General features: G+C 37.8%; 1 protein-coding gene across 1 annotated transcript; it reads right to left on the bottom strand.

The window, feature by feature from the left end:
- Positions 1-7,619: 7,619 nt before the first annotated feature.
- Positions 7,620-45,082, bottom strand: gfpt1 (glutamine--fructose-6-phosphate transaminase 1). The gene is made up of 19 exons (XM_079897074.1): positions 45,003-45,082; positions 39,687-39,794; positions 39,440-39,547; positions 37,041-37,166; positions 36,880-36,938; positions 36,650-36,781; positions 36,498-36,559; positions 34,559-34,638; positions 33,988-34,096; positions 32,835-32,998; positions 30,014-30,109; positions 28,590-28,687; positions 20,864-20,984; positions 20,621-20,778; positions 12,975-13,089; positions 11,599-11,726; positions 10,577-10,744; positions 10,170-10,331; positions 7,620-9,165 (listed from the first exon to the last, which is right to left on the bottom strand). Exons 1-19 carry the CDS (start codon positions 45,007-45,009, stop codon positions 9,121-9,123), a joined length of 2,046 nt encoding a protein of 681 aa, XP_079753200.1. The 5' UTR covers positions 45,010-45,082; the 3' UTR covers positions 7,620-9,120.
- Positions 45,083-67,486: the final 22,404 nt, after the last annotated feature.

Raw genomic sequence — 67,486 nt, 5'->3', positions numbered from 1 at the left:
CTGGCGTCTCATGAGACAGAGACTATAAACCACTCTCGCCATCATGGATGTGTCCAATTTCAAAAGCCAGTTTTATTCAGTGAAATAAGCACAAGCCCAGCAAGGTTTGGCATGACATGTTTCAAGAGCAGCCAAAGATAAGCAAATGAAATTATTCTGGAAAAATAAATTGGGATTAGTATGCATTTTCTCCAGCAGTGCAGTGGGACCTGTGTAACCTGTTTTGTTCAGATCTATTACAAAAATATAATGTGATGTTCTGTATAGATGGTGTAAATTCACTCTTTGACCCTGATATCTGTTTAACTTTTTTTCTTTTTTCCCACCATTTTCCCATCGGTCCCCCTCTCCCTGGAATTTAAGTATGAGTCATGGATATAATTGTCATATTTTATTGCATTCATTTTTATCCCATAATTTATTGAACAAAATTAACATGTCAAAATGACACACCTAGTTTATTGTAGGCCTGATTGTGATAGTTGCAATAGTCTTTTCGAGTGAAACGGCTTCTTGAACAAATGTACAGTAGGGTGGGACTTGATTTTAAAATGATGTGCACAGATAAATCGTTTAAATAAACATTCCATAAATATAAACTGTTATATTTTGATCATTATGAACAGGTAGGCCACATCCGAATGGTTGCTTCTTAATGCCATAGTAGGCAGAAAACAGTAGGCTTATGTGAAAATAGTAACTGAATGCTTAATATTTTTGTAACAGTAAATGAAAAGTGTCTGGATCACCTACTATTTCTGACGAGATTCTGAAGTGTGCATTCAATAGACACTTAACTATCCCATGAGGCCACGGAAGTGGATTTGTGAATGGCAGTGAAGTGATAATTCAAGTCACATGACAATGACAACATGGTGAATGTAGTATGCCCAGATTACATTCATACTACACACATTCATACTATTGAGAACATCTCTTTTTAATGGTCGCGAAGTAAGTATTAAATTAAAAGAGAATCCAACTCAGGAAGTATATGACTTTGGACACAGCCCTGTAAAACAGCTGGTATTAAGATGTGTTTTGGTCGATCAGATCACTAGTAGACGAGGGAGACACATTCCTGTTCACACCTGGTGTTTTAATCCGTCTCGTTTCTCCACTTTCAACCGCTTCTGTTCTATGGGCAGGTAAATCTATGGGGTTTTATTTTCAGATCTTTCGAACTAATGGACAAAACAAGCTCACGCAATTTACATATGAGCACACCCAGAGACGACAGAAAAACGGAAAGCAGCTTTTGTTTCTGCTCTGGAATAATTCATTTCTGCATCTTTTGCAGCTGTTCGAACACATTTGATCACATGAGCGTTTACACTCAGAAAGCAATGTGTTTTCGACAACCTCTGGAAGTGGCCAAAAGTGGCATTTTAGACCCATTTACACCTGTATTTAATGTCATCCACTTGTGATCCAATCGACTAAAATAAATCTTAATTCCAGGTGTAAAACAGGGCCATACACATATAGAGCCCTATTTTAACGATCTAAGCACATGGTCTAAAGCGCACGGCACAAGTTCACTCAGGGCGTGTCTGAATCCACTTTTGCTAGTTTAATGACGGTAAAAATGATCGGCACGCGGCACATGGTCTAAAAGGGTTGTCTCTATTTTCTTAATGAGTAATGGGTGTGTTTTGGGCGTAACGTGCAAAAATCCAATCAGTCTCTCATCTCCCATTCCCTTTAAAACATTAACAATAATCCAGACCGGCTTTCAGTCAGTAGTCTGCTTAATCACACACAAAGATTGATGATTTGGCTTGTTTTGGAACTATTGGCAAACTGGCCAATTATGGTCTGAATCTCAAGTCATTAACCTCCTGTTTGCAGAACTGGTGTACAAAAACATTACCACAGTCGATCACACTATGAATCTGAATATCAGCACAAGAGCAGTCTTGCTTAATGTTGGTGTTACTGTATAGAAAGATGGTTGAACATAATTTCAGAAATGTTTTGATAGGCCAAATTTTGTATTCTCACAGGAAAACTTTTCAATTATCTTTTTTTTCTATTATCTATTATTATTATTATTATTATTATTATTATTATTATAACTTAAAAGGTAACAGGGCCACTATAATGTTTACATTTATGTTCCTGGCAGACGCTGCACCCAAAAGAAAAATAGTTGTGGCTGGATAAACAGTGAATTTAAACACACAATGGAGTTAAAGTGAGCTCAGACTAGGCAGTAAACTGACATTTTACCCAAACTGACAAAGTGAACATATACAAAGTGGGTGGCATGCCAGTGATGTGTTACTGTGAGTGACAGGCCATTGTTGGTTGGCTTTCTTTCTTTACTCATTTGGTGAAGTTTGGGTTTAGCATCACAGTCCCTGACCCACTTTCTGCTCTAGCCAATAAAGCAATCCAGTCATCAACAACAACGACGACAACACACGGTTTCAATCTATCCACACCGCCAAGATCCTTTGAGTCAGAGCTTAAACGTTTCTCTGCTCTTAAAGAACTATATTTTAAAAGGACAAACAGGTCATATCATCAGAATGTCTTGGTTACGTATGTAACCCTCATTCCCTGAGTAGGGAGCGGAGACGTTACGTTGTGACGACGAATGGGGTTTCGTTAGAAAGCCTCTCACCTTCGAGTATTACAAAACGAGCCAATGGCAAGGAAATGTCATGGGTCTGCCAGAATACACATATGACCTGAGAGGGGGCTGCATATTGAGAATCACTGGGGTGTCCAGCCCGCAGGGTGGAATGTTTCAACCCCAGGGGTGGCAAGGTGGCTTGCCAAGGGAAAGAGATGCTCAGAGAGGCTTACAGTGGAAATACACATGTGGGGGTCGCCCAAGGGGGGAACCATGCACATAGAGGCACCTAGCCAACGCGAAAGCTGCCGGTGGCATAACTCTGGCGTTGACGTCAACAGCGCTGGAGGAACTCAGGGCCTGCGGGGAGGCTCACCTGAGGAGAATATCGCACGTATTCAGTCCGAGGAGTGGAATGGCGAGCAAGCGAAGACACCTGAGCTGAATCTAGTACCGGCTGGTTGAAGCGAGTACACAAGAGGACACTGGCTCCACTCGGAGATTGTAGAATCTCGCAAATGTGTTGGGTGTCGCCCAGCCTGCAGCTCTGCAGATGTCTGTTAGAGAGGCGCCATGCGCTAGAGCCCAAGAGGAGGCCACACTCCGGGTGGAGTGTGCCTTCACACCAAGGGGGCATGGTCGACCTTGCTGCTGGTATGCCAAAGCAATGGCATCCACCATCCAGTGAGACAACCTTTGCTTGGAGAGAGCCTTTCCCTTCAGCTTTCCACCATAACAGACAAAGAGCTGGTCTGAGGTCCTGAAACCCTGGTTCTGTCTACGTAAGCACGGAGGGCGCGTACTGGACAGAGCAGTGCCAAGGCTGGGTCTGCCTCCTCCAAGGGCAGCGCTTGCAGGTTCACCACCTGGTCTCGAAAAGGAGTGGTGGGAACCTTGGGCACGCATCCAGGCCGGGGTCTCAGGATCACGTGAGAATAGGCCGGCCCGAACTCCAGGCACGCTTCGTCAACCGAAAATGCCTGCAGGTCCCCTACCCTCTTGATGGAGGCCAATAAAACAAGGAGAGCTGTCTTCATTGACAGGAACTTAAGCTCCACTGATTGCAGAGGCTCAAAGAGAGCACTCTGCAGGGCGTTTAGAATCACTGAGATGTCCCAAGAGGGTACGTCGGGGCAGAATGTGCTTTATAGCCTCAGTCTGCTTCTGGGCGGTCGAGAACTGTTGGGCGAAGTCCTCGGCCACGCAGCCAAAGAGGCCAGCCTGGGATATGGGAGTGTCGAGGAAACGGGTTCGCTTGGCATCTCTCATATTGGCCGGGTTGAGCCAGAGGTGTCTCTCCTGGACCACGTTCGTGGACATCACCCGGCCCAGGGAGCGTGCAGTCACCTTCGTCGCTCGGAGAGCGAGGTCGGTGGCGCCACGCAGCTCATCAAAGAGCCCTGGGTCAGTCCTACCCTCGTGCATGTCCCTGAGCATCCGTGCCTGATAGACCTGCAGGATGGCCATGGCATGCAAAGAGTTCCTGTTTCGAAGTTTGCAGTTCCTGCGGCTTTCTCAATAAAACAACTCTTGGCTTCAGTTTGTATATTTTATCAGTGTAACTTATCTGCTAGTTGCAAAGCTTAGTCATAAAATAAAATAAATCCCTGCTGAATTTATGAATTCTTGAATTTTTTGGTCTATTCTGCAGTGTGATTATTTTAAGTTCTTTGATGATGTTTGTGTAAAATTCTCAGCAAAGTCACTAAGGACACGAATATATATATATATATATATATATATATATATATATATATATATATATATATATATATATATATATATATATATATATATATATACACTGCTCAAAAAAATTAAAGGAACACTTTGAAAACACATCAGATCTCAATGGGGAAAAATATCATGCTGGATATCTATACTAATATGGACTGGGTAATGTGTTATGAACGAAAGGATGCCACATCGTTTGACGGAAATGAAAATGATCAACCTACAGAGGATTGAATTCAAAGACACCCCGGAAATCTAAGTGAAAAAATGATGCAGCAGGCTTGTCAATTTTGCTGAAATTTCATTGCAGCAACTCAGAATGGTACTCAGTAGTTTGTATGGCCCCCACGTGCTTGTATGCATGCCTGACAACGTCGGGGCATGCTCCTAATGAGACGATGGATGGTGTCCTGGGGTATTTCCTCCCAGATCTGGACCAGCGCATCACTGAGCTCCAGGACAGTCTAAGGTGCAACCAGGTGATGTCAGATGGACCGAAACACAATGTCCCAGAGGTGTTCTATTGGACGTAGGTCAGGTGAGCGTGGTGGCCCTTCAATGGTATCATTCCTTCATCCTCCAGGAACTGCCTGCATGCTCTCGCCACATGAGGCCGGGCATTGTTGTGCACCAGGAGGAACCCAGAACCCACTGCACCAGCATAGGGTCTGACACTGGATCCAAGGATTTCATCCCGATACCTAATGGCAGTCAGGGTGCCATTGTCTAGCCTGCAGAGGTCTGTGTGTCCCTCCATGGATATGCCTCCCAGACCATCACTGACCCACCACCAAACCGGTCATGCTGAACGATGTTACAGGCAGCATAACATTCTCCACGGCTTCTCCAGAGCCTTTCCTGTCTGTCACGTGCTCAGGGTGAACCTGCTCTCATTTGTGAAAACCACAGGGCACCAGTGGCGGACCTGCCAATTCTGGTGTTCAATGGGAAATGCCAATCGAGCTCCCTGGTGCTGGGCAGTGAGCACAGGGCCCACTCGGGGACGTCGGGCCCTCAGGCCACCCTCATGAAGTCTGTTTCTGATTGTTTGGTCAGAGACATTCACACCAGTGGCCTGCTGGAGGTCATTTTGTAGGGCTCTGGCAGTGCTCATCATGTTCCTCCTCGCACGAAGGAGCAGATACTGGTCCTGCTGATGGGTTAAGGACCTTCTACGGCCCTGTCCAGCTCTCCTAGAGTAGCTGTCTGTCTTCCTGGAATCTCCTCCATGCTCTTGAGACTGTGCTGGGAGACACCGCAAACCTTCTGGCAATGGCACGTATTGATGAGCCATCCTGAAGGAGCTGGACTGCCTGCGCAACCTCTGTAGTGTCCAGGTATCGCCTCATGTTACCAGTAGTGACACTGACCCTAGCCAAATACAAAACTGGTGAAAAACAGTCCGAAAAGATGAGTAGGGAAAAAATGTCAGTGGCCTCCACCTGTAAAACCATTCCTGTTTTGGGGGTTGTCTCACTGTTGCCCATCTAGTGCACCTGCTGTTAATGTCATTAACACTAAAGCAGCTGAAACTGATTACCAACCCCCTCTGTTACTTAACTGACCAGATCAATATCCCAGGAGTTTAACTGACTTGATGCTATTCTCTGATTAAAAAGTGTTCCCTTTATTTTTTTGAGCAGTGTGTATATATATATATATATTATATATATATATATATATATTTTTTTTTTATCATAAATCTACTTTAAAGATAATTTTGATAGTTGATAGTTTTAAGAATATTGCAAAACCATAACAATGTACTACTACCCAACATACTGTAGTTGACAGGTAATTATTACACTCCTTGACAATAGGTCATTGGAGATAAACTATAGAAAATTAAGAGGATATTTTCTACGTGTTCAAAAAAATCCGCCACAGAAAATGACATCACATGATGCTGGTCATTTGTTTTTGGGATAAACACTTTTTTGTCTTTTTTTTTCAGGGGGATGTTTGGTTAGTAACATAATTTGACAGAATATTTGCAGAAATGGATAAAATGAAACATTTTATTATTTATAATTTGGAAAAATGTAATAGTCTTGAAATGTACCCTAAATTATAGAATGGCCCATCTAAAAAAAAAAAAAAAAAAAAAAATCATTAAATACATTTAATGTGTATTGCCTGTTTGGTAACATGACTGCAAAAATACAAACCTTATATCATGTGAAAAATTAAAACAGCTCACCTCCCTGAAAAAGAGTTGCATGCCCTGTTTTTTTTTTTTACCCTATTCCTGGAAAGTGTTTTTTTCCACTGTACGACTCTGTACAAGCCAAAGTTGAATGAATGCAGCCAGAGAGTTAGAAAGACTGAACGTTTTATTAACTATTTTGATCATAATTTTAAATCTTGTACACACTGCCCAAACACATCATTTATGACATGCTTTAACCAAAAATAAAAAAGGCTGGACAACTTCTTGTACTACACAAAAATGTGTGTGGATGGCAGAACTGATCTGGAACAAATAATCTACCGCACAATCCTTTCAGGTGAAGAGATAAAGATACACATATTTAAGATGCTCTTGTAAAATCTAAAAGCAATGTAAAGAGCAATGATAGTATTTTAGCCTGTGAAATACTTAAAACCCTTTCCATGAGCTGGCATAACTTATATGTTTAGTTTTAGAATGTAATAAAAATATAAGCACAGAACTGTAATTGTACCTTCATAGTTATTGCCCCATATGACCCTTCTTCATCCTTTGGTTACATGACATTAATAGAAGATATTGGTTGCACTTTATTTTACAGTGCGTGCACTTACTTAATAAAGTACAGGTAAGGTAACTACATGGGTTAAGGTTTGGTTTAGGGGTAGGTTCAGGGTTAATACCTAGTTATTGTAATTAATAAGTACATAGTATGTATATGGGGAACAGGACTGTAAAATAAAGTGCTCCCAAGAAATTTTTGGTTAATGCTTTGAACGGAAGTTTCAGATGATATAATCTTTATTCATGTTTATGCACAACATAATAATGTAATCATGAAATTTAAAAATCACAATATTTGAATCAAAGGAAGTACATAAGCATTTTAATCCCAAATAAAGTAGTATATAAAATATAACCCTTTTATACCCAATAAAAACAAAAACAGAAGTGAAAGACAGAAGACAACAAAATGGTCCCATGGAAACGATCAAAACTGACGGTGGCGTTGTATGGGGCAGGCGCTATGAAACGCATCATACTTCATGTTCTCGCTTTCTCCTCTGCATCCTTTGGCAATACTACTGTAAACCGGAGACACACTCACAGTCTCCTCTGTAACAAGACCTCTGAATCTCCCAAAATAAAGGAAGCCATGCATATATTTCAAGCACACGACTAAAGTGTTGATCTCAGTAACTGATTATAAATATTACACTCATACAGTAACTACAGATACAGTGTTGAGTCACCAAATGCAGTGATTCACTATCAATATCTGGGTTTAAAACATCCTTACGAACAGACTTTTTTGAGAACCAATAGGTCTATTAGTATTTGGTATACTTCAAATACTACAATATTCAAACAATTCATTCTCTTCATCAATCAGTAGATTCCCTTGTGCGAAATCAAACCTAACAAACCTAACCTAAACTTCATTAAAATGTCACCATATACTGTAAATCAGATCATACATTCACGTCATATTTGACCCTTTGTGTTGTAGTCATTTTACCTTCCTTTCCAGCAGGGATTTCATTCATTTCATTGCAACAAGAATGAAGAAACCACTAAAGATAATAAACATATGTATTTTAGGGTAACAGTAAGTCTCCATTTGCTATCATTAGATCATTCCGTAAGCATCATGAACATTTTTTACAGCATTTATTAATCTAGGTTCATTTTAAGATATAAATATATTATTCATTGTATTCATATTTGTTCATAATACATTAATGTTAATTTATACATCTTTAAATTGTAAAAAATTGTATTAGAATACATAGAAATAAACATGAACCAAGATTAATGAATGCTAATAAAAGTACTGAACCTTATTGTAAAGTATTAACCTACTATTTTACAAACCATGAAAGTTATGTTTTAAATCATTGGATTGAGAAGACGTGATCTCTAGACCGAACTCTAGTGGACATCAGCATTGGTTTAATATCAAATTCAGATAAAAGCACAAATGTGTCAAAGCTCCTAAATGCCGCTTTATGCTCAGAGCAAAGGAGGTTATCTATGGAAATCCCTGTGGATATGAAATCAGTAACAAGTGCATCCCCTTAAATAGCAGCAAACCGGATAAACTTAATAGTGTGCAAACTACCAATAAGCACTGATTCACAGTTGTTGTTTTCAGTGCCACATATCACTAGAAACATGGGTTTTTTCTTAGAGAAAAGCCTCTCGTGTAACTAAACGCAAACTGGAACGCCATCTTTGCTACACAAATGCATGTGTATTTGATGAGAAGCATCTAGATGTTTTTCTGGGACAAACAAAAATTATGAATAGAGCAATAAACAGCCGTAAGAGAAACGTGTTATTAGCCACACAGTGTGTGACATCAAGTGTCGTCACCCCATACCACGCCACCACTAAAAGACAAAAATAAAAAAATAAATCACATTCCAGTCAACAGCAATGACATGAAGCCAGAATCATGCTCTGAGACGAGATACAGGTATAGGAGGTACACTTCAGGTTCTTTACGATCGTTCAATGAAAGCTGGCATGTATAAAACTCATTGTCTTCATGTTTTGATGTTCTGTACTTGCGCATATATGCATGTGTGTGTGTGTGTGTGTGTGTGTGTTTGGGGCATTGATCAGGAAGTGTTTACTCAACAGTCACAGACTTGGCCAGGTTTCTTGGGCAATCAACCTGTGTGGGACAAAAAGAAAGAAAAAAAGAAAGAAAAGAAGAAATATTATTACATTTAAAAACATTTTTAAGATGTAATTTATTCATGTGATGCAAAGCTGAATTTTCAGCAGCATTACTCCAGTCTTCAGTGTCACATGATCCTTCAGAAATCATTCTAATATGATGATTTGATGCTCAAGAAACATTTCTTCTAATTATCAATGTTGAAACAGTTGTGCTGCTTAATATTTTTGTGGAAATCATGAATGTTTTTTTCAGGATTCTTTGATAAAACATTCAAAATAACAGCATTTATTTGAAATAGATTTTTTGGTCACACTTTAGTTTAGGTCCAATTCTCATTATTAACTATGACTTTTGCCTCAATAAACTCCTAATTACTCCTTCTTAATAGTGAAGGTAGTTGTTAAGTTTAGGTATTGTGTAGGATTAAGGGATGTAGAATATGGTAATGGTGAATAAGACATTAATATGTGCTTAAGTAAGTACTAATAAACAGCCAATATCCTTGTACGGTAATATGCATGCTAATAAGCAACTAGTTAATAGTGAGAATTGGACCCTAAACTAAAGTGTTACCGTTTAAAAAATAAATAAATTTAAAAGCCTTTACGGTCACTATTAAAAATGGCCTCCACAATCACCAGATCTCAATCCAATAGAGCACCTTTGGGATGTGGTGGAACGGGAAATGCGCATTATGGATGTGCAGCCGACAAATCTGCAGCAACTGTGTGATGCTGTCTTGTCAATATGGATCAAAAAAGGAATGTTTCCAGCCCATTGTTGAATCTAGGCCACCAGGAATTAAGGCAGTTCTGAAGGCAAAGGGGGTCCGACCCGGTATTAGCAAGGTGTACGGTGGATTCAGGGTGATTAGGACACTTTTTGTATTTGAGATGACTTGGAAAAAATGTCCTAATCAGCCTGACTTCACCCTACATAATAAAGTGGCTGGTGAGTGTATATCAGTGAGAGGAAAACGAGCGCTTGAGACTCACGTCGAATCCGCGCAGCACAGCGAGGTGGAAGGAGAGCAGCTGTAGAGGAATGACACAGAGGATTCCCTGCAGGCAGTCCAAACAGTGAGGCACTTTAATGGTGCGACTGGAGTTGTTGATGGTCTCATAGTCCTCCTTATCGCAGATTACGATTGGACGGCCCTACAACAGCAACAACCATTTCATATTAAACAGCAAAAACTGCAGAGATAACTAGGGCTGTACAAAAATAGCAAGCTTTTTAATGATATTCAATCTATTCCTTCTTAAGCCACGGGCATAGTAGACACCTTATGTGCTTTTGTGCGCTGAAACTTGGTTTACAACGTATTTAATCATTATTTTATATCTTGCAAGCAGTTGCAGAACATGCAAATCTAGTAATGATAAATCTGAATGGCTCTTACCTGTCTCGCCACCACCTGCTGCAGTGCGTTTTGGCATTTGTTGTACGTATGGTCTCTCATGATGATCATTATGACAGGCATGAGTTTGTCCACTAGAGCCAGCGGCCCATGCTTCAGCTCTCCAGCTAAAATCCCCTCTGAATGCATGTACGTGATCTCCTTGATTTTCTAAATGACACACAAACAAGAGCAATATCATGCTACCTGAGAAGACTGACTAGACAGGAACAATTAAAGCAAACTAAAACAAAGACAAAACCCAAAACACAACTGTTACATAATCATAATTAGGGAAAAAATAGCTGCATCACATCTTAGGTTCAAATGCACATTTTTGTGGTCAGAGCTGACTAATGCCTCAATGACAGTCTCCCCATCCTCACTTCCAGAGTAAGTGGGGGTTTTTCTTAACCAACAGAGTCAAATTGCTTCCTGTGTTTATCTGCGGTTAAAATAAATGAGGCCAAACCTCTGGTAAAGTCCATCAGTTAGGACTCTTATTTTCTTCCTTGTTCTTCCTTTCCTGATAAGACTTAAATATACAGGTCTAATTATTCTTGAATGCGTAAATTACTCTCCAAACAGAACTAAAGCTAATCACCTTCATGTCTTTCCAAACCTGTACTTTTACTTTATTCTGCAGAACATAGAAGATATTTTGAAGAATGTTGGTAACCAATTTTGGTGAACATGTATGGATGAGACATTTCTCATAATATTTTCAGCAGAAGAAAGAAAATGACGACAACATTTTCATTTTTGGCTGAACTATTGCTTTTGTCCCCTTTTCCCACTTGCACACTGACACACACACACACACAGCTGATTGCATGTGAACTGAACAAGCACAAATGAAATGTGAGAGCTATGGAGGAGGACAATTAAAAGCTTTGTGAGAAGAACAGACCCAAATTAAAAGTCATTATTCACTATCATATGGCTTCAGGAGACAAGAGGGGTAAGAGGGGAGTGAGTGACAGATGGGTGAAGGAGGAGGTGAAGAAGAGGGATTGTGGTCTAACCAAAGCTCCCTCCAGGCAGGTGGCGTAGTGGTAGCCTCGACCCATGATGAGAACACTCTTCTGTTGATACAGCTCAGTTGCCAACTTCTGAATCTCATCGTCCAGACTCAACACCTCCTTGATCAGATCTAGAAAAGAGACACAGTGTAGCTTGTAAATTGTGCAAGAATTTGTGCTTTTGCACATTCACACATTAAATATTTAGTAAAGGTGGGAATCACAGGGTACCTCACAATACCGATAATATCACGATACAGCAATTCTGTGATAATCAATATATTGCTAGACAATAATGATACATCACTATAGCTGTCTATGAAAGCAACATGCCTGTGAAAAGGTTAAGTGCAGGTTTTCTCGCTTTATTCAAGTCCAAACTGTTAGAAAACAGCACAAAAAGTTTTTCAGTCTGTAAATTAGATTGAAAATTTCAGTGAAATCAGAGTGATGCCGTTGCAAGTGGCTTTGCGTGTTCATGGTATTACCTGTGCACTTTACTTTTACCAGGCAGTTCTTGTATGCCGTGTACTCTGTCAATTTTGTTTGTCCCATCAGTGGTAAAAAAGCCTTTAAGTATAAAAGTGGGTCCAGACTTTGGACTTAAAAGTGGCTGGTGCATCTATTTTAATTAATCATTAATGTAATTTTATGTTTTATTTTTTCCCTTTAACTGTTTGTGGCTTAAAACTGGATGCTAGCTATAAACATGTGCACAGTTTAACTAACTTGCAAGAATCTTTCCAAACTGATGCTCTACCACGACAATAGTTGAACTTAAAAGGAAACAACAGATATAATACCTGCTGCAGCACCCCTTGTGGCAAGACTGAGAATACAATACATACATGTGTACACATTTCAGAATATAACTGTCATGTACTTGCATACAAATGTTTTGGGCTGTAAATACAGTGACCAAAACATGCAAGCGTTAATGACAGAATCAGCAGTTTTTAGCATGAATAGTAAGCTGGAGTGCAGGGGGATCTGCCAACACATTCCCGACCTCATTGGCTTGGAAGCAGAACGAAAAATCCACAGAGGGAGAACGAAAGAACTGGAGAAAGGAGAGGGAGGGGCGCCCCAGCAGACACTTGTGGTCCAATAAAGACTTCCAACAATGACTGAGAGAGCTGGCCGAGGCCATCTGCTCCTCCCTGCACACCAATCCGTGAACACACACACTTAAACACACAGCTCTATGACATCAGCAACTCGCCAACATAAATGTACACAAAGAGCACATGTGTACAAAAAAAGAGGTTTAGAATTCATATATTGTGAATTATGACTGGGACCACATTAGAAGCCATTCTTGCAGAATTCCAGACAATACTAAAACATTCACACACACACACAGCTGTATTTGAGTTTACCTGGCAGCACTTTGAGGCCTTGTATGATTTCTCGTCTGCGCGGCTGCACTGAGATTCTGTCATCACACATCAACAGGGCGAACATGATGAGAGCCACAAACTGACTTGTGTACGCCTGCAATAGACAAAACAAACAGAACAAAACAGACTTCATATGAGCTCAACATGCAATTGGTTTGTATTGTCACATATGGTTGTCGTTGTGTATTGACCCACAGTACCGGAGACAGATCAGACATGAAATTATTTGTTATATTTATTGAATAATTCACAATACTGCGCACCAAACAAGCAAACTATGAATTAGAGTTTCTGTGTAACTCTCAAAACGCAACTAACAACCATATGCAGCAGCAGTCAAAAGACACATCAGCAACATGAGACTTCCACTCTCACTTCATTCTCTTTGAAACAGAAAAAACAACAACCTTTTAATCTCATAGATTCTATATATAACCATTTGAGAAATGTATACACGTTTATACATTTCCCAGCTCATGATTTTTGCCTATATATTGATTCGAACACTTTTGAATGAATTTTTTAGTATTGCATAATGTAGTTAAAATAATACACAGTTTTTTGTCATTTTTTGCAGATCTGTGTGAAAGGGGACCGTTGTCGTCTGTAGGTGAAACTTTTCAAAAACGTACTGTACATCGTTGTCATGTAAATGTTATTTAATAGATTAGATGATGGCTTTAATCTCCGTTTCAATCTTTGGGTGGTGGGGTCTTGCCGACGGCTCACTTAGCCAGTTAGCCTGCGTCCAAACTATGAATCTTTTGCCTTTTCTTTTTTACACACTCGACTTTATAAAATCTGGGTGCTCTCGATAAGCGTTTAAATCTATAATCTGTCGTTGTCATGTAAATGTTCCCTCACACATTTTGAATAGTGGCTTGAGTGTCCCAAGATGCATATTTAATATATAGGGCCTCTATCATTTAGAACGTTATGATCCACATTCTAGACCTGGTCAAATGATAAAGTGAGAGAAATTGGGTTGCCAAAGACACTAAGAGGTGTTATAAAAAATTATTATTATTTTTTTTGGTTGAATGATTTGCCAAATAAGACCAGGAAAAAGAGAAAGGACCGATGAATAACATTCTATTAGCTTCTTGTTTGTCTCCTTGTCCCCATCTCTTACACGCGCCTGTGATCCCAAAGCCTCTGTGGTTATAAATCACTTTAACGGCATTCCTCAATGCATACGTTGTCACATTACATGTCTAACTGTAATCCAGCGCAATGCCATCATCATTCAGAGCATATTAAAGCTACTCTCAGTCAAATATGAAGCACATTTATAAAGCATTCAGGACGTCTGACAACATGCTCTGGCTCACTTAAGGTTCTTTGAGTTCACGCAAGATATTTCCAGTGACGGTGGAGGAGCCATGGACAATAAACCCACCCTGACAAATCACTAACACATGAGAGCTGATCTATGGACATTACTGTGTCTCTTATTATTTGCAGATGCTTTTCATCTGTGAAGGTTCACTACCTGCACTAAGTCTGAAGTTAAGTAGCTTGGTCAAAGGTGTGATGGTAATTAGGGTTGACAGATTGATCTTGGTAAGTTGCTAGAACTCATTAAACCAACAACCTTTTTGTCTTTAACCAATTTACCAGCACCCCAATCCATAGTAATCCAAACCCTCTGCAAGTTTTGTTGAAACTAAAACTCAAACCTTAATTTAAACCTTAATAAAAAGTTACACATAAAAAGAAAGACAAACTCAAAACCAGACATTTTGTTTGGTCCCAGTGGATTCAGGTCAAGTAACAAAGCTCTACTTTGCACTTAGATCTACTACCTTGCATGCATCTATGCAACATTGAGTCACCAAAGCGTAGTTTTGCTGACTACAAAGGCTGAGAGCCCCATTTGGGACCAAATCATAGTGTAAAAGTTTGTTTCCTCCAGTTGTCTCCAAAGCAAACAAACATTCTTGCTTTTACAATGCTATGTGCAGAGCTAAATGCACTCGCCGTATGTGCATGCATATGTTGTTATATGATGGAGTTGACAACTTGTGAAGAGCTTATTAAATGTGTAAAGTAGTCAAAACAGCAGCCATAATCCCTCAGTCACAGGCACAAACGAAGATCTGTCCTTTTTATGGTCGCATCTTGTGACATCACGTCCTGTTTTTAGTTTGTTTACATGTCATTGGTCCGTGTTGTGTTCATATTTCAGTCGAACCAGAGTTTGTTTGAAAGCAGACCAAGACCCATCTGTTCAGCGGTCTAGGTTCACTTGTTTGGTGCACACCAGGGTTCAGATGGCTACGTTCACACTTATTCAAATGAACCGCACAGACCAATCGCTCCAGAGTTTGTTTTAATCGAATCAAACCTGCCAAATGTGAACACACCCTAAAAGAGGGGTTGACACTGACAGTGATTTGCCGTGACAAAGCGAACAGACACCAAAAAGGACAGACGTTTGGCAATGAAAAAAAATGTGTTCAACTTTACGCACATGAGCAGCAATGTAAAGCAGGACTACCAATGGGAGTGCAGGCAGTAATCCGCCGATGACTGATACTGTTGGATACCATTGCAAAGTTCAAGTTCTACTTATTTCAGTAGTAGCTGAATATGAAGAGGCAGAAAAGGAAAAGGATTCAGCGAGGGACAAGCTGAGCATCAATAAACTTGGTTTGGGGGGTGGGGGCTTTGAAAACGGTGACATTCCAAAGAAAAGAAAAACTTTTAGGGGAACACTGATGTTAAGTATGGAATCTTGAACGAAATCAAAGCTTGCCACAGCAGGGATATTCTGGAAGAAAAGTGGCCTTGTGGAAGAGGGAGGACTGCAATCACTGCAAAATCAGGCAAACCAAGTAATATGTCACATCTACATCAAATACAGTGGCTCACAAGACGGGCCAGGCATGACCTTACAGGCTGCAAGCTGTGCTGCAAAATGGTGCCTATTGGTGCAAGTGGAAAAAAACATTTGGAGGGTATCTGTTGCCTGGAAAAAAGATGACTGGAAAGCGCAAACATGTTTGACCGGCAGCTCAACATTACATATAGGATGTTTTGAAAATGAGGTCAAAAGAGTCAGGAAAAGAGTCAGGAAAAGAGAACTGCCATGTACTAGACACTCCCATTTTTCAGTCAGCAGAGAGTTGTCTTCTCCCCCAAACTTAAACTTCCCAATTATTACAGCTGAAATCTGGAAACCCAGGAGCGCAACACTCCAAAGTAGTTGTGGGTGTGTATTTAGAGGTTGCCCTGAGGGACTGCTCTGGTGCTGTGTAGACATGGGTGGATAGAGCAACGGCATGCATCTGTGGAGCAATCCAACAATTCTCAAAGGTCCTGCCATTTTAAAAATGTGGTTTAAGAGTAATTTAGACAAGCAAAGAAGGCCAGATAACTTTCGACTTGAGAGAGCATGATTGTGCGTGTTTGGTGGGTGTTCTGTAAAAACACCCACTAAAGTCCTGTGCTGACACTTAATGCCCCTGATCTGGAAAAACATGAATCTGGAACCAAATGGTAGGAGGATAAAAGAACGGAAGGATGGATTTCTACTTTCATTGATGGATAGATGCGAAAGTCAGAGTGTCATTCTCTTTGTGATGAGAGTTCCAGTTGGGAAACAGCTTCCCGAATGATCATGGTGTTTTGTAATCCCTCCGAAGGGAATTCATTTGAGACTCTTGAGAAATTATTACAATGTCAATGCACCACAGGAAAGAGACCACCATTTTACAGAGCAACAAAAGTCACTTTTCCACCATCCGGCCAAACCGTTCTCATTGATTAAACCGTTCCATTCTGTGCCGATCCGGTCCAGCCGGTACGGATATGGTTTCATCTTCCACAGTGGGGCTGATATCGGAGCTCTTTGGAATGTAATACAAATGTGTCAGTCATTGCCCTGGTACAGCAAGGATTTACAGATGATATGAGATGAGAATGATCAGATATTTTTTACAATTTTTTTATAAAATTGCGTTAACTTCACTCAAATAGTGCACTTGGCCAGCTACAGAGAAACTGGTAGCCAGGCAACAGACAAGTGACCAATCCTGACTGGTAACGTCACGGTTTGTAATCGTGCCGTGCCGAACTTTGCTTAATTGGAAATATAACTGGTACCGTTCCTTACCGATCTTAGAACCATTCGTCCCGATGGTGAAAAAGTGCCTAAGTGTCAAATTACATTACATTAAATACAGTAACAAAACACAACAGAATCTTAATTTATCACCACACGACCAGGGCCGGTGGAACTGATTTCCGGTAATTTTACTTCCTGTCACCTTAGACTGGCATCATGAACCTTTTACCAGGACAGACAACCCCAGGAACCTCACTCAAGAAGACAGAGGTGATGGTTCATCATGGATCACTTCTTGGAAGTAGCAAAAACCCAATTACCAGGTTTTCACCTTAAATCACAACATGATTGTATGTTTATCATTAACATAACCAGTAATCTTGGATCTGCAAAAGTGGGCATCAATGGCAGAATGGAACTAAATAAGATTTTGCAGCTGACTGTGCAAACACCAAATACATTTTTATGGTAAGAAGGGGTCCTTTTACAACTATGTAACACCTGGTCATTAACAACCTTTGGGAGTTTCTTAAATCACAACCTCATTATAATTGTTTTTGAAAACAGAAACAATTAAACCACAGATAAATCCAATATAATACCTATAAATAGATTTTTATGGGGATGTGGGGGGGCACATCGAGGGAGTCTGAAACATATCATTTAAACTCATTGAAAATAGCATGCACAGAAAGTAGAACTAAATACCAGTGCAGGATTTTGCCAGATGTCCTGGCTCCTCACCCTCATTATTTTACTCTGATACTTATATGAGCAATTATATCACCTAATTCAGCCTGCAGGCATCCATGTTTCTATCCTAATGAAGCTCTATCATAAATCGACTGGAGCTCTCGTCTTTCTTGCATGAGCATGACACGTTACTGACAGTAAAAAATTACAATCATCTTCCTTTTAAGAAGGGTAAAGGAAAGCAGGGGTAGAGAAAGGCTGAAGCAGCAAGAGTATGACTAGTGCAGTTTAATATGCATTCATATTTCTTCTCTCCATATTAATATCTCTTATCCAGCCAAATCCAGCTGCTCCCCAGACTCAAGATTCCAAAAACAGCTTTTTCTTTTCACATATTTGTTGTGACTTCATTTGACTTGTATGCGGTGGCCGAAACAATAGAACAGTGCTTAAAACAAATTCTCTAGATCTATTGAGCTGTAGTGTTCATACTGGAGACACAGGTTTGACATCCTTTTTCTTGCGCTTTTAATTCTCTGTAACTTGTTTGTGTGTGTTTTGCTCTTATTTTTTCTTTCCTTTTATGTACAGCAGTTTGGCCAACCAGTGGTATAAATAAAAGTTTAAATTACACTGATAATAGTGAGAGTTTTAGAAAGTGGTCTACACAATAATAAATTCCCTTATCAGTCCAACAAATAGAAGCCTGTATACATAAATATACATAATTTAAATTTGCAGCAAACTACTGAATGCAACTTTAATAAAAAAAAAAAAAAAAAGACTAAATTATCAAAGCTTAGAAATTTATGTTAATTTATTCACTTTATAGAATAATGGATAATCAAGCTCCCATGTCTACTCTAGTACTACTGCAATATAGGGCTGTGCATTGACACAAATTTCACAATTCAGTTCGATTTCGATTAACTTGGATATCAGGATATATATCAGGTACAGAACACTGGAAATTTTCTCAAGGAAAAAAAAAATCTCTCAAATAATGCTATAAACTATACAGGGTATATATATATAGTACATTACTAAAATAATTAAGGTTAAAATTAACGTTTTTTTTTAATACGTTTTTATTTCTACTCCAAATGAGGTTTGTTTAATAAAAACATTTATATGGTGGCTGTCATAAAAACTTGACGGATTTATTCAAACATACATTGAATATTGAGGAACCGTAAAAACAAAAATATAATGAATACTGCATATATTCAACAAAATGCTTCTCTGTAGTGTTAATTTTTCCAGCTGACTAACGAGTTTACGGTCATTGAATGGCTTTTCTGAGATAAATGTAACGTGACTGTTTCCAACATTTCAACATACCTTCTGATCATTCATGCTTATTCCGTGCTGTAACTAGTGAAGCGGAAGAGAGGATCAGTTCAAGTGATCCATGACGTCACATTAAAGAGCGCCAATGCTGTATTTATTGTTTGAATAAAATGAACAGAATATAAAATCTGAGACTTTGTTTCATATTAACAGTGAATGAATGAGGCATTTATATAGCGCTTTCATATGTACTACTGTACACCCAAAGTGCTTTACAATCATATCAGGGAATCTCTCCTCAACCACCACCAGCGTGCAGCATCCACTTGGATGATGCGACGGCAGCCACAATACAACGGCGCCAATGCGCTCATCACACACCAGCTCCAGGTGGAGAGGAGAGAGAGTGATAGAGCCAATTCAATTGATGGGGATTATTAGGAGGCCATGATTGGCAAGGGCCAACGGAGGGAATTTGGCCAGAGAAGTGCCATGGGATTTTTAATGACCACAGAGAGTCATTAAGAGAGTCAAAAGTAACAAAGCCCAAAGTTTATTGGGATTTATTGGATGGGAGGCGCGCTAAAATGTTCCATCCATTTATCAACTGAAAACAGCATTGACTAAAAGATCGATTCTTGAGATTTAAGAATCAATATCAATTCATAAAAGTGAGAATCGATTAAAAGAGTAATGTATATTTTTTACTCATCCCTACTGCACCATATTGAAATAATTGGTTCTTGAACAAGGTCCCCTGGCTATGGGATTGCTGTGGTTAATAGGCCAATTTAAAGCACATAATGAGGGTTGCCATGTGAGATGTTCACTTGGTCATACAACGTGAATGGTTAAAAGAATCAGAATCCAGAGAATTGGATGCTAGCAAATTGGTGGAAATTGGTTGGAGAATGGTACGAATTATGAGGGGGTTTGTAGGGGTCTGACATCCCTAATTAAGGCTTGAAATACCCAAGTGTTAACTGTTAACAGTTTTAATCCTACATGCGACATATGGAAGATTTCAAAACCATTTTCAAACAGCATTTCAGTAATCTAAAAAGTTAAGATTACAAGAAAAAGTGTGTATTTTCAGATGCTTGTGAACAGAACAGGAAATTCACCCGTGGGCTGCTTGAGCATTAGTACCAGTATCAGATGGTACACAGAACTATCATTATTTATAACTGGATTATACATTTACTAAGTAAATTAGTTACAATTTTGATCAAATTAATTGCATAATATAAGGATTGATTTATTTTCAATTAATCACATAGGGTCAAAAGTAAATACCTTAACGTTTTTATTCAAGTTATATATATATATATATATATATATATATATATATGTGTGTGTGTGTGTGTGTGTGTGTGTGTGTATGTGTGTGTGTGTGTGTGTGTGTGTGTGTGTGTATATATTATTAAATGTATAATTAGTGCAAATTAATTGCACTTAATAAACATGTTAATTTGACAGTCCAAAATTATTATTTTTTTTTTTTTTGAATGGCAGACGACAAAAAAAGTATTTGATAAATTGAGAAACAAACAAACAAAAAAGCAGAACCCACCTTGGTGCTTGCCACACCAATTTCTGGGCCAGCGTTGATGTGAACGCCACAGTCTGTTTCCCTTGAGATGGAGCTGCCCACAGTGTTGGTGATGCCGACCGTCAGAGCGCCTCTCTCCTTACAGTAGCGCAGAGCCAACAGACTGTCTGCAGTCTCTCCTGAACACACACACATTAGAGTTCAGAAACCTGCCTTTTCCCACAAACACAATACACAGCTTCACACACAGACATACGAGCTAACCTGACTGACTGATGAAAAAGCACACATCATCTCGGAAGACTGGTGTGTTTCGGTCCAGGAAATCACTGGCCAGCTCCACCATGACAGGAAGTTCAGTCAGTTCTTCCAGTACCTGACGAGTCTAAGCAGGAAACAGAACCAGCAGGAACCAGTTATTATGTCCAAATCAGACATGACAATAAAATTACAATAAATGTGATCAAGTGATAGACATTTTTTTTGTCATATCCTATTTTTTTTTAAAAATCATTTTATTGTTTTACTCTGAAGTCCACTTAAAGCAGCCCATTGACATTGTAATGTTTTTGCAGTGGGGGCGCTACTGAGGTGCGCATGGAGTAGACGCGTTTCATCAAGCTCCTCCACGCCAAGTTTTTAAATTGGTGATATTAGGTGCCATCTTAATATTTTATTTTGTATAAGTGTATTGTGAACTTCTACTTAGCTTGTGTCCCTCACGTGGTCTACACCTGGATATGCGAAAATGCTTTTAAAACCAGCAAAAGCCTTGAAAAGTTCTGGCCCTCAGCCGACGGCTAACGTCAGCTATGAGGGAGCAAATCTCGCCGATAGTCATGCTTATATGCCACTGATGAGGGAAAAGATATCAAACAAGATTCTTGCAACCATAAATGAAAGATTCGACAAGTTTGAGGAAGACTTCTGATCTCTACAGACATCGGTACGGGAATTTGCAGAGAGAGTGGAGACTGTCAAGGGTCAGACACGGGACCACTATGGCCACTTATGCTCTCGAAGCGGCTTTGTCAGATTTGCAGAAGAAGAATAAAGCCCTTCGAGCGAAGGTCAGTGACGATCGCAACGCAACAATATACAAATAATTGGTATCCCCGAGGGAGAGGAGAAAGGGAGACCGACTGAGTTTGTTGCAGCGTTGATCCCAAAACTACTGGGCGAGACTCACTTTCAGGTGCCGCTGGTCATTGACCGTGCTCACCGTGCCAAGGCCGTCAGATGGGGAGAGACCCCGCATCATCATTGCACGAGTGCATTTCTTTCAAGAAAAGGAATTAATCCTTCGACTTCGCCGAGATCGCACCCTGGACTATAACGGACACAAGGTGTATCTTTCCAGACTATACTGCAGAAGTGATGGAACAGCGAAGAGCGTTCAGTGATGTGATGCGTGAGATGAGAGAATTAAAGGTGGCACACAGTCTCCGCTTTCCTGCGCACCTCCGTGTTCAGCACAACAGACAGTTCAAGACCTTCACTGACCCTGCAGAGGCTGCGAGTGTTATTACGAGTGTTTACAAAATGCATATACATGTACGGCGCTACTGTTAATTGTTCTAGAACTTGAAATGTTTATTACTTGGAAGTCGAGTTGAGCGGAATCGAAGTGACTGGAGATGGATCCTCTTAGTACTTACATGCGAGTGGTGTTCTCGGGTTGAAAAAGGGACAAAGTGCTTCATTTCGGGGAAGCCAGATGTGTGTGTGTGGGGGGTTGACTTTGTTCTAAGTCCTGAAGAGTTCTGTAGAGTTTAGTGACTCATCAATGCAATTTTGATGACTCGGAATTTTTTCGCAAAATCTTTAATGTAATTCCAGATGCAAACTCTTCAAATGTAATAGTAGGGGGTGATTTCAAATGTTACTTTGATCCCTATATGGATAGACTTTCCTCAAAACCACCACCTACAATTACCTCCATACAAACACTTCATAACTTTATCAAATCTAGAAATATGGTTGATATTTGGAGGCTGCAGCATCCGACAGATAGAGATTATTCATTTTATTCTCATGTTCACAAATCATACACTAGAATTGATTACTTTTTGGTAACGTCTGAATTGGTTTTTAGTATTAGTAATACTAAATATCATAATATATTCATATCTGATCATAGCCCAGTTACATTTCAACTTGAAAGTATTTTTGCCAAAGAAAAATTACTGTTGGCGTTTCAACCCAATGTTAATCAAAGGTTCAACTTTTATATCTTATTTAACTGGAAAGAAATAGATGAGTTTTTTTCAACTAACGACAATGGAGAGGTTTTCAGATTACGTTTAAGGTTGTTATGTGAGGCCATATCATATCATTTGAGTCATCCAAAAACAGGCTTCCAATAGTCGGCTTCGGAAAATAGAAGAAACACTGCCAGTACTTGAACAAGCATATAGTGATAGTGTCACTCTCAAAGTCTGACTATAATACAATTTTTAAAGTAAAGTATGAGTATAATTCAATCCTGAATGGTCAAATAAGTTAAGCAGAACTTCTCAAACTTAAGCAGAATAATTTTGAATTAGGGGATAAACCCGGAAGGTTGCTTGCAAGGCAATTGAGGGGAGGACAAGCTAAGAAGGCGATTCATATGGTAAAATCAAAAACGGGCAGTTAATTAACTAATCCCAAGGAGATAAATGAATGTTTGAGGGATTTTTATTCTGAATTATATACTTCTAAAGTTAAAGATTTGGACCCTAATTACGATAGGTTTTTTTTTTTTAATTAAGTCTTCCAAAACTTAGTGAATCCTCTAGGTCTGATCTAGAATCTGAACTCTCAATTGAAAATTTATTAGAGGCAATTCATGCTTTTCCATCTGAGAAAGCTGCAGGCCCGGACGGGTTTGGCTGTGATTTTTTTTTTAAAGCTTTTAGTAAGAGGCTGGCTCCTTATATGATAAGAATGCTACAGGATTCAATCCAAAGGAAGAAACTTCCTGATTCTTTATTCACCTTATTTTCGAACGTGGAAGTAAACATGGGTCCAATATCCAGTTTTTGTGCGGCACTTCCGTTTCCTCGCTTCCCTGGGCTAAATAACGATATCGATCGCGAAGGATTATGCAGAGTTGACAAAAAAAGTTACACATGCCGTAGCAGATGAATACTACAAAGACCTAAAGCCCCGCCTCACTCAGTTAGGGTACCGGACCTGGTTGAAAACACTCATGCATCTAGCTGGCAGAGTGCCAAAATTTCGCCGGCACCTTCAGCAAGGCCCTAAACACAGTCGAGCCAGCGCTGGACTAATATATCTATGGAGGTATTTTGTCATGTCAAATGTATTAATAATGCCATCAGAATGCAACCAAAGCATAGGATAGCAATAAGTAGATGGCTATAAATAATTGTAAATCATACAAAATAAACGCCATGATCATGCCATTATGCCATGCTACTATAATGATTTTGTTTCTCCTTGAAGTTTTTATCATGGTTTTTATTGAGACTTCATAGCCCAGCCACTTTTCTGGTATCAGGTGTGGTCTTCTGTAGGTCTTGTGTTCACGAAATGAAAAGAACAAAGATACGGTCGTTTCGATGGTTTCTTCAAATGTAAAGCTTTTAACCACAGGCGAAGGGATTCCTCAGGCCGGCGACACACTGGCTGCGTGCGTGTCCGTTTTTATTTCGGCTCCCATGTTAACAGGTTAGAAACATAGACTGTAAAAAAAGATGGACGACGCCCCTTCGCTCTCTTCCATTGATGAGAAGAACTGAAGCCGCCAGTGTCCCGATATGGCGCTGACATATTGGATCTTGAGTCTGCGCAGTAGCGATCTCGGGACCAGACCTGCGCAGTAGTGAGCAGGAAGTAAAGCCGCGAAATCAACGCTCCGCCCTCACTCTCGCCGAATGCACTCAGGGAGAGTGGATTCTGCACACTTTTTAAAAAATTGATTGCAGTACGACAAGAGGCTTGTTAAAATAAAGTAAATACAATCTCCTCAGTCCTCCGAAGATCCCGAAAAAAATGTCCGTTGGTGCTTCAGTGACTACTTCGCTCAGAGAACCTGTCAATCACAGCTGTCAATCATGACGTTACACCACCGCATCACGTAACTAACTAAAAAGCAACTTATTTTTGAAACAGACACTTGAACTTACATCAGCGTGATAAAAACGACAGCACATGAAAGAAACCACCTTTAGAAAAAAGATATTTGAAGTGTAATTTAATTGTTTAGCTGGTCTCGCGTCCCGTTGAATAACACGGGGAAGCGGGGCTTATGACCAGTCACTGGGGGGCGATCGAGACGTTTTGGCTTCACTTTTCAGGGCTTGTGCGGCACGCTTGGTTAGAACGTGCACACTGCCTGCGTGACACTCACAGGTGCGGAAAACGCGTGCATGCTATAAATAGAATCGACGCCTATTTTTCACGCAACACGCAAACGTTTTGGAAGCGTTTCCAGGCAAAATAGAATAGGAAAAGATGTTTGTATGTCATTTTGACATGAATAGCCTACATATTAATAAATTACATAGTTTAGGTTTTGACAAATGCAGATATAAATGCAATGAAAATTTTTTTTGATTTTCTAATATTGCACCTGTCAATACAGAACGAAATATTCTGTAGCCTATTTTGCCGTCAATACTGCCGACGTTGTCTTTGCTGTTATAATATATTTAAGTTTAACATTAAGTAGCCTAGGCCTTCCACAACTCTCTCCCCATTATGTCGAATATAATCACCAATGAATGAGGCTTATCATATGTCACCTAGCAGTGCCGCGTCAGACACGTTTCTGGTGTGCAAAGACAGAAAACGCCACGCAGCAGAAACGCCACGCAGCCAGTGTGTCGCTGGTCGTAGGGCGCCTGATTATTAAAATGTCAATGATTTGATGATTAAAACACTCCTGCTCCAAGGAGTTGTTTTATGACAACCTCTAACTGCACAAACAATCCCGGTCTTCCCCGAAGCCAAAACGATGAGTTAGTTGTTACGAACACTTGTTTGATTAACCGCTATGGTGAAAAGTGAATTAGCGCGCCAGTGACCGGAAGTGCCTGACCGGAAGTCTCGCACAAAATACCGTCAACTGGCTGCGTCCGTATTTCCGTTAAAAATAAGGTGAATATGATGCAAATATTTGTGTCATTTTGAAAAAAGGAAAACCTGAGACCGATCCAGCTAATTATAGACCCATTGCACTCATAAATTTTGTTAAAAAAGTATTGACTAAAATATTGGCTTCCAGGTTAGCACAACACATCTCAACGATTATCCATCCTGACCAAACTAGGTTTATTCCAGGAAGGTTTTCATTCTGTAATGTCCGCCTACTTCTTAATATTTTATACGCAGACCGTCAGTTAGCCAACAATTCTGCAGCTATTATTTCACTAGATGCCCAAAAGGCCTTCGATCAGATTGAATGGCCATTATGTTTGAGGCATTAAAACAATTTGGATTCGGGGACAGATTTATCGACTGGAACCTCATCCTCATCAATTTTGACCAATGGTATTAGATCCAGCTCTTTTAAAATGCACCGGGGTGTACAAAAGGTGATCCTTTATCACCTCTTCTTTTCAACATTGCACTTGAGCCATTAGCTGTAGGAATCAGAACTCATCCACATATTCATGGTATTTCATTGGGCAATGCTGAAAGTCTGATAAATGTATATGCAGATGATCTTTTACTGTGTGTTACTGATCCTGTGGTCGCTGTCCCTAAAATTTTAGATTACATTGACACTTTTAGTAAACTTTCAGGATATTCAATCACTTGGAGTAAAAGTGAATTTATGCCCCTAACAAATAACTTACGTGATACCTTTTTGAACAGTACACCATTTAAAATAGTGGAGGATCAATTTACATATCTTGGCCAGAAAATTCCAAAGAACCCTAATTATTTGTTTAAATTATTTTTTTTTAGACATGATTAACAAACTAATTAAGCATTGAAAGCTGGAAACTGCTTCCTCTATCACTAATTCTCTCACTTTCTGGCAAAGATTTATGCTGTATAGGAGATCTCTATATAGATGATCAATTTGCGTCTTTTTCACAACTTAAAAGTAAATTTGCACTCCCCCAGTCTCACTTCTTCCGTTTCTTGCAAATTAGAAATTATGTAAAGAAAAATATTCCACAGTTTATAAATAAACCTGAAAACCTTATTATTATTATTATTATTCACAATCTTTTATCTTCTAATCCTGAAACCAGACATTTGATATCTTGTTTTGTTCGTGCTTTTGCAACATCTATATACACCAACCACCTTAGTTAAAGTGGCCTGGTCTACTGAAGTGAACGATGAAGTGTCTGATGAGATCTGGGAGGAAGGCCTGTCGAGAATAAAGAGCTGTTCTGTAAATTCGAGATATAAATAAATCCAGTTCAAAGTTATACACCGCATTCATTACTCCAAAACTAGATTAAACATAATATTTCCCTCCATATCTTCTCAATGTGATAGGTGCAAGATGGCGGAGGAAACATTGGCACATTTATTTTGGTTTTGCCCTAATTTGTGTGATTTCTGGTCTAACATTTTTGAATTGTTTTCAAGCGCATACAGAATTAACATTCAACCTGACCACAATCTGGCTATTTTTGGCTATTCTGATGTAATGGATACTATCCCTCATACTCTTCAGCATGCTCTAATAGTAGGCTTAATTGCAGCCAAAAAAGTAATACTCCTCAATTGGAAAAATTCACAAGCCCCTTGTTTCCAGAGATGGTTAAATGAGACGCTGTATACTATCCAAATGGAACAGTTATATTTTGGTGAGCTCTGCTCACAAAAAAGATTTGAAGCCACATGGGGACCTCTCCTGAGACTTTTGGAAGTTTAACAATGATATATTCTGTAAGCCTCCCCTCTATTTATTTTTTTTATTTTGTTTCTTCTCCTGTGGTGAAGATTTATGAAACAATTGTGAATATTGTAATTTATGTTTATATTTTCAATAATTATTTTGCATATATTTGTTGACTGAGGTAATCCAGATGTTTTTTTGTTTTTTGTTTTCTCCGTTATGTGTTAATGTATCTTTTGTTGTCCTGACTGTTTTATGCTTTTGTGTTAGTTAATTTAACTTCAAAACTTTAAACTGCAAAAACATTATTATTATTTTATTTAGTGTCAGTAGATGATCCTTTCAAAATGAGATGGAAAAGTTTTGAAAGTTACTTAAATTGTTTCATATTAGCACACTGAACTCTAATTTCAAAAGATCAAGGAGAAAAATGTATTTCTCCTAATACAAGCCCGTTTAAAAGCTGGACTTAAACTTGTACATGTCTCTGTGGGCCCTTCACACCAGACATTAACATGCATTTCATTTCCGGACAGTCTTCAGCTGGATTGCATTGTCACCTCGGATTCCAAGTCTCCAATGTGACTGGACTCAAACATTTCAAAATTATTTCTTTCATATGACAGACAATAAATAAGAAAGAGTCTATTGCGTTTTCCTACTTAGAAGCTGTCTGTGAAGATTCAGCAAAGATGGAAAACTCACACACAGAGAAAGGCAAAATCTATAATAATTTTCAAACATTTACTTTCTTTGTTTAACAATTTGGACAAATAATTTATTAGCCAGTACTGTTAAACAAAGAAATCTAATAAAGATGGAGAAAAGGTGATGTTCTCAGCGTGATCGTGTTAAAAGTCCTGCCACTATCAATCATCATTATGCAAATTATCGAGGAAACAGAAAAACTTATTAGCCGATAATTAAGAAATCATTTATATTATATTGACATTTCAGCCATTGGCGATATATTGGTTGCTCACTAAATGAAACTTTTAAAATCAAATGTTTTCATGAATGAATTAGCATGTACAACTCAATGTTGTTAGAATTTGTCCCTGAATAGCTCCGAATGTGGCGTCACACTGTGTCTTCAGTGCATGATCCATTTGCTGGAAAACCCAAAATAATGTCAGGTGTGAAGTGAGCCCGTGTTTGTTTGTTTGGTGGTGTACATACTGCAACTCCAGCATGATAACTGGTCCCACAGGCGATCAAAATGAGCCTTCGACATCTCTGGATCTCTTTAATATGATCTTTCAGCCCTCCCAAGGTCACTGCGCACACACACAAACACACGTTAAGAAAATCTGGCATAACAGGTAGAAAATCCAGGGCAAATTTCCAGTAAATTTGCTACTAATCATTCTACTGAAATCTGACGCATTGATACGGAAGCCCTGAACCGCAACGTAAAAAAAAAAAAAAAAGATTAAAGTCGAAAAATATTTTGAGAATAAAGTCAAAATTTTTTGAGAATTAAGTCAAAATTACGAGAAGTCTTCCGTAGAAGTTTGTGTGTGTAAAGAAATGCGCTTGTGAAGTCAAACTGCTTCTGACATGGATCTAAACAAAATAGTATCTTTTTACTTTTATCTGGGCTTTCAACAAAAGGAAATTCTACAGGTGCTAATCTACCAACATGGCATTACCATTTGGTTTAGGACATTACAAAAAAAAAAATACTGCGCCGGAATAGACTTTACAGGGAAAAACACTTTTCAGACTGGATGGAGTTATCCAGCTTTCTATCTGTGGAAATCACGGGATCCGGCCAAATGATTGGATATAGAATGAGGCACTTTAAAATGTGTTCAGAAAGGATTTACGGTGGAGAGGGAGAGTGTGGTTACTGTTAAGTGTTCTCAACCCAGATGGCGTTGCCTATAGACGAGTACGAAGACACATAGGCTTGTTCATAGGTGTCCTAAGACAAATGGTCATGCCATGTTGGTAGATTAGCACATGTAGATTTTCCTTTTGTTGAAAGCTCAAATAATAGTAAAAAGCTACTATTATATTTAGATCCATGTCAGAAGCAGTTCGACTTCACGAGCGCATTTCTTTACAAAAAAAATAGAAATAAATAAGAACTTCTACGGAAGACTGTATTCTCGGAATATTCCGACTTTATTCTACAGAATAAGAATAAAGTATTTATTTATTGTAATCTTCTTATTCTAATAAGTATTCTAGTCTTTATTCCAACTAGAATAAAGTCGGAATATTCCGAGAATAAAGTCGGAATATTCCGAGATATATTCCGGATACAGAATGAAGGAATATTCCGAGACTTTATTCTCGGAATATCACAACTTTATTCTCGGAATATTACGACTTTATTCTCGAAATGCTAGAATTTTTTTTTTTTTTGCGATTAAGGGCTTCCGTACATTGCTCATGAGTCCAGTTTAATGGACAATAATGTATTTTACTGCAAGTGTAAACAAAAAAAAAAAAAACATTAGCGTCATCTGGTAAATGTTTGGAATTCATTCCAGTTAAATCCATGTAATTGTTTCTAAGGAACTGTAAATTCCCTAGAAACTTTACCCACGTCTGGTCTGGAAGTGATTCACTGATCTGAGCACAGCTGGGCTCACCTGTGTTGTTCTCAAAGTTAACTCTTCCTCTCATGGTGTTGACCACTGACTCTGGCTGCTCAAAGATCTCCTTCTGCATGAAGGAACTGAAGTTTCCTGTTTTAAAAGAAGAACCAGAGTGATGTTAGAAAGTGGTAAACTACATTAGAATATCAAAGAATACTGTGCTGAAGCATGAAAAGGAGATTATTCGGTTGTGTTGAGTGAATTGTCATATTTTTGAGGAAATATCATCTGGAACTGTTCTCGTCTCAAATGGCATCCAGGAGGCGTTGTAAGCCACGACTGAATAACTATTATCATAAATTGCCGATTACAGACAGTCTCTTTGACAGGATTAAGAGATTTTAGCCACTGACACCAGTCAAAAACAAAGCCATTAATGTTCTGCTCAATTACAAAACTCTTAATTAATTATTTTCTCACATAATCATTGAGGAACACAGCAGGAATGCAAAAACAACTTTGAGGGAATGCTATACCCCGAATTTAGGTCATGAGAATTGGGTTATTTCACAATAGGCCAGATGAAATGTAGGGGGTGAGGAGAAAGGGGGGGAAGGAGTGGATGGAGGAGGAGGAGGAGGAGCAAAAAAGGAGGAGAAATACATAGCAGTGCATATCTGAAGCGATGTACTGCCCTCTGGTGGCCAAAGAGCAAGTTGCACATTTGTTCTCTAATACACCGCAACTCCACAAGCTCAACGGTGCTATGGACTGCTATGTAGTCTCAGTCTCAGTCCTCAGTCTGTCAGAATGCTCAACTGCAATGTCACTTCCAGAAGTCAGGGTCCACAGGTTTTCATCAGTTCACTTAAAAGGGAGAGTGGATACCGAAACTCTTCCCTGACAGGAACTACCTGGACGGAGACATGTAAAGAGGAACCTCAGCTGTACACAACCACAACCTTTTGTTGTGTTTTCACCATTTTTCTAACGACAGCTTTATGAAACATGCAGGTCAGATGTTATAAATGACAGTTATAACAAGAAAGGCATCAAATAAAGAATTACCACTGTAAAACGTCCTGAACAAGTCGTGGTTGCGAAGGTGTATTGTATGTGTTATATTTAATATATGATGTATTATATGTCTCTTAAGACACTTTCTTTTTCAAGAAGCTGTTTTACTCAGATATACATAACAATAGGGAAGAAAATACTATTACAACTTTCGTTTCATGTTGACTTCAAATCAAAACTTAATATATATTAATACAAGTACATAAAATATGAATGACCGATTCTTAGACATTTCTAAGATGCATGCATAAAAAAAAAACATATGTATATGTATTATTATTATTTGAATATTAACAGTAACAGTGCCCAATGAGATGCGTTTTATTTTATTATTTTTTTTCAGAAATTCTTTGCTCTGTCTGTTTGGATTTTGTTTTATACTTTAACACGAATTTATTATCAAAAACAATGATAATCAAATGAATGTATAACAATTTAATTAATCTTTTAAAATGTCAACAATTTATTTGTTTTGCTAATGTAGTACCGCACAAGGGGTTACCATTTAAATTGAAACATATAATATATAATAATGTAATATTCCTTAAAAAAATACTGTTTTAATAAACTGTATTATTATTAATGTTAATATGTTTTACGCAAGAGCGAAGGGAATCCACATGCGAGAGGAGAGATACACACTCGATCCTTACTTTCCAGAAAAGGTGGGACATTTTGTAAAATGTAATACAATCAAGAATCTTTAATTTGTTAATTCTCTTTAACCTTTATTTAACTGACAAAAGTACAACAAAAAGATTTTCCATGTTTTCACTGGCCTATTAAACAAATTTTGATTTTGGTGGCTGCAACTTCACAAGTTTGTCCTTAAACATCCTGAAAACAACCCATTTTTACCCTGCAAATGTGGGTCACACAGGGTGCGGTTGTTTCATATCCAATCATCTGTGTATTTCTCCCGTGACATTTCTGTAATGCGAGTTTAATCACGTCTAAAAGGCTCTTAGATTTCCAAGAAAACGTCACTCAATCACGTCAGAGCAGACTTTACAGAGGAAACATGATCAACAAAATGAAGAATACTTCAAACAATGCAAATAATTAACACAAAACATAAAGATTGCATGTGTGCATGTCAGTTTCTGATTACTCTCATATAACCAGATTGTTGACGATCACCATAAAGATCCATTCACACCAAGAACGATAACTATAAAGGTTTATTAATCGTTTAATTCTATGAGAATAGGAAAATCCACAACACAATGATAACGACACAGAGGAACGACATCTTTAGAATCACTTTCAGAACTATTTTTTTTCCAGCTGATGAACGATAAAAACATTGACAGCCAATCAGAATCCACCCAAATTTGAAGAGCTCAAGCACTTAAAGCGGTCGATGGCAAAACTGTAGCATGCTTATTATAATAAACAAAGTTATCGTCCATTGATGTGAACGCTAATATAGTTATCGTTATAGTTATTGTTCTTGGTGTGAACGATGAATTGTCCTTAAGTCTGATCATATTCTTGCCTACCAATTTTTAATACATTAACGGTAATAAATTAATGACTAACTGAAAGTAACTCATATAAATAAATAAATAAATAAAATAAATATATATATAAAATAAAATAAAATAAAATAAAATAATTATACGAGACATGAGACATTTCAGTAAGTTCTACGGTGTCTTTCAACATGCCTTCTGATGCTCATTCATGTTTATTTCATTCTATAAACAGTAATGAGGAAGAGCTAGTCAATCAGGCTGGAACTGGGGATTTCGATCAGCTCTTGCCATTTTTGTGTACATCATGCATCTGTCCTTACCCTTCATGATCTGCTGCAGTTCCATCTGAAGGGTCTGGATGGCGCGGGCCGGATGGTCTCCCGCGGTGCGCTTGATCCGATGAATGGAGAGACGGCCATCACTCACTGCCGCAATATCATCGTCCTCGAGGAAGATGACCTGATTGGTGTGCTCGATGACAGCACTGCAGTGACAAAAGCACAGTCATATAAATACCAAGTTCGTCATGAAACTCTAGATGGCGCAGGCTGATGGGTCCTTAACGTGACACTACAAACTACACGGCAGAAGCTGATTGGTTCCTGTTGCATCTGTAGCTGATGAGCTTACTGCTCAACATTTAAAAAGTAGATCAATGTTGCTGTCGCAGTTTATAGCACGCTTTCAGAGTTCCTCTGAATCCCTCCACCTTCCCCAGCTCCACCTGTATATTGTTTTATTTATAAATTAATTGACCATTGACCAACTGAAACCTGGTCTAAAGTCAAATGGCGCAATATATTTTTTTTGTTATTTAATGAGCGCATTAGTAATGTGCACCTATAGACAGGGCCACAACGCGCGTACACTCTGCTTATTAAACACACAGCAACACACAAACATGCCAAATATTTTAAATAAAAGGATTACAATGTAAAAGATTATTATTGTGTACAAAGATATGGTGGAATCCGGCTTGTCCCATAGATGGTCTTTTTGCGCACGAGCAGATCCATTTCCTCTCTGGAGACGCGTTCGGTCTTTCCACTATCAAATTCCGTCATGTAAATGGCGAATCTGCCATGGCGCGAGCGCAACTGGCATTTAAAGGGAATGGGAGATGAGACTCTGATTGGTTTAACGCACGTAAATCCCAAAACACACCCATTACTCATTATGAGAATAGGGACAACCCTTTTCGACTATGCGCCAGGCACGTTAAACTAGCAAAAGTGGATTCGGACATGCCCTAAGTGAACTTGCGCAGTGCACTTTAGACCATGCGCTTAGATCGTTAAAATAGGGCCCCTATTCTAAAACCATTATTTTTCTATTTAAAACCATTCAAATCTTCTTGGGTTTTTCCCCATTGGCTTTAAAAACAGTGCAAACTAATAAATTATCTCTGAAATTGCACAATATATGGATAAAACCAATAAAGAAAGAAAATGGATGAAACAGAAAGGAATGGACCTGGCATCAGATGCGAAGTAGTATTCCACAGCTTTCTCATCCACAGGAAATAGACATGTGTCCTGGTCCAACCTGGGCAGAGTACTGCAGCTCTTTTTATCTTTACCAGCTATATAAAAGATACAAACAACATTAACATTCATTATAGAACGTAACAGGGGAATTTAACAGAAACTTGCAACATTTTTTTGTTTACACTTTATTTTTGGTAACTCTAAAGAGAATATATGCAGGAATGACATTTATGACGCAAGTAAAAGTTGCATTGAAGCAGGATAATGCATGTAAACTACATGAGTTATGCATGACAACATACTCAAAAATGCATATTGTGCATGACTTGTTTTTGCCACTATATGAATGCTTATTAATCGGCTATCAAATTTGACTTTATTTTTGGACTTCTGGACTTATTTGACAGAAATATTTGAAAGGAATTTACTTCCACTGGACAAAGATGGGCCAATGGAATCTTGCTCAATTATACACAGAATGTGTCAGTTTTTTTGCAAATGTAAATTGTGATGAACGCAGTGTGAGGTCTGTATGAAGACAGTGTGTGCAAACTCACAGGAGCGATACAGGATGGGGATGTGATCCGTGGAAAGCTTGTGGTCACTTCTAACTCCAATCAGCAATGGACCTCCTCTCCTAGATGGAAGCACAGAAACATCCGTTTGAGAAATTAAAATAAGACTTTTGTTGATTGATTTGGCTGATTTGCTTTTAGTTGTTTTATAGCCATTGATGGCTGTCAAGCGATTTTTTTTAATGCATTCAAACACATCAGTTCAAATCAGTTTCAAAATAAAAGTCTGTTTGAAAGGTGATATTTGTGTTTGAACTTGATTTGATGATGTCTTGAGTTGATTGGAACTTGATGTGAAGTTCTCCTGTGTGTATGAATACAAATATTCCACGCAATAATAAACAGATTGTATATTTCTCGAACTGCAACAAAACATGGGGAAAAAACAGAAATCAAAGCAAACCTGAAATAATTTAATAATAAAACTACTTTGCTCACACTTTTTGGACATCAGCTTACACGTGTAAAGATAATTTGCTGCTGGACTCTGCACTAGCCCTCAACAGGTGTTGACATTGCATTTCTATGAGAGGCCTTTCACTTGTGCCTTGATAATTACATTTTGGTAACACTTTACAACAGGGTCCCATTAGTTAACGCATTAACAAAAGTAACAAACAATGAGCAATTAATTTGTTACAGTATTTATTCATTTTTGTTAATAAGTGTAGTACTGTAGTTCATGTTAGCTCAAATCTATTAAATAATGTTAAAGGTACACTGTCACTTTTTTTGTTCAAAATTTCAATAACGAGGCAATACATCATCAATCCTTTTACCATTAACTATGGTAAACCTATTAAGTGTTTATATTTTAGACCTGTCTGGATGATTTTTGTGGGAAATTGCGTACATGCGTCTCAACCGTGCGCTTCTCGTCATATCTGTAAATAGAGAAAAGTTTCTCCGGCTACTTTGACGCGTATCTGGTGTGGGAGTGGCAGAGGTTAGTCGTCACAACAACGAGCGAGAAAGGCTGACATGAAGAAGCTAAATCATGAACCTACGAGGAATCACCCGTTTAAAACAAACGCAGAACAGAGGAGAGTCAACATTGCTTTGGCTTTTCAAGATTGGCAAGATGTTGTAAAAGTGACGCGGAGATGAGTGTTTTTATTACTCAACAGGTGAGTAAGGTGTTTTATTGAACAGATAAACTGCCATATGCAGCTCTCTAACAGAGTTCACTGTAAAGCATTATTGTGAAGATAATTTCTTTATGGTTGTTGTAGCGCTGTGCTGGAATTTATTTTCAAGGAAATCCAGAGTCTATTAATGGGTAAAGCTACAGTAACGTCTTCAGCTAATCAGCTTGAGATCCTTTCCATCTAAACTGGTTATATCTCTTAAGCCTAGTAGTGAATGTTTTATGAGCAGCAAAATAATCAGTAAAACCATATTCATCCGCACAGTCACGCAGAGCTGAAGCACAACCAAAAACAACGTTCTTTACACAAAATACAGAAGGGCCAAAATATACATGGTATAGGCTACCTCTGACAAATACAACTGGTTATTTTTTTTAGTAAATATTAACACACAAATAACACCAACTAAGATTAATAAATGTTTTAGATTTATTTGAGCATTTACGATGTTAGTTAATGTGAACTAATGTAATTAACTAGTGTTAACAAATGGAATATTATTGTAAAGTTTTACCTACATTTTTACCATAAAAAGACTGTAAATGAATTGTTAAACATCCCAGCTAGTTTAATTTAGAATTGCCCATAGAGAATGCATTTCACCTTCTTTTAACTGATAACAGGAGAGAGTGTGTGTGTGCACTTGTGTGTTGCTCAAAAGGTTACGATCAGGTCTTCATCCGAATAGAAAGAAACACCTGAATTGAATAAATGCACTAAACGTATTTATTTAAGCACATATGTTGACTTTAACTTTATCAGGTTTATGTTACCTGCTGCCAACTGTCTCTCCTGGATAGTGCACACTTTTGAAGACAAGGACAAAAGCTCCTTCCTAAATAGAGAAGGCATTTATTACCACATCATTCTCATTATTCATGACCTTCAGATCCTCTCTTGTCAAGGTGACAGAAAAGGTGTTTACTAGTTGCTGGGTGACTTGTTCCACAAGGGTGGCGAAGGTGATGTCGCTCTCCCGGTTGTCATACATGTACTTCAACAGCTTGGCGATGGTCTCTGTATCTGTCTCAGACTCAAACTCATAACCTTTACTCTCCTGTAAAAACACATCAAAATAGAAGTGGTCAAAATAAAGCCATATGTTGGTTGTTTGGATGAATGGATGGATAGATGATGCCAAAATGTTTTACTTGCCAGAAACTTCTTCAGGTCTTTGTAGTTGGTGATGATTCCATTATGGATGACAATAAACTCTGCAAGCAAATAAAATAAATCACAACTATGAAATTATCCATTCTTTCACAGATTTATCAAACTAAACAATTGTAATGAAAAGCAGGCTGTTGGTTACAGACCGTTGTTCTTGTCTGATCTTTGCGGGTGGCTGTTGACGGGACTGGGGGCTCCATGAGTGGCCCATCGAGTGTGAGCGATTCCCAGGTGCACATCGAACTCCACATCAAGATCAACATCCTGCTGCCCTGTGGAACAGATGTTCAATACAAACTGCTAATCTCATATCAAACAAATAGTGACATGATCACACTTAGACTACAAAATAGAAACATTCTTTACACAAGTATGCATGCACTTGGCCAAGGCACTTCAAGTGTGCAACCCATTGTACATGTTAAAGAAAAGGAGAAATCTAGTTTAAAACATGTTCTTCGAAATGTACTCTTTTTATTTTCAAGTTGGTTTCACAAAACTCTTATATCATTACCATAATTATCTCAACTCAATATAATTTTCCTCGGTAAAACGATAACAAGAGTTTGATAAATGTTCAATATAATGTTGTTTATGCGCCAAAAGCGGAACGAAACAGCGCTGCGAATTTGAACCGCGCCACACAAACCATTCATCTGCTTCAACTTTAATGAAAAGTTTTATTAGAGCTAAAAAGCTTATTAGAGCAGATGCGTTTACTCGCTGATCGGTCTCGGTGATTTAAACTAGTTTCAATCTAGGTTGAAACAGTGCTGACAAACAGGAGAGACACTGTGCCATTCCACAAATCACAATCATTTACCATGGATTTACTGCAGGAACACTAACTACACCGTGGTATTGTGGCAGAAATGTGGGATATTCATATCGAATTTTATAACATTATTAAATGTAGACAAGTATTAAAGTAGTAATGGAATATAAATGCAGTATTTTTTGTGTGATTGAGCAATAGCATTTGTGCAGAAAAAATGAGGTTGTTACAATTTTTACAGATGTTACCGTTTTGGTTAATGAACATAAATTTACATCTGCATCCTAACTCAAGCACCTACTGTCAACTCAAGCTACTGTCAAATGTGCAATTCTAAGAGACAAAACATGTAATATTATTAATATTGCTCGCTGCACTGCAAACTGTAATGGAAAAATTTGATTTCCATTGATCTTTAACATATATTGCAACATAATGTGTCACATGTCTATATTGTGGAATGTGAACAGGATATATGTATGTTTGTACACCTGACGTAAGCAAGACACACACAGTAAGACAAATGGTTGAGAACCTTTAACTCTTTAGGTATGGAAGATAATTTACATGCAGAATAAATAAGATACATTTTTGAATTAAGATATTTATTTTGTTAAGGAAAAATGATTGGAAAAGCGTAAAGAATAAAAAAATGTGAAGTGTTTGTCATGTTCTGAAAATAAAGAGGTTCCTACAGACTTTCACTTAGCAGCAAAAGTCTGCCTTTAAACTTGAAAGAAATAGAGATTTAACATTTAACGTGGTAATTATCATTCTTTGGCCATATTGCCCAGCCCTAGTTGTAATTCGGAATACAAACCTAAGGTCTCTTTTTAAAGACCCTCAGCAGATTATTGCCGGAGTGAAAGCTGTACTGAACAATTTTATTTCTTGCATACATACATACAAAATTTGGACTTTTTAACGGCTCTTTAATATGCTAGAAACTCAAAAGCCATAAGTCTAACCAAATTTGTTGTGTTCCAAATTTGAAGTTTATTTAACAAACATTCAGCCCGCTAAAAGGTTTTAAACTACCATTTCCATGATAACGCAATGACCAACTGCAAAACTTTTTTTTCAAACTTTACATTTAGAGTGTTGAGTGGGGGAAAAAAGCAGTAAAAAAAAGTATGCCAAGTGCTTGAGTTTAATGACTCATGTGATGTAACCAAGTAAAAAGTAACACAAATAAATTTACCACACCTTAAATACACGTGAATGTGCACTTCTTAATATATTTTCCACAGTAAAAAGTATTTTTACAATATAATGAATCAATAAATGTATAAATTACCACTGTTTTTGTGGGCCACACAGCACATGACTTTGATTTTAAGGACAAATGTTTTTGATATATTAATAAACAGGGAAGCAGATTTGTTAAAGTTTTTTTTTTTTTTGCAAGAATTGGATAGGTGTGTCATCTTGACATTTTTACTTGTCATTGTCACACTGTTTACAATTTACAGCTAAATCAACTGTAACTTGCTCATCAAGATTATTAACTGTTAATTTGTATGAGAAAACAGAAACTAGAAGACACGCTCTGCAATGCAGCAATGTTGAGAATGAGAATGAGATAGGCCTACATGCTGTTGAGAATGAGATAGGCCTACATGCTTGAATTTGTGTTGTGGTTCACGCTGAGACATTTCGAAGCACATTAACTTGTGAAGCTGTGAAGAGCTTTTAGAAGCGTTCTCATATTGGCATGGGGTGTGTTTTCGGGCCTTAACCTGAACCTGCAAAATGAGGACAATTACTTACTGTGGATTTCATCATCCAAGGCTTTCACTTTTCCTGATTGTTTGATCAGGTGGATGCTCTTGGAGTTGGTTTCCCATTCCTTATTGTTTCCCCCATCAATGCCCACACCTGCAAGACAGAAAGAAGATGCTAGTTTCAAAATCAGTGGGTCCTATTCCAGAAGAGCTAATTGTAATTGTAATTGTAAGTGTGTGTGTGTGTGTGTGTGTGTGTGTGTAATCAGTTTTATGAGCCGTTTGTTCCTGACCTGCGGAGTCATAGCCACGGTACTCCAGGCGATGCAGACCTTTGATAAGGACCTCAAGGATCTCACGGCGAGTGCGAGGCACGTGATAATTCAGATACGCAAAGATTCCTTCAGAGAGAAAAAGAAAGTGTGTTTTTCAGGATGGACAGTGCAGTCAAACTCTTCTGTTTATTTGTAAATTCAGTAATCAAATCAAAAATAGAAATACGATGCATAATGTGATATCAGATGTAAATGCCATTTCATCAATTTTTAAATAGTCCTAAGGACCTTAAAAGTGATTAGTTTATCTAGATATGTGAAAATGCAACAAAACTGGTTTGTGTAGCTATGCTATGCAAAACAGGTTGAGTGTTTTTAATTGGGTCAAGTTTTTAATTTCCGATACAAATTATAAGAAAAGATGGGTGATGTAATACTAGTGGTAATACTAGTACACATAAAGTAATGTCTAACAGTAGTATTCAGGTACAGAAATATAATCATTAAATGTAAAATTCACTGTAAGAGTTCACTGTAATTAAATGGGTCAATGACATGAAGTGCATATTTTTGTGTCCAACTGCAATATTTCCTTTTAAAATAATTTGATAAAATGCATATCACTTTAATCTATAAAACCTTTTTTTAGCTTTAATTCATTTTTAGTAGCCTACATTTAAATAGCCTACATTTTATTTTATGTTTTGTTATCTTAAACCCCCAAAATGTCAGGTGAAGCAACTGTCCGAACAAAAGAACAGACTAAGAATCTATTTAAAATGGCGTCTTAAAAAAAAAATTAAAAACTAAATATGGAATCATTTTAGGTTTGAAACCTTTCATATAAACAAATTTGACAAATATTAGTAGTTTTTAAAGCAGTTGGGATAACTGAAAAACTTTTGTCCAGCGATTTGTATGTCAGGGTGGCACAACTGCACACATCATGGCTCTTTTATTATGAATTGACAAGGTAATAACAGTAGACATGATAATACATCATCCAGAGGAGCCCGACTGATCCTTGTGGCGGAGTGAAAAGGTTTGTTGATCTCTCTCAAACACTGGTAAAAACTAATTTCAAATTGCTAATTTCAAGTTGGTACACTTTCAATGGCAGGTGGTACAACTACAGTATGCATACAACTATTTAGTTGTGCCGCCTGACATAAAAACAGTAAAAAAAAAAAAGAAAAGAAAAGAAAGTTATATAACAACTGAAACTTGTTTAAACATTGTTTATGACTCAAAAATATGCATTAATTTACATCAGTTTTGAAAAGATTTTTAAAAACACCTTTTTTGAAGCTTTATTTGTCAGTGACCCAAATATAGATTAATCTGTGTTAAAGTGGTGTTTTGTTGTTTGATTAACATTAATTAACAGACAGCAGCAGGTATGTATAGGCTGCTGTCACTTTAAGACCTAATGCACAGATCTAATATAATGATACACATCAGATTTTTTTCTCAACTGTTAATCATAACCGACTGCGTTTACGAGAATACTTGCCAAGACGGGTATTTTAAAGGGGTCCTATTATGCCCTTTTACGAAGTCTTGATTTAGCTTTTGGGGTGTACTAGAATAGGTTTTCATGCTTGATTTTTTAAATATATTACATCATCCCAGCACCTCTCTCCCCAGTCTGTCTCGAACGTGCTGGTCCTGTTTCGATGAAACCTCTCCTTCCGAAATATGAAATGTGTTGTGATTGGTTAGCTGGCCTACACTGAAAAAAATGATTCGTTGAATTTACTAAATTTTTTATGGTAAGTGGTTCCACACAATTGATTTAAGCTACATTTAAACAAATGCATTAAGTTGAACTAAAATGTAATAAATTCAACTTAATGCATTTGTTTAAATGTAGCTAAAATCAATTGTGTGGAACCACTTACCATAAAAAAATGTAGTAAATTCAACTATCATTTTTTTCAGTGTGTTGTGATTGGCACCGCATAGCGCATGTTTAGGAAATGTCCCGCCCCTTCGTAACTGTGAGTTCTGCTGTAGTATAAATATTAAGGGTGGTGTCAATTTCAAACCAATTTGAGTTCGATTCAGACCCTGACAATGTTAACGAACAAGAGGATCGTGCAGAACGGATTTCATGCATGGACTTTGCAAGCATGGATTTCACAGGACGTTTCAGAGTGATATGTTTTTAGTCATTTTTTACACACCATTTAATTGTGATGTTTGTCAGAAAACTAAGGTAATACAAACAGTAATCTGTAACAAAAACCTGGTTAATTTTCCTAAGGAGTGGTGAACGGCCTTACAAAAAGCAACAGAAAACAATCTGTTTGCACAGATAAATGTTGGGGTTACAATGTTCAGGAACAGTGTTAAGAATAAGTTTAACCACTCTAAGTTTGTCCGCCTTAAGAAGGCCAAACAAAGGGGTTTTGGAACCGGGGTGGGGGGAAAAAGCAACATTCTTCATCTTATCTAGTGCAGCTCAACCAGCAGCTCATGCTACTTCTGATTACTTGCAAATTTAAAGGACAAAGAAAAAAATGACATGTAAGAAAAGCTAGAGCTTTCATTGATTTTCCATAAAACTTTTATCAAAATTAAAAAATTATTTCTGTGTTTAAGTCTTCGTCATAGTTAGAACATATAAAATACCAACTGCTTTTGCTATTCTTTGGAAAACTTCAGTGTCTCTAAAAACAGCACAGCAAATAATCAGTAAAGAAAGCGCAAGACTCTCCCCCGGAAAATGTGACGGCCCAGGCAAAATAAAACAAGAAAAGCAAAGAGTGATGTCAATACTGATAAGACAGTGTTAAAGAAGACAACCGGTTTGACTCCTTTTAAATAACACTGAGGACAGGCACTAGAAAAAGGCAAATCAACAAATACATTGCCACAAACAAAGAAGTGATACTATGAGTATGCAATTAAGAAAATGAAGAAGCCTAATGGAAAGAAACATCCATCTGTGAGGATACACACAGTCAGAAAAAAAAAATGTTCAGCTCAGCAAAATCTGGTGTAAACAGTGAGATGAGGAAAGTAAAAATAAAGAAAATGACTGGTATAAATGTTCCTATCTTCATAGGGGATAAATATACTCCAAGTACAGCACTATGAAAGGACAAAAACACCATTCAGTGCTCTGCACTTGTGCAGTGTGTGTGTGTGTGTGTGTGTGTGTGTGTGTGTGTGTGTGTGTGTGTGTGTGTGTGTGTGTGTGTGTGTGTGTGTGTGTGTGTGTGGTAGTCAAACAAGGCTCTGCTTTATTAAGACAGATGACTTGCTAAAATGAATGAAGGATGGATTGTTAATAGTTTCATCCCCCTACCTTTAAAAAAATAAATAAACCTGAGGCTAAATCGATCAAAAAGATGATGTAGCCTACTCTAAAGTTTAAACATACTGTATAGCCTATTACTGTTGAAAAGTTTGAAGTCTGTGAGATTTTTATTTGTTTTTTAATGTCTTTTATGCTCACCAAGACTGTGATATTGTGAAATATTATTACAATTTAAAATAACTGTTCCCTATTAATTTCCATACTCCAGTCTTCAGTGTCACATCCTTCAGAAATCATTATAATGATGATTTGCTGCTCAAGAAACATTTCTGATTATCAATGTTGAAAATAGTTGTGCTGCTTTTTTTTTTTTTGTAGAAACTGTGATATATTTTCTTCAGGATTCTCTGATAAACCCAGCATTTTTACTTGAAACAGAAATCATTATAAATGTCTTTACAGTCCCTTTTGATCAATTTAATGTGTCCTTGCAAGACAGTATTAATTTCCTCTTCAAAATGTTTTACTCATCCTAAACTATTGAATAGTGTTGCTAACTTCAGGGGAAAATTCTTATAAAACAGTATGAAGAGTAGCCTAGTACTTCATGTTTTAAAAAGAACATACATTAAAAGGGACATAATCTAAACATTTAGCATTACATTTTCACTTTAGTTACTAACAAGTTAATGTTTCTTGTAGAAAAAAAAAAAAAATTAGATTTTCACAACTCTCTGTTTAAAGACTCTGTTTCACAACTCTCAATTTCTCTCTTTGCCCCATATAATTTAACAGTATTTTGTATCTGTACCTGTGTGTGTGTGTGTGTGTGTGTGTGTGTGTTAACCATCTATACATTGTGTAAACAATATGTGCATGACCTTTAAAGTAGGCTATGTCTACGTAATATATTGAACTCTTCCCCAAAAAAGCAAGGAAATGCTGTTCACTATTTCAGAGTTCAGACTCTGTTAGAACACATCTGATCCAAAACTAGTCTATTAATCACTTTGTGAGTTTGTGACGGCCAAAAATCCCTGCCGTTCGTCAAGGTTGTGTCTGCAAACCCCTGAATGTCTTGTCTATCTTAAGGAGAGGTCATACAGATTTAGCTTATCAGAAAAAACCTCTGGGAAAAGAACTTCCAGCTGGTCGTTCTATCTCTCTTTATCACTTCCTTACCTCTAGCAAAGACAAGAGATATTCAAGCCCTTCTCCTAAGAGGTTTTAAAAGCACAGACTAAGTTAAAGGGATAGTTGACCCAAAAATGAAAATACTGTCATCATTTACTCATGCTCTAGTTGTTCCAAATCTGAATAAATTGATTTCTTCTGTTGAACACAAAATAAGATATTTTGAAGAATGTTGGCAACCAGACAGTTGATAGTAGCCTATTTTTTATTTTTATTTATTTTTTAACTGGAAGTTAGTGGCTACCATCAACTGTCTGGTAACCATCATTCTTCAAAATATCTTCTTTTGGACTAAAACAGCCTGTCTGTGACTGCCACCAAAACAAACCTGAATTAGAGGTGTGGTCCTTTAAATGACGTTTTGTGACCTGTTCCACTGGAAAGAGTGGTCTGATCATCTTTAATTAATGGGATGTTTCATGCTGAATGAATAAACACTCACCATAGCAATATTTATCTTATCAAACAAGATTTCAAAGTGTGCTTCGCGATAATATAATTATAATCTAGATGGTTTATACACAGAGTAAAAAGAAACAAGAAATGTACAACAAACTCATAGATTCAAAGCACTTTAAATATTAATACATTAAGGACTATTCTATCTAGAAAACGTTTTAGTATCATAACCGCGTTCGTAATGCCCAAAAATGCTGTCTATGTAGTATGTAGGCGGCTCACTATTGTACGTTAGATTTTCAGACACAGCCTCTGTCAGATGCTAAATGCTAGTAGATTTTCCCTCCAACGGCATTTCTATCTGACTATTGTAGCCCAAACGTATTTAATTTATGACGCGTGTAACTTAAATAAATGTCACGTATATTATCAGTGTAAATATAACATACAAATGTAGCTTTCATTGCTGTACTCACCACACATGTCTCCGTTTCTGCTGCCAAAAGCTGTTTAGTTCCTCGTTCTGAATCGCTGTCAGTGAAAACCCGCCCACAACGATTGTTATTGGTTGAGAAAGAAGGCTGCGCCTTGATCTTGGGCCTGGTGATTGGCTGATTCGGCTGTCTGTCCTTCAGTTACCTGCCAACAGAGTGAGTTTAGACGTGGCAGCAGGATGCGAGTCCGCCGTGTCGCGGCCAGTGATGTCAATGGCATCATCTTTAGTTAAATATTTTCTTATCTGGCAAATATGTTAAAGTTGTGTATTTCAACGGGAAATATATATATATATATAATTTATTATTTACTTATTTATTTATTTTATTTTCTGTGTTAAATTCTGCTCTAAATCCTCCTGTAAATGTGATTTCAACACTGATCTATAATGACATTGACCAAATCAGTGGATTTCAAATCCCTCAGAGTATCATTATGTGAAGGTTTCTCAAGGTTTTTCTATGATAAGATGTATACATTTATTTATATGTATATATTTACAGGAGGATTTAGAGCAGAATTTAACACAGAAAATAAAGCTTTAGAACTATTCTATGATTTTGTGCAATTAATTTAGAAAAATACTTAGACTTTTCCAGCTTTCTGAAAAGCACTAAGGATCCAGGATTCAGCATCCAAGTCAGGTAAATATGACTCCAGGGACAGAGACAGATACACCTCGTTAAAGGTGTTAGTGAAGTCATCACGGAAACAGGGAGAAAAGGAACGAGTCCATTGTGCAGTAGGAGTAATGTGCGATCTTGGACCTCTTCTCATGCTACCATGGGCTTTTCATTACAAACATGCTCATGTGACATTTTAAATAGTTCAAAATTCAATTATATTGCCTTGTTTTTTAGCTTTCCACCATCAGTCTCCCTATGGAATCAAGTTTTAGTGATTATGGGCCCTATCTTGCACCCAGCGCAATTGACTTTGTACACTGACGCATATCATTCCTATTTTGCACCCGCGCCCAGCGGACTTTTCCCTCCACAGACGCATGTCGGTAAATTAGGAAATTAACTTGCGCTCCCGGGGGCGGTTCAGCGCAAAGAGGAGGCGTGTTCCGGCGCAAATGTTCCCTGGTGCTATTTTGCAGGTTTAGAAAACAATTCCGCCACTGACCAGGAAAAACCTAGTCTAAAGTCAGTGATGCGTTGCACATGTTATTCATATGCTATTTTAAGGGCGCATGCTTGGCCATAATCAATGTAGCGTGTGCACAACGCGCATACACTTTGCTTATCTCATCTACACACAGACGCAGCAGTTTTCATTTTTAGAAAATCATACATTATTACAAGGAAAAATATTAACACACGAGGGAAATCATTGTTGTGTCCATGAAGATGTGAAAAAACAGACATAAATCTAGCTTACACATTTACCCAAATTATCATACGCCTGTTTAACCGGAGCTAATTTGGGTGGGTTTCTTCCATCCCCAAATGTCACTTCTCTGTATTTTACGGCCCTGACGAGAATGTCGGTCTCCTCGACTGTGAACCGCTCCTGGCTTGCGCCTGGCACTGTTATAATAGCAATCCGCCATGGAACAAGCGCGCCTTGGGGATAGGGGACCTATTATGCAAAATTCACTTTTGCATGCTGTTTGGACATAAATGTGTGTTGGCAGTGTGTGTACACAACCACCCAATAGTGATAAAAATCCACTCACTCCTTTTTTATTAATCCCCATAAATCATAAGCAGTGTCTCCCAACAACCTGTTTTCAGAATGCGGCTTTAGTGACGTCACTAAAGCCACAGGTCCCGCCCACAAGTGTTGACTGACACTGCCGTTTTAACATAGACCCGCCCTGATCGAGTTCACAGCGAGTTGTACACATCCGCCATTGCTGCACTGACGAGAATGTCTCCCAAGCGTTGTAGGTGTTGTGTGGCTGGATGTATTAATCCACATAGCTCTCTCTATTTACTCCCGAAATCTGAGGCAGCCGCTGAAGATGCGGTGGAATTATTTTGTTTTCAAAGAAAATGCTGCCTCAACTCTACCGAAATTCATTTATGTACTTATGCACTTCTTATACTGTGTTTACTCCAACACTCATGCATGTTTCTACCGTCGATGAGTGATGTATCATACGGAACATATTGTAGCATATTGTATTTTAGTTGATGTTGTTTTGAACGGTTTTTTAAATCTGTATGTGAAGGACCATATTCTAACTTTTTAGCGCAATTTTCCTAAGGACAAAATTGCGATTGTTAACTCATGATTTCTGTTCTGTCTGTGCGCACCAATCTTGCACTTCTATCTCCTCCTCAACCAGACCACCTAGAGACTTCGGGTTTTCGGCATTATGTTAAGGAAGGTCTAATCTCGGGAACGCACACAAAAAAAAAAAAAAAACACCATAAAAAGATTTACTATCTCTTAGTGTTGTGATCCCATGACGTCAGAAAATTGCGCTAAAACACTCACTGAGTTTTTATTACTTGTTTCAGATAACGTTGTAAAATGTATGAATACTAAACCATTGCATTTTAACTTTATACAGTGTTTTTAAAAAGTTTTAAATGTATGTGGAAAACAAAACTTTTCTTTAATTAAAAAACAACTCTCTGATCTGTTACCCAATACATTGCTTCACTTTTTTAAAAGTTTAAAGCACATTAACGTTTTAACATTTTACAAATGTATGAACGCTAAAGACATGTGTATTTTAAATTGATGCAACGTTTTAATGTCTTTAAACACTATGTAATTGTGAAAGTACAACTTTTCTGCAAATGTATGTTAGAAAATAGAACTATTTGGTTGATATAATTTTAATACATGTTTTAATTCTAGAATCTAGATCATGTTAGCAATTCAAACTTTTTTAACATTTTACAAATGTGTGTTTACAGCCGTTGTATTTTAATGATATACATTGTTTTAATGTCTTTTTTGTATGTGATTGTGAAAAGTACAACTTGAAATGTGGACCGTGGGGAATTTTCCACGTTGGAGGGCTCAGTCCAAAGGTGGGGTGGGTGTTTGTAGGGAAGCGGGCCATGGTAAGAATTCACAGCCTCAGAAATAGGCCACAAACATTCGGGTATATCCATTCCAAAATTACTGCAAAGTATGTAAACGTAATCCTTTGGGTGATTTTTTTTTATATAATCCGCAATGAAAACCGGTTCACTTCCATCATCTTTCAAATCTCTCCATACTCCTGTATAAAAAAAAATCCAATCCCTTTGCGTAAAAAAACAAATCGGGATCCTCTGTTGTATTCGTTGTGAATCGCTCGTCATTATCCATTAACCAGTCTGACTTCTCTGTTGATTTTGTCATAAACCTCCAGACGTCCAGACAAGTGAAAAGTATATTCCATACGATCCGTGTGCATCTTTTTTTCGCGGAGCTACAGTCAAATCCGGCTCAGTAATCCTTCTAAATCACACAAGTATTTCTTCACGTCGAGTTTGCGCTTCTTTTTAAACTCTAACTGTCACGCTGAGGGAGGGGGTTCCCCCGTGAGTGATGTCATTTTAGGGACGTCCTTAAATCGAAATTGGCCTCTCAGCTTTGAGAGGGGTGTGTTAGGGGGTAGGGTCTCTTTGACTCATTACACACTGTTTCGGTGGTCATTTAAGTTCGGACAGCGAATTGACCGGCCTGTTTTTCTATTTGGGAAGTGAAAAGGAGCTGCTGGGCTTTCCCACGGAACACCTGTTGTGGGAGGGGGTAGGGGCGGGGTTTGCGTGGGTCTCTGTACAGGCCTCACAGAGTGTCAATCCTGACTGACCTCCGGAGTGAATGGACATTCTTTTACACTGCTCCGGCACAAGAAACATCAGTCTGGGAAATCCGGGAAATCCGGCATCAGTCTGGAGAGGCCTGAGGAACATCACCAACTACAAATCACCATCCCCCCCATCTGTGGAGAATCAACAACTGGCTGACACTCTCAATGCATTCTATTGCAGGTTTGAGAAGCCCAGACTCACACCTCACACCCGCTCTGATGTGCACTTCACACATCCACCATCACCTCCTGCAACCCCTCTCCTCCCCCCTTCTTCCATACAACCTGAGCTTAAGGTCTGTGTGGAGGACGTGAGCCGAGTCTTCAAAAAACAGAAGACTAAGAAAGCTTCAGGCCCAGACGGCATCTCATCTGCTTGTCTAAAAGCCTGCTCTGACCAACTGGCCCCAGTCTTCACGCAGATCTTCAACAGATCATTGGAGCAGTGTGAAGTTCCCTGCTGCTTCAAACGCTCCACTATCATTCCGGTTCGCAAAAAAACTAAAATCACTGGACTTAATGACTACAGACCTGTCGCTCTCACGTCTGTGGTCATGAAGTCGTTTGAAAGACTGGTGTTGGCCTATCTGAAGGACATCACTGGACCCCTGCTGGATCCCTTTCAGTTTGCTTACAGAGCAAACAGGTCTGTGGATGATGCAGTCAACATGGGACTGCACTATATCCTGCAACATCTTGACAGACCTGGGACTTATGCACGGATCTTATTCGTGGACTTCAGTTCGGCCTTCAATACTATCATCCCTGATCTTCTCACAGCCAAACTGACTCAGCTCTCCATGCCATCCTCAATCTGTCAGTGGATCTCCAGCTTCCTGACGGACCGGCAGCAGCTAGTGAGACTGGGGAAACTCACATCCAGGACCCTCACCATCAGCACTGGTGCCCCCCAAGGGTGCGTTCTCTCCCCACTGCTCTTCTCCCTGTACACTAATGACTGCACTTCTAAAGACCCCTCTGTCAAGCTCCTGAAATTTGCAGACGACACCACTGTCATCGGTCTCATCCAAAATGGTGACGAGTCTGCTTACAGACTGGGGGTTGAACAGCTGGCTGTCTGGTGCAGCTATAACAACCTTGAGCTGAACACGCTCAAAACAGTGGAGATGATCGTGGACTTCAGGAGAAACACCCCAGCACTCCCCCCTCTCACCATCATGAACAGCACTGTGGAAGCAGTGGAGTCATTCAGGTTCCTGGGCTCTACCATCTCTCAGGACCTGAAGTGGGCAAATCACATTGACTCCATTGTGAAAAAGGCCCAGCAGAGACTGTACTTCCTTCGCCAGCTGAAGAAGTTCAATCTGCCACAGGAGCTGCTGATCCAGTTCTACTCAGCCGTCATTGAGTCTGTTTTAAGCACTTCCATCACTGTCTGGTTTGGTTCAGCTACCAAATCGGACATCAGGAGACTACAACGGACAGTCCGGACTGCAGAGAGGATTATTGGTGCCCCCCTGCCAACCCTCCAGGACCTGTACTCTTCCAGAGTGAGGAAGAGAGCAGGTAAAATCATCACAGACTCCACTCACCCTGGACACCCCCTGTTTGAACTGTTACCGTCAGGACGGCGACACAGATCACTAGCCACAAGAACATCCAGGCACAGGAACAGTTTCTTTCCACAGGCCATTTCCCTCCTGAACACTTAACATGCCCCCCAAGGCATATGCCTGTAAGTGCAATACTCCCACTGTCTAGTGCAATATTCTCTAACTCAGGTGATATTTATATTTATATTTATATCTATATTATTCATACTACTCAAAATACTGTAAATATGTTCATAATCTGTAACATGCGCTAGACTCCCACTGTCTAGTGTAATATTCTCTAACTCAGGTGATATTTATATTTATATTATTAATACTATTTAAAATACTGTAAATATGTTCATAATCTGTAAATGTTTATTCGGACTAAACCCAACTGTGACCTTACTTTTTTACTATTTTTATTTTTTTTTATATATATTTTTTATTCTTAGAGTTTGTATTACTATGTTTCTTCTTGTATTTGTATTTGTATATGTGCACTGGAAGCTTCAGTACCAAGAAAAATTCCTTGTGGGTGCAAGCACACTTGGCAATAAAGCTCTTTCTGATTCTGATTCTGATTCTGAAACACTTATATATCTTTTAAACTCCGAGTCTTTACCAATTGGGTATGTTAAAACATAAGGCTTTTTAAACTAGTTTGTGTTTTATGTACCAGTTTTTACAAATGCTGTGTGAAAGTTAAATGCTTACAAATCAACATTTTTTAAAAAATGATCTTTTTGTAAATGAAAAAACTCTCTTAACTTATTTTTACTTTTCTGTAAATGACTGAACATTGAATTTTTAATGTTTTAACATCTTAAAATAACACTAACTCATTTTTAATAACTCTTTTTAGAGAAAAATGTAATTTTAACTTATTTCACTGTTGTTTTAAAAGTGATGAATGTACAACTGTCTTCTTTAATAAATAAAAAACACTGATCACACTTCTGACTATGTCTTTATTGTACATTTCTTTAAAAAGTCTTAATATACACTGTTTAGAACTACTGAACGTGGGAAATTTTCCACGCTTCAGATGTCCAACCCATAAGGAGGCATGGCTTAAGTCCGATTTTCCCACGCTGTACATACAGCCCATAAGTGGGAGGGAGCTAACGTGGGAATATTCCCACGGTCAAAAGGGGCGGGGCTTAGAGGGCCATAAATCACTCAAAAGTGACACATTGGGTCCCTCTATACTCTCTCTAATACTATAAGAACTCACATGGGAGATAACAGTTGTGTTAAATTGGCTAATGGAACTTCACCCAGATTTTACATTAACAAAGGTATCCGCCAATCTTGACTAATAAAATTGAGGATGGGGGTTTATCGGTAATTGATTTCTCACTTTCCAATGAGATATTAAAAATCAACTGGATTAAAAGATTTTTGAAAAATCCAAACAGTTTGTGGAACATTGTGCCAAACTTTATCTTTGAAAAACTTGGTAAAATCACATTCTTACTTCAGTGCCCATACTCCATCAACAGACTGCCAGTCAAACTGTCAAACTTCCATAAACAGGCTCTAACTTGTTGGTCACTTTTATACAAACACAATTTCTCCTCTCACAAATGTTTTATCTGGAACAACATGAACATCATATATAGAAACAAGAATCTCTTTATAGAAAACTGGTTTAAACATGATATTATACAGGTATCCCAATTATTATATAACTCAAATCAAATTTTAACTTATGACGACTTCACACATAAATTTAATTTCCATCCTCCAAGAAAATAATTTGATATTGTAACCAGAGCTATACCCCATGGGATCATCACCCTACTTAGAGATGAGACAGATTTGGATCAAATTAATATATCTTTCTCCAGCAGTGTTTCAATAAATGGTCTATCTTTTCTAGACAGAAAAGTCAACAACAAAGTAATAAAAAACCTTTTATGTGCAAAATCTATCCCTGCCTCCAGGTACAAATGGTCCCCCTTGTATGAAAATATTAATTGGAATAGAGCATGGAGCAACCCACATAAATGTTTAATTACAAACAAAGTAAAAGAAATATCATTTAAAATTCTTCACCATTATTACCCCTGTAACAAGATTATTTCTAAATTTATCCCTACCGTAGACGAAAAATGCAGTTTCTGCTCTCTGGAAACAGAAACGTTAGACCATTTATTCTATAGCTGTTCACATAGCTCTTCTCTGTGGAATGATATACAATGTTTCATTAATGGACACCTTGGCTCAAACATACACTTATCTAATTTTGACATCATCTTTTACTTTTCTGACTCAAACTCCTCTGTACAATATATAGTCAACTTATTAATTTTGCTTGGAAAATTCTTTATTCATAAATCGAAATTTATGAAGAACAAACCTCTTTTCAATGTTTTTAAACTTGACTTGAAAAAATATATAGACTGTATCTCTGGATTAGATGGTAAATCAGCATCAAAATGTATGCAATACTTATCTAAGTTAACTTTATAATTAATTTAACTGATATTTACTGTCTGATACTCTGGCTGTGTACTTTTATGTTGTTTATAATTTTATATTATATTGTTACTTGTATGATATTTGTCTCAATTCTCTATTGGCTGATGTGTATTTATTTTATTTATTGATTTTTTTTTATTTATTTTTTTTATTCCTTTTGAAAACGTGAACTGTATCTAAATGATTTTTATAATACAAGATCAATTTCTTTTTTCGGCAAATTGTATCAATTGTGTAATGCAATATAAAAAAAAAAAATAAAAAAAATAAAAAAAACAAGCCTACACTGTAAAAACAAACAAGTTCATTCAACTTAAAATAATTTGTAACCTGGCTGCCTTAAAATGTTGTTAAGTAAGCTAAGAAACTTCAGTTGTTTGTACATATATTGGAGTTCCTTAAACCTAGAATTAATCGTTGGCGTAACAAAGGTGAAGGCGACAAAATAGTCTGATCAACTTTAATTTAAGTTTAATGAACTAGTTTTTTAGTTACTCCAACAAGACAGTAAAAGTTGTGTAAACCTGAATCCCAGTTGAGACAACATAAAATGAGTGACACCAACAAACTTTTCTGCTATCTTGAGTTGTTTACACTAAGCAGCTTGTTGAGTCAATTTATAATTATTAGTTGTGCAAACAATATAAAAATTGTCTAAACTATTAATTTTGTTGAATTAACTTTTAACTTTTAACTTTTTAAGGCAGCCAGGTTACTTTTTCAAGAATAGTTCATTTTAGTTGGAATGTTAAGTTCATTCAACAGACTGAACTGTGTAATTTGCCCACACAATTTAAGTTTCTGTTTTCTAATAGTACTACATAAAAATGATTCATTGGCAAAGAAGAACATGCAGAATGATATTTTATTTGATTTCAAAACAGACAACATCTTTTAATGTACTTATGTTAAAACACCTTACCATTAAAACACATCGCTAAACATTGACATTTCATATTAATGTTTCTGTAAACATGAACATTTATCTAAAAAAAGGTATACTCTGGTACATAAAACTGTAAATATTAGAAATAAAATCGATGCCGATACCACTGGCGATGTCCATAAAAACTTTTTGTATCATCTCGAATGTGTACTTAAGTTCAGTCACTTGGGATATTCTATGTCAAGACAGTAAAGACCCATGAGTGAGGAAAAGGCATTAGCAACATCTCCTAGCTCACGTATGATGATGTTCTCTTCCAGCACAACTGCAATAACGACTATCTCCTTTGCCAGTAGTGCTTGGCTGCTTCCGCCGTCCTCAGTAACAATGAGAAGGCCAACGTCAACTTCTTTTGTAGCCTCTTTTTCAGAACTGGTAGTCTAAAGAACATAATGAAGTATTTAGTAATTAAGCATGTACTGTTACAATACCAAACTTGAAAGGGTTAGTTCACCCAAAAATGAAAATTCAGTCATTAATTCCTCACTCATTTCATTCCAAACCCGTAAGACCTTCGTTCATCTTTGGAACACAAATGAAGATATTTTTGATGAAATCCAAGAGCTTTCTGACCCCTCCATAGACAGCAACGTTATTACCACTTTTCAAGGCCCAGAAAGCAGTAAAGACATCGTTAAAATAGTCCATGTGACTCCAGTGGTTCAACCTTAATGTTATGAAGCATCATGAGAATACTTTATGCGCAAAAAAAACCCCCAAAATAACAACTTTATTCAACAATTTCTTCTCTTCCGTGTCGCTCTCCGATGCCAAGAAGACATTGTTGAATAAGTGCGTTATTTTTATTTTTTTACACACAAAAGTATTCTTGTGGCTTCATAACATTAAGGTTGAACCACTGTAGTCACATGGACTATTTTTAATGTCTTTACTGATATTCTGGTTACCATGGCTTCTTCTCAGAACATTGGAGTATTCTTCAGAACGTCGAGCCAATCAGGGATGAGTTCCCTAATGAATATTAATGAGTCTTCCCCTACCACCCTGCAAAAAAACAAATTTGCATCCGCCCCATACATACAGTCGGCATCTAGTCATAGTTGGGGGCATGGCGAGGGTGGAGTCGGCGTGGGGGAAAACACTGCGAACATCGTGTGTATTTGAATGACAAAAATGTCTTATTGCGAGTCATTGACGCCTGCCGATCAGCAACGGTACATTGCAAAATTAACTGCAATGGGTTATGATTGCCCTTATTTAATTAAAAACTGGGTCAATGACCCAACCAAATGGCCGGAGGTGTCGTTTCCAGACATATTTTGTTATCTGGTTGAATCTCCAGGTAAGACATCGCGGTAGCTGTAGCGGTAACATTAGCCTATAACTCAATCAACTTTCGTATGTCACTCACACAATTGTACGTATGCTTCACTCCAAACTATTAATCCTTTTGTAAAACGGTGATCAGTAGTACGAAGTTGCCGAGGGACTGTGCTGACAGTTATCCCTAACTCACAGACTGCAGTCTGTTTTGAGTGTAGACCTCGAACTACTCCATAGGTTCGCGATTGGCTTATCAAGCGAGCCTTCAGCTGATACACTAATGTGAATGAGACATCCCTTATGAAAAACAACTATAGGAATCTTGTAGTATTTTGGGACAAAATATTATAGTAATCTTATAGGAATACTATAGTATTTTGGGACATACTAACTATAGAAGTACTATAGAGGTATTAGAACATCACAGAAGTATTATACACTACTATAGAAATCTTATAGGATTACTATTTCTTTTGCGTAAGGGATGTAGACAAATCTGGCCCACTGCCTAATACGAGTTTAACACCCACTACTATATCACACAGGGATCTACTCCAGGGCCGGCCCTGACCAATTTGCTGCCCTAGGCAAGATTTTACCTGGCGCCCCATGCATCACAGCCCATTTCACCCCGTCATTGTGTTCATGATATACAGTATATATATATATATATATACACACACACACACACTACAGGCCAAAAGTTTGGAAACATTACTATTTTTAATGTTTTTCAAAGAAGTTTCTTCTGCTCATCAAGCCTGCATTTATTTGATCAAAAATACAGAAAAAAATGTAATATTGTGATATATTATTACAATTTAAAATAATTGGTTTTCAATTCATTATACTTTAAATTATCATTTATTTATATGATGCAAAGCTGAACTTTCAGGACCATTACTATCACATTATCCTTTAGAAATCATTCTAATATGATGATTCATTATCAAAGTTGGGAACAGTTCTGCTGCTTGATATTTTTTCATAACCTGTGATACTTTTTAGGATAATTTGATGAATAAAAAGTAAAAAAAATAAAAATAAAAAAGAAGCAAATGTTTTAAAAATAGAAATCTTTTGTAACAACAATATAGACTACTGGTCAGTAATTTGGGGTCAGTAATTTTTTTTCTTTCTTTTTTTGAAATAAATCAATACTTTTATTCAGCAAGGATGTGTTAAATTGATAAAAAGTTATAGTAAAGAAGATTTATATTATTAGAAAATATTTTTTTTATTTTGAATACATGCAGTTCTTTTTAACCTTTTATTCATCAAATATATTAGGCAGCAGAACTGTTTCCAACACTCATAATAAATCAGAATATTAGAATGATTTCTAAAGGATCATGTGATAGACTGGATGTCACATGTGACACTGAAGACTGGAGTAATGATCCTGAAAATTCACAGAATCACAGAAATAAATGATAGAAGAACTTCTTTCAAAAACATTAAAAATAGTAATGTGTCCAAATTTTTGGCCTGTAGTGTATTACATCTAGCATTCAAGTCAAGTCCCCATTATCTTTTATAGCGCGTTTTACAATACAGATTTAATGTGAACTTTGCTATTTTTAATAAACCTGTAAATAAATATCATTACTAATTTTTGCAAATAAATTTAAAAAATGCCATATATCCCCCAAAACTGCACAACTGTAGTGTAAAACATTAATTAAAAAAGTGATAAAAAAATGCGTCTTAAAACTGACATGATTGTTATACAAAATCACACTGTCTGTGGCCTCTGGAGAACTCACAACTGCTAACATTAAGTTTAAGGTTAAAATAAATGCCATTAAATTATAGTATCTTAGGCTACTATGCAATTAGATAAACTGTTAATTCACTACATCATGCACTTTACCTGTCTTTATCCCCTTTTATCCTCTTCTCTTCTTTTTGACACTGTATTTATTGCAGACTATAATGCTAATTTATAATGTGTCATGTAAATTTGGCCATCCGTCACAATCAGGAAACTTTCACCGTGTCTAGACCTGGCGCGAGCTGCCAGGTCCGTTTCTACAGGGGAGCCTGAGTGTGTTAAAACAAACAAAAGCAAACCAAAAGCAACGCTGTCTACATTGGATGCGGCGTCGCGCACGCTACACAACAAATTACCAACAACTGATTGCGCGCGCGCGCTCTTTTTCTGACGCACTTTAAGCACTCGCTGGGCGGGGGAAGATTGATGTGCCGGACTTTTTTTTGCTTTATTTGGTAGTATTTCGAAGTAATGGTTTAAATAGTATTATTAAAAAAAAAAAAAAAAAAAAAAAAAATTCACTCGTTCACTCATTTTGGCGCCCCTATGGATGAGTGGCACCCTTAGCATTTGCCTATACTGCCTATGCCGCGGGCCGGCCCTGATCTACTCACACAGTAATCTCAAAAATTACAAGTCCCTGTCCTCCTTTCCGGTTCTGTGTGTTTATTAGGAAGGATGTAGAACTTAAATTCATAATTTGTTTGCTTATTGGCGGTACAGAAAACGACACAACTCTTCGGCATGATTGTCCCGTGTATTTCAATTAGCGCCAAGGCAATGTTATCCCTCACGGGCTAAATTCACATCACATGACGGGGCATTCCCGGGGGTGTTCCCAGACCAACCGTTTGTATGTATTGACAGTATATAAACTGGACACAGCGACCCCATAGGTTTCAATGGAGAAAAGTGAAGCAAATTAGAAGCACTCACTTCCGGTGATGCTCCAAGATGGCGGCATGTTAAGATAACTATTAGTAGCTCTGCTGACAAAAAACTATTATAACTCATGTAAACTGTCTACTTTCAACTGGTTACCTTACACATCCATTGTGTGTTTTATTAATAATGTAATTGTGGAATAATTATGCTAAAAAGTGCTGGATAATTTAGATAATGTGACCAACCTATTAGTTTAGAAGAAATAACCAATTCAATTCATAACTTAAAAAGCTGAGCAACTAGCACCTTTTCTTCTTTCAGTTTTTTGTGAAAGCTTATCTAAGTCCAGCCTCCCATCTACCATGACTCAAGGGTTAATTACCCTTATTCCTAAGCCTAAAAAAGATTTGACTATAATTGATAATTGGCGGCCAATTAGTCTTTTGAATAATGATTATAATCAATTGCCTCTATATTTGCTAAAAGAATCAAGTATGTATTAGAATATAGGCTTGTTCGACTTCATGCAGCTCTGCGCAAACCGATCGGCGGCTGACTTAAAGCAGTGCATGCCGGTTAGAAATTTTGTCCGACTTGATACAGCGCCGACACCACGTGACTGTGACGTATGCCATCAAAGTACCGCGAGAGCGATTCGAGAGTAGCCGGAGAACTCAGCCAGCGCAGCTTCTCAAGAGCGGCTGCACGAGGGCTGATGACGACACAGCTGTTCCACCATTCTCCGGATTCACTGCATGACAACGATCACGTGTGTTTCATGTTTATTCGAACACCTTTAGTTCCTCTAAAGCTCTCAAATCAGTTCAAAAATCAAATCAAATTTTTTTATAACAGTAAACACTCTTTTCATGTCGTTGCGATGTTATATTGTGTCATGTTTATCAAATTAAAACTGATTAAAAAACGTAGACTCCACTTCATTGATAGCTTATGTTGAACTTTATTCTTGTTCAAACAGACGCTGTATGAAGCAGTAGCCTACATGAAGTATTGAATGAAAATGTCTCTGAAACATCTGTGCATTATTAGGCAAATATTGCATTTATTTCACTTCAGCTGTGGTAAAGTATGCAAACACCACGTGAGCGGTCACCACGGGAACCAGAAAGTGTCCGACTTCATGTCTCCGTTTGCAGCTCCTCCCCGCCTGCACGCGGCTACTCTCTACGATCGGGTGCATCCAGCCGCAGCCGATGTCGAACACACCTATCATTATAGATGAAACTCAGTCAGGTTTTATGAAAAACAGGCACATTTCGAATAATGTAAGGTTGGTTTTAGATACATTAGATTATTTATATTTGATTGATGAAAATAGTTTTATTTGATTTTTAGATTTTCGCAAAGCTTTTGACACTGTGGAGCATCTTTTTTTTAATTTTCTTCTTTAAAGGTTTTTGGGTTTGGTGAGTTTTTTTTGTGCAGCTGTTGAAACCCTGTATAATAATGCAAATTGCTCAATCAAACTCAAACATGGAACTACATCTAGATTTGATTTAAAAAGAGGTATTAGACAGGGTTGTCCTATTTCTCCATATCTTTTCCTGCTTGTAACTCAGTTATTATCTATGCATGTTAAAAAAAAGTATTCTTATCTCAGTTTCAAATAGAGATATTATTATAAGCCAGTTAGCCGAAGATACAACCCTTTTTAAAAAATAAAATAAAATAGTGATCAAATTCCAATTGCAATTAGTGTTATTAATAAGTTTTCTTATGCATCTGGGCCCGGTTTCCCAAAGCGTTCTTATCTCTAAGTAGTTCTTAACCTAGTACTTAAGTTCTCTTTTAACCTTAATGCACGGTTCCCGACATGTTCGTACGCTAAGTATATCTTCTGTAAGTCACACTTTCGTAAGGTTGGTCCAGACCATTCGTAAGCTCTCTCTTAGCGTTGTTTGCAAGTCAAACTATGGTATGTTGACAATGTTGTGGCTCAACAATGATTTTATGCTATATATAATGATATATATACTAATAAAAAAAAATGTCCGCAATGGATACAGGACTATTTATGAAGTTGACTTTATTTGTTATTAGAACTAAAATGGTGCTAATTAGCCTTGGCTATTTTCTAATGTCATTAAAGCATTAATGATTGTCAATCTATAATTGGCATTCACTTTTGATAATTATAATCTGGCAAACAATTTGCCTCTAATTGCTACACTACTACACTATAACACTACACTACACTACATTACACTACATTACACTACACTACACTACACTACACCAAATTACACTACACTACACTACACTACACTACACTACACTACACTACACTACACCACATTACACTACACTACACTACACTACACTACACTACACTACACTACACTACACTACACTACACCACATTACACTACACCACATTACACTACACCACATTACACTACACTACACTACATTACACCACATTACACTACACCACATTACACTACACCACATTACACTACACCACATTACACTACACTACACTACACTACACTACGCTACACTACACCACATTACACTACACCACATTACACTACACCACATTAAACTACACTACACTACATTACACCACATTACACCACACTACACTACACTACACTACACTACACTACACCACATTACACCACACTACATTACACTACACTACACTACACCACATTACACTACACTACATTACACTACACTACACTACACTACACTACACTACACCACACTACACCACACTACACTACACCACATTACACTACACTACACCACACTACACTACACTACACTACACTACACCACATTACACCACACTACACTACACTACACTACACTACACTACAGTACACCACATTACACTACACTACACTACACCACATTACACCACACTACACTACATTACACTACACCACATTACACCGCACTACACTACATTACACTACACCACATTACACCACACTACATTACACTATACTACACTACACTACATTACACTACACTACACTACACTACACTACAGTACACCACATTACACTACACTACACTACACCACATTACACTACACTACACTACACTACACTACACTACACTACACTACACTACACTACACCACATTACACTACACTACACCACATTACACCACACTACACTACATTACACTACACCACATTACACCACACTACATTACACTATACTACACTACACTACATTACACTACACTACACTACACTACAAGTTAAAGAAAAACCTTTATCCTATTCAATATCTGTAGAGAACAGGCCTCAAAACATAAGAATATCTCTGAGTGATCAGCCCTGTTAAATACCCTTATACGGGCAATGTATCCCACAGGCATTCAATGCCTGATAATCAAAGTTGTGAGAAGATTATTTAAAAAATATCCACAAGAACATGTAAAACTATCCTTAAAAAACTATTTTCTAAAACAAAATCACTCTAAAATATCATAATCGTGAAAAATATAAAAACACTTCCCTCATAGCCAGTGTCTTTGTCCACGTATGCTGCCATTTTGGATTTTGATACAAATATTTGGAATGTTGGCATAAAGTCACATGACCTGATTACATGACCCATCACCCCATCAGTGTTTCTCATCAATTGCAACCACATAATGCCCCTCCTCCCATGGCCCTTCCCCCCACAGCCTGTTAAATGACTGTATCCCCCCAAGATACAGAAACTCTTTAAGGGTTAATGTTGACAAAGGAGCGTACACGTTAGAATTTCTGCATCAAAAATTGACATATGCCCAAATGACCACGTCTCATACACTCAAAAAAGTGCTCATGGGCATTCATTGGATGAACATAAATCACTCATTTTAGATCAATTCAAATATTATACATTTATAAGGAGATGTATTTTTGTTTTTTTGAAGAAATGTAAATTACCTAGGTTGTACATGTAATGAGAGTGAATTTACTTGGATCAATGACTGAAATTTACGTTTGTGGCCTGACCCCGCCTACTGCGCGTGTCACTGAGAGCTGTGGACTGTGTTCGAGAAACTTTTTTTGCCGCCATTGATTGGAGTCGAGAACTTTCGACGGATCCTGCTAAAGTTGGGTGAGTAACGTTATTCAAGACATTTCTAACAATAACAATGCAATTTCATACCCAGTTACAGTTAAAAAAGTATTTTACCCCCTATGTACACTTTAGGCGAAGCTGTATTCCATGGTGAAAAAAAAACGTTTCCGTCGTTGACATTGAAATCAGCAACTTAGTTTTACCATTAGCTTTAAGTCTGTGAGATGTTACAATTGTCTGTATTCTGAGGTGTTTTGTTTTGTGTATTGTTTACTGTATCACCAGAAAATTAGTGTGTTTAATCGAAGTTTTTTTCAACACACGGACAGTATAATCACCAGAAATGCACGCGATTACATTTACAAATAGACAAGCTTTGTTTCCAAATGCATCAAGCAAAGATCCTTTCAATTTTATAAACTTTATAAACCCAGCCAATATAATCACAATGAACACATCCAAAATAAAATCTTTAACATATAACAACTGCAAAGCGTCTAATTTGTAAACAAAATGATTTACGCACTAAATCCAGCATAAACTCTAGCAAAATTTGCAAGGTGTTACGGTGCGTTTCCACTGGCGCGTTGCGAGCGGAGCGAAGCGAGCGTTTTCAATTCATTCCTATGGAAGTTGAGCTTCACGCTCGCGCAGTGCATTTTGGGATTGCCAGCGGACCGGAGAAAGCGTTGAGAGCGACCGAGAGCGTCAAAAAGGTTGGGCATGTTTTTGACTTTATGCAAATATCAAGCGAAAAACGCGGTCGGCAGCCAATTGCTGTGAGGTTCGGGATGTGACGTCTGTTTTGAGAGTTTAAAAATATGCAAATTGTGCTGGAGTTTATGCTGGATTTAGTGCGTAAATCATTTTGTTAACAAATTAGACGCTTTGCAGTTGTTATATATGTTAAAGATTTTATTTTGGATGTGTTCATTGTGATTATATTGGCTGGGTTTATAAAAGTTTATAAAATTGAAAGGATCTTTGCTTGATGCATTTGGAAACAAAGCTTGTCTATTTGTAAATGTAATCGCGTGCATTTCTGGTGATTATACTGTCCGTGTGTTGAAAAAAACTTCGATTAAACACACTCGCAATGACACACCCCAAAGCGGAGGCGTTATAGCGTTGCCAGCGGCACTGAGCGGACTTTTGCCGCTGTAGTGGAAACGCACCGTTATACTCGACGCAGCCGCAAGATCGCGAGGCGCGCGCGGCAAAAATGACGTCATTGCGGAGTGGGCGGTCTCGCGCGTTGGGTTCGCAAGACCCAATTTCGCCTGGCGGTGTGCACGGCACTTTTTGTAACATCGCGCGCGGCGCCGCATCCGAAGATGAACGACTTTGAGCCGAATCTGGCCGAGCTCGAACTTCTCACCACACCGGCTACACATAGGCACCCAGTTTGCACGTATAAATGAGTTGCTTACATTTAAAAAAATGAACATACAATAGCATAAAAAGTATTTTTAATGAACATAAAGGTCCATGTTTAATAAATATGTTCACGAAACTTAATGAAATGTTTAGTGAAATTAGAAAATATGTAAGAGATCGTTAGTTAGTTATGTTTTATACACATTCTAATATCCATATATTTTGTTTTATTGTCACGAGTAATAATCTCTGGGTTTACTGGGTTTTACACTATTCTTTTTGTAGTGTGGTATTGGTGGTGAAAATAAACATTGTCACGTGTGTATAGCTTTCTTCTTCTCACTGCTGATTCCTGGTGGACAATTACTCGAGTCGCCCCCTATCGTTTCAAAGAATAGTACAACGGCGAGCGCGTCAAGTATAAACGCCTCGTCCGTTTGCGGAGGTGCGCGCGCAGTCTGCGGAGACTCGCGCTGCGGAGCCAGGCGAAAGTATAAACAAGGCTCTCCCTCACTCACTCGCGCGCCGTCGTCGTGGAGGACCGTTAAAAAATTAAATATGCTAGTCTTTCTGTCGTGATGTCGTGAAGCATCGCAGACGCTACGTCCCAGATAGCACGGACTATTTGATGTGCATTTTACATCTGGAAGACGTATTTTTAAGAGTGTTTGCTCATCTGCAATACGTCTATAGGACGTTTCCTGTCAGATGTCAAATAGACGTTTAGAAGATGTCTTTAAGATGTAATGATTTAGAATGATTTAGAATGTATGTTAAACTGACATCTTCTAAACGTCTATTTGACATCTGACAGGAAACGTCCTATAGACGTATTGCAGATGAGCAAACATTCTTAAAAATACGTCTTCCAGATGTAAAATGCACATCAAATAGTCCGTGCTATCTGGGATAGGTTGTCGCCCACTATGACACACTATACGAGATGAAACGATCGAATCTTGCGTCCCGACGCCCGTTGTCGTTTGCGAATCCCCACGACACCCTACGTCAAACGGATCGTGCCAAAATCGGGCTAAAATCGTGTAATCTGAACCAGGCATAGGCAAGGCAAGGCAAGGCAAGTTTATTTATATAGCACATTTCATACACAATGGTAATTCAAAGTGCTTTACATACTATTAAAAATAATCAGAAGAAATAAGAATATACAAAACAGTTTAAAATAAAGAAACGAGAAAGAACTAAAAATAATTAAAACAGTTTAGAATAAAGAACAGTTTAAAATAAAGAAACAAGAAAGAACTAAAAATAATTAAAACAGTTTAGAATAAAGACTAAAATAAGACACAGAATAAACAGTCGGACAAACAGTGACACAGTGCTCATTCATTAAATGCAAAGTTAAACAGATGTGTTTTGAGTCTGGATTTGAATGTGACTAATGTAGGAGCACATCTGATCTCCTCTGGAAGCTGGTTCCAGCTGCGGCTGGCATAATAGCTAAAAGCAGACTCTCCTTGCTTAGAGTGAACTCTTGGAACTTCTAGCTGATGTGATCCTAATGATCTGAGTAATCTGTTGGGTTTGTATTCCGTGAGCATATCTGCAATGTATTGAGGTCCTAGGCCATTAAATGATTTATATACTAGTAATAATACTTTAAAATCAATCCTATAAGTAACTGGCAGCCAGTGTAATGACCTGAGTACTGGTGTGATATGATCATATTTTCTGGTTCTGCTAAGAATCCTGGCGGCAGCGTTCTGTATGAGCTGCAACTGTCTTATGGTCTTTTTGGGAAGGCCAGTGAGGAGTCCATTACAATAATCCACCCTGCTGGTGATGAAAGCATGCACTAGTTTTTCTAAGTCTTGACTGGAAACAAAGCATCTAATTCTTGCAATATTTTTCAGATGATAGTATGCTGATTTAGTTATTGCTTTGACATGACTATTGAAACTAAGGTCTGACTCCAAAGACACACCAAGATTCTTGACCTGATTTTTAGTTGTTTGACCTTTAGAGTGAAGGTATGCGTTCACCTTGAGAACTTCATCTTTGTTTCCAAACACAATGATTTCAGTTTTGTCTTTGTTTAACTGTAGAAAGTTTTGGCACATCCAGCTGTTGACTTCATCAATGCATTGAAGCAGAGAGTCAATGGGGCTGTAATCATTAGGCGATAGGGCTAAGTAGATCTGTGTGTCGTCTGCATAGCTGTGGTAAGAGATTTGGTTCTTTCTCATTATTTGGCTCATTGGGAGCATGTACAGGTTGAACAGGAGTGGCGCAAGAATTGAGCCTTGAGGGACTCCGCATGTCATGGGCGTCCACTCAGACTTATGGTCACCTATACTCACATAATAACCTCTCTCATCTAAGTATGACCTGAACCATTTTAGAACTGTCCCAGAAAACCCCACCCAGTTTTCCAGCCTGTCTAGAAGTATTTTGTGATCGACAGTGTCAAAAGCAGCACTGAGGTCGAGTAGAACCAGCACTGATAATTTGCCTGAATCCGTATTTAAGCGAATATCGTTTATTATCTTATTGAGCGCTGTCTCTGTGCTGTGATGCGATCGGAAGCCAGATTGAAAATTATCAAAGTATCCATTTGAGTTTAAGAATTTGTTCAGCTGGTTGAAGACAACTTTTTCAATGATTTTGCCTGTGAAAGGAAGATTTGAGATCGGTCTATAGTTGCTTAATATAGTCTTATCCAGATTGCTCTTTTTCAGGAGGGGTTTGACAACAGCAGTTTTAAGGGAGTTTGGAAAACTTCCATAGAAAAGTGAGGCATTTACCACTTCTAGGAGATCTGCTTCTAAACAGTCTAACACACTTTTAAAAAAAGATGTGGGAAGTGTGTCAAGGGCGCAGGTTGATGTTTTAAGGTGCTGAACGGTTTCTTTCAGAATTTTGCCATCAATTTCTTCAAAATCAGACATAGTAACTACTTTCTCAGGTTGTAGTCTGATCTGACTGACCCCAGCGCAACTCAAGGATGTGCTGATCACCTTTCTGATATTATTGATTTTCTCAGAGAAAAAGGTAGCAAACTCACTACACTTGCTGTCGGAGAGCATTTCACTGGGAATCTGGCTTGGGGGATTTGTTAGTCTGTCGACAGTAGCGAAGAGATTTCGAGTATTATTTAGGTTTCTGTTTATGATATTGGAGAAGAAAGTCTGTCTAGCTTTGCCTAGTTCCATATTGAAAGCACGAATGGTGTCTCTATAGATGTTATAGTGGATTACAAGTTTTGTCTTTCGCCACATGCGCTCTGATTTTCTGCATTGTCTTTTCATAATTTGCACTGCTGTTGAGTTTCTCCAAGGTGCTTTTTGTTTACCATTCTTCCTGACTTTCACAGGAGCAATATCATCAATTACATTTTTAACCTTCGAGTTAAAAGAATCAAGGAGAGAATCAACCGAGTCAGCAGATATGCTCGGTCTTAGGGATATGGCCTTCATAAATAGTACACTAGTGTTCTCATTTAGGCATCTCTTCTTGACAGACACAGATCTAACTTCAATGGCAGGAGAGATCAATAAATCAAAGAAAATACAGTAATGATCAGAGAGTGCGACATCCTTAATATCATTCAATGAAATGTTTAGACCCTTACTGATAAGTAAATCTAGAGTGTGTCCACGATTGTGTGTGGGCCCATGTACATGTTGAATCAGATCAAAAGTTTTTAAAACAGTAATGATTTCTTTTGCCATATTATTTTCTGCATTATCTATGTGAATGTTAAAATCTCCAGCAATAGTGAAACTGTCAAACTCTGAGGAAATTATTGATAACAGTTCTGTAAAGTCTTCAGCAAAGGCTGAAGAGTATTTTGGAGGCCTGTAAATAGTGATAAGTAAAATCCGTGGAGCACCTTTTAACACAATACCCAGATATTCGAAAGACGGGTAATTACCAAATGATATTTGCTTACATTGATAGACATCTTTAAAAAGAGCAGCTACACCCCCACCTCTCCTTCCAGCTCTGGAGACACTCATAAAGGTAAAGTTCGGAGGAGATGTTTCATTGAGGATTGTTGCACTGCAGCTGTCTTCTAGCCAAGTTTCATTTAGAAATATAAAGTCCAGGTTGTACACTCAAAAAAATACCTCATCAGTTGAATGTATATTAATCATGTGGCAAATTTCCACATAAAATTACTACATTGATAAAGCTGTTTGTAATCATGTCTGTCGGATGTAATCAAACTATTTCTATCTGAATTATCACAATTACATTGACCTAATGTCATTTTCCTCAAAATCAAACTTAACAGTATTACATTGACCTAATGTAATTTTTTTGAAAATTAAACTTAACAGTATTACATTGACCTAATGTAATTTTTTTGAAAATTA

Source organism: Squalius cephalus (genome assembly GCF_949319135.1).
Source record: "Squalius cephalus genome assembly, chromosome: 16".
Lineage (NCBI taxonomy): Eukaryota > Metazoa > Chordata > Actinopteri > Cypriniformes > Leuciscidae > Squalius > Squalius cephalus.
Note: the sequence above shows the minus strand (reverse complement) of the source record. Positions and strands in the feature narration are given on the sequence as shown.

Coding starts and splice junctions, on each gene's coding strand:
- gfpt1 (XM_079897074.1), bottom strand. Junction 36,782..36,879: donor AAGACCTGAAGAAGTTTCTG/GCAAGTAAAACA, acceptor GTGTTTTTACAG/GAGAGTAAAGGTTATGAGTT. Junction 32,999..33,987: donor TACTTCGCATCTGATGCCAG/GTCCATTCCTTT, acceptor TTGTCACTGCAG/TGCTGTCATCGAGCACACCA.